The 72,089-nt window shown below is 35.0% G+C and overlaps 3 protein-coding genes across 4 annotated transcripts; 1 reads left to right on the top strand and 2 right to left on the bottom strand.

Annotated features, from left to right (window-relative positions):
* Positions 1 to 4,737: 4,737 nt before the first annotated feature.
* Positions 4,738 to 7,001, bottom strand: LOC114357629 (uncharacterized). Its single transcript, XM_028311344.1, has 4 exons — positions 6,801 to 7,001; positions 6,364 to 6,508; positions 5,509 to 5,639; positions 4,738 to 4,915 (listed from the first exon to the last, which is right to left on the bottom strand). The coding sequence occupies exons 1-4, from the start codon at positions 6,871 to 6,873 to the stop codon at positions 4,794 to 4,796; spliced, it is 471 nt and encodes a 156-aa protein (XP_028167145.1). The 5' UTR covers positions 6,874 to 7,001; the 3' UTR covers positions 4,738 to 4,793.
* An 845-nt stretch (positions 7,002 to 7,846) lies between these two features.
* On the bottom strand, positions 7,847 to 19,333 carry Zwilch (zwilch kinetochore protein). The gene is made up of 14 exons (XM_028311343.1): positions 19,122 to 19,333; positions 18,929 to 18,986; positions 18,690 to 18,831; positions 18,039 to 18,279; positions 17,722 to 17,886; positions 17,210 to 17,355; positions 15,638 to 15,852; positions 15,086 to 15,165; positions 14,627 to 14,850; positions 11,795 to 12,014; positions 10,459 to 10,582; positions 9,834 to 9,978; positions 8,827 to 8,957; positions 7,847 to 8,020 (listed from the first exon to the last, which is right to left on the bottom strand). The coding sequence occupies exons 1-14, from the start codon at positions 19,245 to 19,247 to the stop codon at positions 7,899 to 7,901; spliced, it is 2,139 nt and encodes a 712-aa protein (XP_028167144.1). The 5' UTR covers positions 19,248 to 19,333; the 3' UTR covers positions 7,847 to 7,898.
* A 12,428-nt stretch (positions 19,334 to 31,761) lies between these two features.
* NPF1 (neuropeptide F 1) lies at positions 31,762 to 70,938 on the top strand. Of its 2 annotated transcripts, XM_028311349.1 has the most exons (5): positions 31,762 to 31,834; positions 48,076 to 48,235; positions 61,474 to 61,593; positions 66,212 to 66,260; positions 70,216 to 70,938. In XM_028311349.1, the coding sequence occupies exons 2-5, from the start codon at positions 48,084 to 48,086 to the stop codon at positions 70,258 to 70,260; spliced, it is 366 nt and encodes a 121-aa protein (XP_028167150.1). In that variant the 5' UTR covers positions 31,762 to 31,834; positions 48,076 to 48,083; the 3' UTR covers positions 70,261 to 70,938. The 2 variants fall into 2 exon arrangements, with proteins under 2 accessions (XP_028167150.1, XP_028167151.1); XM_028311350.1 differs by lacking the exon at positions 61,474 to 61,593.
* Positions 70,939 to 72,089: the final 1,151 nt, after the last annotated feature.

Below are 72,089 nucleotides of genomic sequence, written 5' to 3'. Positions count from 1 at the left end.
TAACGGGACAATTAAGACTTCCGCTAAAAAACTCGCGGGCGTACGTAGTTTGGTATCGAAAATTAGCACGCACGGACGAGTTTAAGCGAAGGCCCTTAGTATTTTAGTTCAGTAATCTGTAAATTAAAAAAAAAGGACAATGTCGACAATTTTCCTCACATCCCTAACTTACACACGCCATCATGAAGGTCGTTACAAAAATCCGCTGATCCACTAAATTGGCTATGTTAACTAACGAAGCCATACAAAACTTTAATCGGGTTTTAATCCCTTAAAACACGAAATTTGACCGTTTTGACAATGAAGTTGGTTTGGTTTAATTTAATTAAGCTGCCTATTTGTGGCAAATTTGGTTATTCCAATTAACATGCCTAAAATTAGAATTATACAGACTATACAGAGTTTGAATTATTTCTTGGTCCTTAATTTGCTCACTACAAATGAAGTGAATGCAATGAAATAAAAATTAAGGCTACGAAAATTATTTTGGCTAAGTATGATAGGGTTAGTCGACACGAGAGCTTAATAGTGTAAAGTAAATCATCAAGACAAACTGTAGGTACATTAATAAGAAACACAAAATAAAAACAACACCGCAAAGTTTTCTACCTTTTTACCTGTCTGTCTCCTATCTACTGCAGCCAGGAGTGACGTTGAGTGACACGCGCTCGATTGCTGAACCATATCTGGATGATCTGTCAGTTTTTCAAATAGGGTCAGTGAAAAATATATTCATGAAAATGTACTCTACACTGTCACTTTCATTTAGATTGTTATTAAAAATCAAAAAGCTTCATGCATTTATCCCTAGTTTCATAGACATTTAAGCTATAGGCTTATGCACAAGGAATTAAGATGGCTTACCGTAATGTTTCTTTTGCTTACTCATCACGAAATCTCAGAAACTACTACAAAATTGAAAGGCAAGTAGGTTCCATATAGAGTGTAGACATCTGCTAAGAAAGGATTTTAAGAAACTCCACCCATAAAGGAAGTCGCGGGAGGCCGCTAGTTAAGTATAATTAAAATTTAATGACGACAACTTGGGTCGAAAATAACCATCAAATCAAATTCAGTCCTGTATGAAATACACAGGCTGTAGATTTACCGATTTAGGAAAGAAAAGGCGAACGAACTTAGTGTTCCAGATTCCCCACAATGGGATCTGTACCGGGAACAATAAGATTGAGTAATCAGGGTCTAATTAGCGCACGTGGTAGACAGTAAACAGGCGAGCGCTGCGTAAACAGCGCGCGCGCATCCGTACACTCGCAAGCGAAAGTTTCAGGAAAAACTTCGTTGGACATTCTTGCCAAACTGTATTGTATTGTAACATAGTGTCGTTACTGCATTATTATGAGAAAGAAAGTAGGTTTGCAATATTTAAAATCCCCTTAGGTAGATAGAGGTGAAAATTATAGGCTTTGACTAACTACGTTGTATCTATGCAATGCAATTTATGTATTTTGTAAGCTGTTTGTCTTCCGAATAAAACAAAATGAAATATCAATATAAAAAGCTTACAACTCATGTAGTAAAGAGAAAGTATATAGACTCGGTAGACTCAAGTAAAACTATCCAGACCACAGAAGCCAGCTGTCTGGGTACCAATTACCTTTAAATAACTTTTATAAATTTCTAGAATTTTTAAGTAGGTACCTGTTACCTTCCGACTTAGGTGCTCTTTATTTCGACTTTTAGTTTAGTTTGATAAATAAATCAATATTTAACTCATTAATATTGAACAATTAATTATCTCAAAACAATTTTGTCAGCGACTGTACTTATAAGAAAATGTAAATCAACAATCCATCAAAAAATGAAGAAATGGATTAAGAGGGCAGAGGATGTTTTACCCAAATAATTTATCGAAACTGAGTTTTATGAACGTAAAATTTTATGATTTACCTTATTATGTTCGCTTTGGCAATATCTGTGAACGAAAATTATCAGTCATGATGTTACCTTGGCCCTTTTTTAAGATCGTGTTAGAAAGTAGAGCGTAAAAGTTTTTGTTATATTAATTTTTTTGCTAGAAATTTTTTAAGTAAAAGAAGAATGGTTTCTTCGACTTCTTGGCGGGAATCTGAAGCGTCATGTTAGCGGTTTTGTTTTATTTCCTCAAATTCGTGTGTGGGCGACTATTAATGTGTAATAATGGTGGATTATTAACCATTGAGTGTTCGTGAACGTGCATGGGTGTGGGCAAGTGAAGCAAAACAGTGCATCGTGATTCTTCTGGTTCTCTCAAGTTGTCCATAGGAGGTCTCAGTAAAGCACCACAACTTTACTGAGACTNGATATAACATTTCTTCGGCTATCACCCAATATTATTGAATTAAGCTTGCAATACTGTTTTTTCTTATTAAATAAGTTGTAGACTGCTAATACAAAGTGAAATAACAGAGGCATTACTACGAAAAGATGAAAAAGAGAGCGAATCGGAGCTCAGAGGGCAAGTTAAACTGAACCAAAATTATAAAATTATGTTTTATCATTATTTTGTCATTTTTATCGTTTTTACCAGATATATGAACTATTCTGAGGTATTTTGAAAGATTTTGTGTTCCAAAATTGGTTTTTGATCCAAATAATATTTGCGTTTTGTTAATTGATGAAATAATTGTTTCTTTAACTTAATTCAAATTACTCAAGACTTTAATACAATCATAACATATCTGCGTACAAAATAATAAATGATTATTGGAAAATAAGTGATTAATTTCTCTATTAGACCCTATAGGTCTTTTCGTTTACGCGCGACCGCTGCCGTTACAAAAGACCGCGCGCCCGCTTGAAGGTTAAGTTAAAGAAGACAGGTTTCTTCTAAATGAGACTTAAGATTAAAGCCAAACGATTTTTAGATTTCATTCCTCACACAGATGACTTGATTTTAGACTGCAAGTCTCAGGATAGTCTTGGCTAAGTGCTGGTTATATCCAAGTGCAGGGGGTTCCGCACATTATGGTTTTTGTAATAGGTTCTGATCACAAATAAGTTTCAGGATTTAGCTAGTGTCAGGTGACTTCTAACAAAGATTGTGTTATACTAAGTTGTGTATCAAACCTTAGTGATTTGAAATGTTGTATCCGTGAACGCACAAAATTATTGAATTTCAAAATAGACGTACAAAAGGTACACCACGCCTGATGCATTAAACCGTATTTCGCACCCAAACGCGTTAATCGAGCCGAGATCAAAAGATGTGTTCGGGATATTTATTTACGCTGCTTCATTTCTCAGGTTGTGTATTTGTACAGCCGACTAATGAAGTGGGGCCATATATGTTATTGCTTGCCGGCAATGGTGAGTGCTGAGGCGGTGATTATATAAAAGTATTTTAGAAGGAACGAAGTGTTTCTTTTAGAAATCCCGTATTGAGATGTAAGGAGTGATTCTATTTTGTAATGATAAGTAGGTACTTTATGAACGAAGAATGGAAAATCGATCGAATGGATGGCATTATAGGTCTTTGCCCCGATTGCGATATTTTCAACTACAACGCGACTAGACGACGAACGAAAATCACAAATTCGTATCGCGGTGTCAATGTGGCTTTGATAGCTAGTTCAAACGAAAACAAAACGCAACTGCTTCTTTGTGTAAAATGTGTAAAAGCTGAAAGAAAGCTACTTTTTCTCAAACGCAAGTCAAACGTCTTCACGAACATTTGCTGTGTTTTAGTGAAAAAAATAAGGTTTTCGGACTTTTAATGGAGAGTGATTAAATCCATTGTTTTGTCTTTGCGCGTGAACTTTACCGCGATACCGAATTTGCACCTCAGCTGGAATGAAAAACGGAGCACAACTGGAGAAGAAGCACCAATGAATTGGAGACGTTAAAAATTAGCGCAATCGGGGCACTGGGTTCATAACTGAGTTAGTGGACGAGTTATGGGAGCGGCATGGGAAGGGTGACATAACTGACATTTATGATGTAACAGACTGTATAGATGACCCACGCTGAACTGTCCCACCAAACTCAATGACAGGGGGGCGCTACCATCATTCAACTATATGGTTTCCAACATGGCAAAAATCGGAACCAGCGATCCGGTATGGACGGTGGCGCCCCACTGTCAATGTCATGGATTTGAAGGACAGTTCAGCGGGTCTAGACAAAGTGCAAATTATAATCGCAAACCAGTCGAAAAGTGGTCGAAAAGCCCCTTTTTTGTATGGAGTTTTGACGGATTCGATTTTCGATTCGATCAAAAAGTGCGTTTTGTCTAGGGGGGCAGTATTTTGGAACTATACAAGTCTGAAGCACATAAGTCTCGCTGACGTGTGATGTCACAAAAACACCTTCCTTTGCCGCTCCCATACCTCAGGCACTCAGTTAACGTCGTTGACGAGTGAAAACCTCGTAAGTCGAATTTTCACCAAAACACTTTTTTTTTCATACTATTAAGTAAGAAAACCTCTCAACGCACATTTCGAGCTCACCTATGATGAAGGTGATACTGTATTCATCTCATTAGAATATAGGTGATCTTGAAATGAGCGTTGAGAGGTTTTCTTACTATTAAAAAGTGTTTTTGGCAAACATTCGATTTACGAGGTTTTCACTCTTGTCAACGACGTTATACGCTCGATCTATAGTTGCATTGCGGTTCTAGAAACATTAACAAAACTCAACCTAATAAAAAAGAAAATTATAAGAAACCAGTTTCTTTTTGTCCCATTAGGCCCTTTCCTGTAAGCTAAAATCAAAGGGAATATTAAAACAATTTGCGTCATACAAAAATACAAAGTATATTTACTTAATATGGCACTTACTCTTCCTATAATCTATTACGTACACTTAAGGTCTATTTTCGCTACAACTTCGTTGCTTAGATATGTGTATTTAGTGATGTGATATTTCAAGTCTTCTCCCACTGTTGTGACCTCTGCTGCATCTTCGACGGACGGTTCTGAAAATAATACGTGGGTTACATCTTCTATCATCACCAAAGACCTTTTTTTTTTCTAGTGACTAGGAATCGAACCCAGGACTTTAGCTTGACGAATGCGCGGCGCTTTTCAACGATGGATTCTAACCAATGCACCGCATAGACGTATTTTCAAATCACTACTAATACCTGTGCTACTACATACAATCTGTACGAATACACTTTGGCAATTTTGCAAACGTTTAGGCCCAGTTTTTTGATTCATAGTTGTTCATAGTTTCATAGTTCAAATGACAAGTGGTTAAATATCAGAAAAAAATGTTTTTTGAACAATGGTTAGCTTTACTTTTAGTACATTTTTAACTGTTAGTTTACATTTTGTTAATGTTTAACCATTAGTCACAAAATTTAACAATTAGTTATTTTAACTATAAATCAAAAAACTGGGCCTTAGAGCAAACTAACATTGACACAAAACATGTTATGAACTGGTTACTAAATGAACCTATCTTTAGATATTTTTGTTTTTCAAATTTTATTCGAATTTTATCGCATTTCAAACCAACATGCCAGGATCTATGACGTAACTGTATAGTATTATACCAAATCCTTACCTAGGTTTTGCCAAACAGGTGGAGGGAAGACTGGTTGCTGAGAGAAAACGTAGACCATTTTGGAATCACGTTTCACGCCCGCATCTTTTTCTTTTTTGGTCAGTTCTGCCCGATACCAGAAAGCATTTTTCCTGTAGAAATTAAAACGAAGTGAATAAATATGATGAATGAAGTAAACTTTACAAAAAACAGTGTCTTGAATGAGTACAAATAAACATATACTCGTAGGTTTATAAATAATTTAACAAATGAAATTACAATCTGTGAGGGTTCTTAAATCTAATCTCTATTTGGGTTCCCAAGCAAAACGTCGTTGCGTTCTTAAAATACGGCACCAAGTGTAGATGTCGTTAGTTTACAAGCGATATTAGAGCATTGATTTCACGCTAGGTGGCGTAAGCGCCACCTACGACCTTTAGGTCGAAGTATTTTTTATTTTTTTTATTTACATATTTTAATTTATCTTTCTTTCGCAACTCGCAAGTTAACCGAGGTTAATAGAAGTAAGATAGTGTAGACATGCACTTCAATTCGCTTCGAGCAACCGCGCCTCGTTAATACTACGCCCGAGTCAAAGGGCCCGAAGAGTTCAAAGTTTGAACACGAAGCGTCTGACTACACTACTCTGGTAACTTCGATACTTCATTGAAGCGAGTAAGGTAGCTGAGGTAGGAATAGAAATAGAAAATCTTTATTTGATACAAATGAACAAAAAAAAACATGTATAAGACTTACTTCATGGAAGCACATCGCCAGGAGAGCTACCCTCGGAGATGAAATTACCCTACCATGTACTTCGTCAGCGCAACCACTACTCCTCTGACAAGAGTGCCCGACTAAGAAGATAAGACTTACTTCAAGTGATCCTGCACCAAGTTGTTGGCTATGGGCATCGCTATCCTCTGTAGAGGGTCGCTCATCAACTGGCCCACGCTTCGGACTGGAGACTTGTCTGATACGTAGTGTTCTAAGAGACGTGTCGCAATGGGCTTCAGGCCGGCTGCAAATTAATTACAACTTTATGAACTGGTCAATAAATGGATTTTGCATCAACAACTAGAGGCTCTCTGTAGCCATCGCTAAGTTTATACAGTTAACACATTAACAGCTCATGTACTACATATAGTACATGAGACTGTTTGACAGATTTACTAATTTTACTATTGTGTCTCGATAGTGGACAACTAATTTGTTATTAAAAAAAATCTTGAGGTAATAAACTAAATGACAGACACATTTAAGTACCTACGTAAGATTTGTTTTATCACAATCAATTTCGTGAAATGTCTTACCAATATCAGCTCTCAAGCAAGTTTCCGCTCGATACAAATGCTCCAAGCAGGCATGGACTTGAGCAAACTTCATCAGTAGATTCTTCCACGGACTTATGTCGATCTCGTCGGCTATCAGCGGCACCTATGAAACAGAATTTATTAGAGATCATCATATTAAACACTGGTATCTTGTGTAGTTGTAATTGGTGCCATTTTGCAATAACATTTTAGATAGATATGGCGCCGACCGTTTTCGAGTTGAGACCGCATTCGTCCAAGCGCAGTATAAAGCAGCTAGCGTGATGGAGCTACACTCACAGTAGTTGAAATACAATAAGCTGAGGAAAAATTATCTGCGTGTGCAAAGTCTAAGGTTAGCAGATGGCTGACAAAATTTTTCACATTTAGTGAGTGTCAGATCTTATTTTAGTACGTATTCATCATTCTTTCGATGACGCGGGCCTCTAATATCCCGTAGGGTAGGTCATGCAATTAACTAAATATATCTCTTTAAAGAAGGACGAACATGGATTATGACACCACCCGGTCTCACCGTGGGACAGGGCGTCGAACGGGTTAAGTAGTAGTAGTACATTAGTGCTGTTTTAGTGCGTTTANCGTCTTCCAGCTCGTGGTCGCCACTCAAGAACTTTCCTGCCCCAGCGGCCATCAGCTCTTCGAGCTATGTGCCCCGCCCACTGCCACTTGATTTTAGCGATTCTGCGGGCTATGTCGGTCACTCTGGTTCTCCTACGGACCGTGGAGGACCTAAACACAATGTTCGATGGCCTCAGTAGAACCTCTCAACAAGTGGGTCTTAAAATGAACATGGACAAGACAAAAATTATGTCAAATGCCCGTGTTTTACCCACTCCTCTGAAGGTTGGAGACACTACACTCGAAGTTGTTGACAATTATGTATACCTGGGACAAACAGTCCAGTTAGGTAGGTCCAACTTCAAAACCTAATAAGAAAGCAAAATTTTAAGAAATCCTTTTGTCCCTATTAGACCCTTTCCTGTAAGCTAAAATCAAGGGGAATATTAAAACAATTTGCGTCATACAAAAATACAAAGTATATTTACATAAAATGGCACTTGCTCTTCCTATAATCTATTACGTACACTTAAGGTCTATTTTCGCTACTACTTCGTTGCTTAGATATGTGTATTTAGTGATGTGGTATTTCAAGTCTTCTCCCACTGTCGTGACTTCTGCTGCATCTTCGACGGACGGTTCTGAAAATAATACGTGGGTTACATCTTCTATAGTCTGGTCTGCGAGCACGTAGAATTTTGTCCAATGACCCCATGCTATCCATCCTTATCGCTCGCGCGTAATTATATTGCTGTCGCGACTGTGCGACGGGCGCCCGCAGTGAGTGTGCGAGCCCGACAGCACATTAATTATATGATAACCATAGACCGGGCTTTATTCATCACCAGACAATTTTTTTTCTAGAGTGACAAGGAATCGAACCCAGGACTCTGACAAATACGCGGCGCTTTTCAACGATGGATTGTAACCAAGGCACCGCTTAGACGTATTTTCAAATCACTACTACTACCTGTGCTACTACATACAATCTGTACGAATACACTTTGGCAATTTTGCAAACGTTTAGTAGACGTTTAGGCCCAGTTTTTTGATTCATAGTTAAAATAACTAATAGTCAAATTTGACACATGTCAAATGACAGGTGGTTAAATATGAGAAAAAATGTTTTGTGAACAATGGTTAGCTTCACTTTTAGTACATTTTTAACTACCTATTAGTTTACATTTTGTTAATGTTTCACCATTAGTCTCAAATTTAACAATTAGTTATTTTAACTATGAATCAAAAAACTGGGCCTTAGAGCAAACTAACATTGACACAAAACATTTTATGAATTGGTAATACTGAATGAACCTATCTTAAGATATATTATTTATTCAAATATATATATTTTTTCAAATTTCAAAATTTCAATTTTTTTTTTCATGTTCAAACCAACGTGCCAGGATCTATTGACGTACTGTATAGTAACATGCCAAATCCTTACCTAGGTTTTGCCAGACAGGTGGAGGGAAGACTGGTTGCTGAGAGAAAACATAGACCATTTTGGAATCACGTTTCACGCCCGCATCTTTTTCTTTTTTGGTCAGTTCTGCTCGATACCAGAACGCATTTTTCCTGCAAAATTGAAACAGTTAAAATATCTTGCAGTATACCTACTTTACAAAGAATATTGTCTTGATTAAGCATCTTATATTTATTTTGGAAAACCAGGATTTTATAATATGTAATAACAACAAGATAAGCAACAGGTAAACCAATATTTTTAAGGGTTTGCAAATACATTTTGTTTCTTATCTTGATGGTTCTCACTTCTAAAAAACCCTCCTTCTGGCGCAGTTGGGTAAAAATTAAAGATGGTTCTTACTATACAAAACCTCGTTTCGTTTTTCTAATGTGCACTAATCTATGTAAGGGTTCAAAAGGGCTCCACAGCAAAACTTTCGTGTCGTTTAAGGTACGGTGCAAAATGTAGATGTCGTCACTTTAGATGCGATGTTAGAGAATTGACGTCACGCTAGGTGGCGTATGGGTCGCTGTATATTATTTTCACTTAATGTGAAAACCTCAATAATCAGGTGATTATGTATGTATAGGTATACAGAGTAAATAAGACAAGTGTATCTTCTAGCATAAGTAAATAATTATTACCATACCACCTCTTGTATATTATGGATGCAGTAAATTATAATTAAGTATATATCATTCTTTCGCACCAAATCACATGACACCCTGTGGGATTTGAAACCGATACCACAGCTTGTAACCGTGTACCTAAACAACAGACCAGTAGCCTTATTCACAGAACAATACTTCAACGACAACAAATCGCCGAGTTGCGATCTTATCGAGTAATCGTTCTATCAAAATGACCCTTGTGATGTATTTAGAACTGTTTTTCAATGGGACGACTTTTGAACGTCAGCGAGATTTTGACTGTGTTAAAATACGTGAATTAGGCTACTGAATAGGCAGCCGTGTCTAGTAACTTACTTCAAGTGATCCTGCACCAAGTTGTTGGCTATGGGCATCGCTATCCTCTGTAGGGGGTCGCTCATCAGCTGACCCACGCTTCGGACTGGAGACTTGTCCGACACGTAGTGTTCTAAGAGACGCGTCGCTATGGGCTTCAGGCCGGCTGCAAATTAATTTGAACTTTATGAGCTGGTCATTAAATGGATTTTGCATCAACAACTTAGAGGCTATTTGTAGCCATCTCTAAGTTTATACAGTTAACACATTAACAGCTCATGTTCTACATACAGTACATGAGACTGTTGGAATAATTCACTACTGTGCCTTGATTGTGGACAGCAAATTTTTTATTAAAAAAAATCTTGAGGTTACAAAATAAATGACAGACACAGAAGTAGGTATAGATCATTTCATCCACGAAGATGCGCCCCACCATTCTTCCGTGAACGTTTGAGTGTTATCGGTAAAAAGCTAAATTATCCATAAGTGCACACGCACACTACAATAATGTCGCTCGGATTGCTCGGATCTAACTCCCCGCACCCCGCGCTTCCCTCGACCAAAAATTGGTGGTGCGCGTCTTTGTGAATGAAACGATCTATAAGACTGATTTTATCATAATTGATTTGGTGAAATATCTTACCAATATCAGCTCTCAAGCAAGTCTCCGCTCGATACAAATGCTCCAAGCAGGCATGGACTTGAGCAAACTTCATCAGTAGATTCTTCCACGGACTTATGTCGATCTCGTCGGCTATCAGCGGCACCTATGAAACAGAATTGATTAGAGATCATCATACTTAACACTGGTATCTTGTGTAGTTGTAATTGGTGCCATTTTGCAATATATTTTTTAAAGATTATTAGCAATTTGTATTGCCCAAATTACTAATAGTCCCATTTATTGCAATTGCAATTAGTGTCATAGCTCACGAGTGAGTATTATCATAAACGGTTGCCTAACACCCTGATGCGTGCGCTTGATATTATTCTGTAGGTAGCTCGACTTTCGCCTGGCGCAGCAGCCACATAAAAAGCCTAACAAAAGCCGGACAGGCCGGACAAGCCAATATTTGGCCGGACAAGACCGTAAAAGCCACAAAGACACCTGGCAACCCTAGTCCCGTTAGCCCCCCTATTTTAGATAGATATTGCGCCGACCGTTTTCGAGTTGAGACCGCATTCGTCCAAGCGCAGTATAAAGCAGCTAGCATGATGGAGCTACACTCACAGTAGTTGAAATACAATAAGCTGAGGAAAAATTATCTGCGTGTGCAAAGTCTATGGTTAGCAGATGGCTGACATAATTTTTCACATTTAGTGAGTGTCAGATCTTATTTAGTACGTATTCATCATTCTTTCGATGACGCGGGCCTCTAATATCCCGTAGGGTAGGTCATGCAATTAACTAAATATATCTCTTTAAAGAAGGACCGACATGGATTATGACGCCACTGGTCTCACCGTGGGACAGGGCGTCGAACGGGTTAAGTAGTAGTAGTACATTAGTGCTGTTTTAGTGCGTTTACCTTATCTTTTTATGAGGTGAACTCCACGTAGTCTACATTTAAATGCATTTTCCCTGTATAATGTCTGACATAGCCCTAAGAACCACACAAACCTCATTACTGTCCTTCCTCTCGGCAGCCAGCCCGTGCTTCTTCAGCGAGGCGAAGTCGTCGACAGTGAGCTCGGCGGCGTCCTCCACGCAGAACGACTCGCACTCCAGCCGGATGGACTGCTCGCCGTGCGACAGGACGTCGAACGGGTTAAGCGTGAACTCTAGTTTATTTAGCTGGAAGGCTGATAAATGAGTTTCTGTCCGTATACCCACCATTCCTCACACTTTAGACGAGTGACGGAGTACATTGGAACTATTTTAGTGCGTTTACCTCATCTTTTATATGAGGTGAGCTCCACATAGTCTACATTTAAATGGATTTTCCCTGTATAATGACATAGCCCTAAGAGCCACCAACCTCATTACTGTCCTTCCTCTCGGCAGCCAGCCCGTGCTTCTTCAGCGAGGCGAAGTCGTCGACAGTGAGCTCGGCGGCGTCCTCCACGCAGAACGACTCGCACTCCAGCCGGATGGACTGCTCGCCGTGCGACAGGGCGTCGAACGGGTTAAGAGTGAACTCGCCGCCCATCGTCATGTCTTGGATCGTCTGGTTTATCTGCTCAATTGACTCGTGCGATCTGTGGGTTAACAGTTAAGGTATTAATAGGTAAGTTTTTAACCGACTTTAATACTTTGCAGATTTGTAAAGCAAAATACTTGTAAATTGAACCAGTATAACATGTGATTTTAAACGATTTTGTGAAAAATATTATTGGCAGGTAGTTGCTAATTGCTCATAAGATGGACACCCTGATAGATATTTATTGTCCGTGGTGCAAAATTTTTTCTTATAGGTTTTAAACCTTTGTTTGTCACCTGTCATCCGCTTTGCAATGGAGGGAAGTCGAACCTTAATTTCGAACTCCTCCTATGTTCTTCCGATTAATTTCGTTGCGGGTCCAATGACAGTTTAACTTTCCCCCGGGACAAACTTGACCTTCATTGGTTGGGTTTTTTGTTGCGGTCAAGCTGTAGATCCTGGCTACACAGGAGTTGGAGTGGTGGGAACGAGAGGTGGGAATAGTCCCGTTAAAGTATACATAACATTTTTGTTGAAAAAAATCATTCCATGTAAAGTGTTTTTTTTTGTGGTGGGCAGGGCATATAGCTCATAGAGCTGATGACCGTTGGGGCATAAAAGTTCTTGAGTGGCAACCACGGGCCGGAAGAAGTAGTCTCCTCATATTTTGAATTCTGGGTGTGTCACCTAGATTCGCTGGTCCAGATCCCAGCAATGAAGAAAGAGTGCTCCAATAAAGACATCATCACCCTGGTATATTCCCACATGGTCTTCTCGACGCCCACTTGTGCCAGTAAGCTTTATACCTTATTGCTGTGTGTTAAGGTTCTCACCTAGATTCGCTGGTCCAGATCCCAGAAATGAAGAAAGAGTGCTCCAATAAAGACATCACCCTGGTATATTCCCACATGGTCTTCTCAAACCCCACTTGTGCGACTAGCGAATATAATTTTACCTTATTGCGTTGTCTTAAGGTTCTTACCTAGATTCGCTGGTCCAGATCCCAGCAATGAAGAAAGAGTGCTCCAGTAAAGACATGACTCTGGTATATTCCCACATGGTCTCCTCCACGCCAACTTGTGCGACTAGCTTTCAACCTTATTGCGTTTTGTTACGGTTCTCACCTAGATTCGCTGGTCCAGATCCCGGCGATGAAGAAAGAGTGCTCCAATAAAGACACCACTCTGGTATATTCCCACATGGTCTTCTCAAACCCCACTTGTGCGACTAACTTTCAATCTTATTGGGTTGTGTTAAGGTTCTCACCTCGATACGCTGAGCCAGATCCCAGCGATGAAGAAAGAGTGCTCCAATAAAGACATCACCCTGGTATATTCCCACATGGTCTTCTCGACGCCCACTTGTACCACTAAGCTTTATACCTTATTGCTGTGTGTTAAGGTTCTCACCTAGATTCGCTGGTCCAAATCCCAGCAATGAAGAAAGAGTGCTCCAATAAAGACATTAATCACTCTGGTATATTCCCACATGGTCTTCTCAACCCCCACTTGTGCGACTATCTTTCAACCTTATTGCCGTGTGTAAAGGTTCTTACCTAGATTCGCTGGTCCAGATACCAGCAATGAAGAAAGAGTGCTCCAATAAAGACATCACTCTGGTATATTCCCACATGGTCTTCTCGACGCCCACTTGTGCCACTAAGCTTTATACCTTATTGCTGTGTGTTAAGGTTCTCACCTAGATTCGCTGGTCCAGATACCAGCAATGAAGAAAGAGTGCTCCAATAAAGACATCACTCTGGTATATTCCCACATGGTCTTCTCAACCCCCACTTGTGCGACTAGCTTTCAACCTTATTGCCGTGTGTTAAGGTTCTCACCTAGATTCGCTGGTCCAGATCCCGGCGATGAAGAAAGAGTGCTCCAGTAAAGACATCACTCTGGTATATTCCCACATGGTCTTCTCGACGCCCACTTTTGCGACTAGCTTTATACCTTACTAGCTTTTTCCCGCGGCTTCACCCGCGTGAAATTTCGTTTGTCACAGATCGTCATAAATTATAGCCTATATGTAATTCTAGGTTATCTATACTTATAATAAATCTGTAGAGAGGTCAATTCTGTACATGAAATATATTTCCAAAATAACTATCAGGGGGTGATTAGTGATCGATACTGATGCCAAAACTGCAATCAGTAAAATTTTTGTCTGTCTGTCTGTCTGTCTGTATGTTCCTTATAGAAACAAAAACTACTAGACGGATTTTAACGAAACTTGGTACAATTATTCTTCATACTCCTGGGCAGGTTATAGGATACTTAGGAATTCCCACGGGAACGGGAGTTAGCGGGAAAATCCTTTTGTATGAAAAATCTAAACCGCTTAACTTAGACGCTTGAAATTTGGCATGCAGGTACCTTAGTAAACTTAAAGCTTAGTTACAACAGGATATTGCAAAATTCCCACGGGAACGGGAGGTAGCGGGAAAAAACATTTGTATGAAAAAATCTAAACCGAGTAAGATAGATGAAGGGGGTAAAACGGGATCCACGCGTACGAAGTCGTGGGCGGCCGCTAGTAAACAATAATACTGCAATGTTTCATCAAAATCCGTTCAGTAGTTTTTGCGTGAAAGAGTAACAAGCATCCAGACATCCAAACTTTCGCATTTATAACATTAGTAGGATTGCTGTGTGTTAAGGTTCTCACCTAGATTCGCTGGTCCAGATCCCAGCAATGAAAAAGGAATGCTCTAACAGCGACATAACCCTGGTATATTCCCACATGGTCTTCTCAAACCCCACTTGTGCCACTAAAGACAGTGCTTGCGGCGGGCTAGTGCGGAGGTTCTTTAACACTTTGGCCGCTTGGGAGTGCCCGCGGGACAGTTTGAGAACCAACTTTGAGAGGTACGTCTTGTTGTTTGCGTCGATCTGTAAGTGGGGATAAGATTTGAGTTACTTGTCGAGATTAATATTATGTCTAATAAAATTAATCATACTCCTGGAAGGACATAATGGTGATGCTCTTTCTAACTTCTTCAGAACAACAAAGTTATGTTATAGGCCTAACTAGACTAGAACATTAAGAATGCTGAGTGGCTGCTATTTTGGTTCTTACAAAATAACAATTTATTGACTTCAAAATTGAATATATGTGTGAACTTACGAATGGTCGAATCTTTCCAGAAGATATGAATTTGAGTGCTTGTATTAGCAATGTAATAAGTTCTTCAGCTGTTTCACAATCTGTAAGAGTAAAAGAATTCATTATAGATATTGATTTTAATTTTGATGAAAAAGTCTGGGAATCTTCTTGTAATACAGGTCAATAAGATTTTATTTTATTAGATAATAAAAGTTACACGCTTGTTGAATGCTGGAAATGACATTTTAACTTATGTATTTTTTTAATTGTGTACCCCTTACTAATAAGGGGGTAGGTATCAATCTATTGATTGGACTCTTACCTTGTGTTAAGCAACACAACTTCTCACAGATTTATTATGAACTAGCTTTTGCCCGCGGCTTCACTCGCGTGAAATTTTGTGTCACAGATCGGCATAATATAGCCTATATGTTATTCTGGGTTATAAACAATAATACTGTAATGTTTCATCAAAATCTGTTCAGTAGTTTTTGCATGAAAGAGTAACAAACATCCAGACATCCAAACTTTCGCATTTATAATATTAGTAGGAATTCCAATCGATTAACATACCTCTAAGCACATCCCACAAGCGGTAAGTGAAGTCATTGCTTGAACCCCTCGCTTGCATGGCTGCCATACACTGCTTCAAAGAGGTCGTGTCCTCACTGATACAAATACAACCTCCAGGAGGGAACTCTGCGGTGTAAGCGTATATCTCAGTCTCATTGAGAAGGTCGTTGAGACGCTTGGTATTGTCCAGGCGTTTCGATCCTGGGACCATATGCCTGGAAGTAGACAGAGTATTGTCACAAACGGGACTATTCCATGCCACCGCTGCAACTCCTGTGTAGCCAGGATCTACAGCTTGAGCGCCAATAAAAACCCAACCAGTGAAGGTCAAGTTTGTCCTGGGGGAAGTTAGACTGTCATTGGACTCGCAACGAAATTATAATAATCTGAAGACGACGGCATGTCGAGGATAACGGCCGGTTCACACATGACTCCGTTTTACTGTTCCGTTTTATCGTGTACGTTTTTTTTCGTCGTAGGTAGTACTAGCAATAGGTGTTATTCGTCAACAAAATTGTAGATCAATGAATAGTTTAGTTGATGGCAGACAGACATTTGTTGCCACGAAATGACTAAACTCTGCAATCTTTATCTTTCCTTGCTGTATCATGTAGTACGAAAATAATTTAGTTGAAGAATTTTATCATTTTCAGGGTTGCATGATTTAAATTACGATTTTTATTGCATGATTTTTTTTATAAAAATCACTGATTTAAATCAATATCCGAAAATGGAATTAATGCAATACTGTACCTCTAGTACGAAAAACTTTCGAGTTCGTTTCGTTGCGTATTCAAAGTGTCATCGAAAAATTTTGTATGAAAAATTAAACAGCGCCCCCTATATTATAGCCGCCCTAGGGGGCGCTGTTTAATTTTTCATACAAAATTTTTCGATGACACTTTGAATACGCAACGAAACGAACTCGAAAGTTTTTCGTACTAGAGGTACTGGAAAGGATTAATATAATCAACTATAATGTTCGAAAACAATGTTGATTTAGGTGTTCAAGTGTGAAATAGCCGTTATGTATGAAAAATTGGTAAGAAAATATTTTTCCATACATTTTCTTTTTGCGAAAAAAATAAATGATAATTGTATTAAAATATTCATGTTTTAGTAATGGAAACGGACACCACTTAAGACGAACTGTTTTTGACGAAAATTTTTTCTTGTTTCAGTAAAAATATGACATACCATCTTACACAATATTTTACTTTTTTTGGCTTGTTCCCAGTACTATACCTCAGTTGTACCTAAATAAACATGTTTTCCGCATGAAAAACTAAGGCAATGATTGCAAAATGTAATAAAAATCAAATAAATCAATATAAATAAAAAAAAAATCACGTTTTTTTTAAAAATCAGATTTCTTTGATTAAAATAAAAAAATCATGATTTTTTTCCACCCTGATCATTTTATGGTAACTTGATATACTGGGTCAAAGAGTCTGGAACAAACTCAGTTACTTATTTCACTTTAAAATCAGTCAAAGATAAATTTGTAGTTTCTTAGTAGGTACACAGACTTATGTGGTTAGTAAAATTACAATAAAACTGATCTTATGTTACCTAATGGTGGCTGTTTCTAGGTTAACAGAGCTGTATCCTGCAGCCGTCATGTCCACTAATAGCTGGTTCATACTGTGCAACGAACAGACAGACTTCCAGATTGCATTACAGGGACTGGCTAGATGTCCTATTATTACTTCTTGTTCCTGAAACAGATAAAATACTATTATATTATTTTATGATAAATGCTATACATATAAATTACTAGGTTTTCAAATACTGATACATACTACTCAGAATGAAACTCAATATCATTAATAATAACATTTGAGCCTATGTATATAGATAGTTTTTAGAACTGTTGATGCCGATTTTTTTCGTGTGACAACCAAAGGAGCCTCCTGCTAGGCAGACTGACGATCTAGTGAACAGGACACAGGGCAGGTCATTTGTAAAAATCCTTTGGTGAGTCCAGCAGTTAATGTTCTTTGGTGAAGGCAAGTTAAGGTACCTATTACATAAATAATGTAACTATAACATAAGGAATTGCAAGAAGTTACTTATTTACTTACAAAGTATACTTTGCAGCTAATAAAAGGTGTCTTAAGCACCTTCCCGGACCATTCACAGCGGAGTTCTGTGAGCCCGCTGTGCGGAGCGTTTAACAGCTCATCGGTGTTGTGGGAACCGTATGAGATTCCGGAGATGAGGTACTTGCAGTCTAAGGATATTTTTATCTGTAAGATAATGAAATATTGAATAATCAATAGAGGTGGTAAAGGCCGCGAGAAGAGCCTGGATGCGGGCAGCGCAGGACCGTTCATTATGGAAAACCTTGGCCTTTGTCCAGCAGTGGACGTCATTTGGCACAAATAACAAAAAAGCTTACCATATCTGCAGATATTTTTTCTTGCAGAGTGTATGCATCAATCAAACTGGAAAACTCCACATCTTCCAAAGGCAAAGCTCCATCATACACCACAATACCTCTGGCAAAGTGATGGGAATCTGACTGCATTGTAAGAAGCAGAGGATGGCCTTCTTCGGAAGGGTTTGTGAGAATCCACATTGGTAAGGAATCCTCCTTGGTACACTGAGTTAGACAGCTGTTGTATAGATTTGCTATTTCCCTGAAAATATGAAAAAAATTCTAATAAATATTGGTATACATCACATCTGAAGTTGAACAAAATTTGATACTCTAAAAAAAAATGTTTATATCTTATTTTTTAATATTTAAATATTATAATCCTGATCTCATTAATACAGTCTTTAAAGACTGCATTTTTCACTTTTAAGACTTTTAGACTGCATAAATTTCTCCTAGAAAATAAAAAAATACTTTGACTTAAAAAAACTATGTCATACTATAGAAAAAATTAAGTAGGTACCTACCTACAGAAATATTTTTAGACAAATTATTAAAAATAAAACATTATGTAGACTTTAATTTAAATGAGGTGCTAACTGTTTTACTTGGTTAAGAAGTAAGTCAGTGTTTTTCATTTTTACTAGTTAGTAATTATAAGTAATAACTTACCTAGCTTTTTCAATACTAAGAGGATAATGCAATGCTTCCTCCTTTGCCCACAGTTGGGGTTCATCTGTCAGGAGAGTATCATCCAGAATTGTGTGAAGACTCAAATCCAGCTTGAGAGGGGAACCAGTCAAGTCTAGTTCATCTAGAACAGCACAAGTTTCATTTAAAGAACTATGTTAGAAACAGAAACTATACAATAATTATGTTGCAATCAATAGTACATCTAATTAAGTACTTACCTATAACTTCACTGTTCTTTTGAGGATTATTTCCAATACTGGTAAAGGTTTGCTTGTTCTAAAAATATTTAGTAATGTTAGATATTTTCATATTTCAAGCTGCAGCAAGCAAGCTAAGAAATCACTATTAAATATTTATAGTCTAATGTGCTTTCTAGCATATTAATTATCTTTTATTAGAATTAAAAATTACCTTGAAATAAACGATCGCAATATCATTGTTGTTTTTAGTATACATTTGAACATAGCTAGGACTTTTTTGTTTCTGCACGAAGAATTTGGGATAACTCTCTTGAACCAGCTTTAAAATATTTTCCATATTTTAAATTAAACTTAACTGAAACAAAAACACGATTTTCTATTTTTTGAATTCCGTTACCGGTTTTGAAATGCACAAAAAGTAAACAACAGAAACAGAATGCCTGTCAAATGTCAATGTCAAAAATAGGATAGGACGTCAGTGTGTAAATCTACAAAGAGTTCCTACTTTTCTTGATAAAGCAGCGCACTCTATTATCGTTATTAGCAACTAACTTATTTATCATACTTCTTGGCGGGAATCTGAAGCGTCATGTTCTGTGGTCATGTTAGCGGTTTTGTTGTATTTCCTCAAATTCGTGTTTGGGCGACTATTAGTGTGTAATAATGGTGGATTATTAACCATTAAGTGTTCGTGAACGTGCATGAGTGTGGGCAAGTGAAGCAAAACAGTGCACCGTGATTCTTCTGGTTATATCAAGTTGTCCATTAGGAGGTCTCAGTAAAGCACCACAACTTTACTGGGTATTTCGCCGAAACAGTAAATTTTCTGTGTCCAGGCAGGCGAACACATGTTTTTTTATATCTATCTGTATAAAACTATTTTTATGGGAAAGTTCATCAACAGTTTTATTTGTTTTTGCTATTACAATAGCAGAAACTACAAATAATACCGTAGAAAAACTTAATCAAAAGTCGTTTTTCTAATTTCCTTGTTATGTCCATTACTGTTGTTTGCCAAAATGAAGGCTCATTATAACAAATTGAAGCGTAATTTAATTCTAATAACACTCTCTTTACATTTGAGAAACGTTTGGCTATCGGAAAATAAAAACTTTAAATGTCAAATACGTATAGGAAGAAAATAAAGTGAAGTTAAGTTCTTGTCCAGGTCAAAAGTATAATTTCCCTGGGTCTTCGTTTCGACCATTGTTGTAACGAAACGAAAAAACTTAGAATGTAACGCACTGCACCACTACACTCGGCCATTTCGTCCCAAGAGGCCATTGAGGCAGGACAGTACGTCGTTGATCAGTTTCGCGACAAATCGCATAAATAGGTCCCTCCTTGGGTTTTTGTTTACTAAAAAGTAAATTTCTTTGGACGGTTTTTTGCAACTAAACAATGGATTAATTTTATTGTTTATTTACACAAATGTAGTGTCTGTAGGGGTAAACCCATGATTTAAATAGTAAATGCATAGGGTAAATAGGTTTTTGTCTGTGGTGTCTTTTAGGCATAAATCTAATTTCTTTGGTCCTAATTTCCTTGTTTTCCGTGGCATAAAATGACCTAGGAAATTATAAAAGACCATTAATAATTCGGCGTAAAGTCAAATTTTGAGTATTTCTTTATTGGAATAAGTTTAAAATTTACATTTTAAGAAATAGGTATCAGAATAGATATAGAAAAACTTGTTTTTAACTTTTAACTCAATCTACTGCATTTATCTTCCTTATTTGTGTAAAAAGGTCGTAATGATATAATATTCATTGGCATGTTTGCTTGCGAAAGTACACAAAAATGGGTCGAACAAAAAAAAAGCAAACCACAGAAGAAAACTTAGAGAAAAAAATATTTACAATAATTTCCTTGGCTACCAAAAATTTATGACCTCATAACTTTGTTTCTAAAACGAATTATGACACCCCTTCTAGATATATTAGCTTAGTTTTTACTACTTAATGCAATGGGAAACTAAAAATAGTTAAAAACAAAAATAAAATTCGTGCCAAGGAAATTAGGCAAAATTGACCATTTTTGGCGAAATACCCTACTGAGACTCAAAGGGTGGGAAGGGGTATCATCATCTATCATCCATTATCATCATTAAATCATTACTTGATCTCATTTTGTAACTACCACCAACACCTATAAACTTGAAAATGGCACAAATCAAGTCGACCTCGACGTGTATTGCCAACATCATCAAAAAAGAAGAAGAAGAACTAATTTATCATTGAACTACTGAAGACATACAACATGGATCATAATAAGTTTCACTATTTGACTGTGGATATTCCCATATTATGATTGGGGGATTCTACCTGAAGAAGAAGGAAGAAGCATACGTAGCATACTATAAAAATGAAGCTACCCTGGAAATGAAAAAATCAAGAAGATTACTGATGACTAGGCAGCATGGTCTTTGACCTTAGCCTGTTCCAGAAGGAACGTATGGAACCAAAAAAAAATCATTTATCATTGTTGGGTTTTTTATTCACTATAAAATGCAGCCTTTTGTGCATTTCTTTTTTTTTTGAGTGGTATGAAATAGTGTTTTCTATAAGGATTTAATTATCGACTATCCCGTGATGTGTTAATTGAAATTTTTAGAATGAACTTAAAATGTTCATTTCTGAATCGAATGTAAATAAACTTTGAGACTTCAACTTAGGTAATCTCAAATTAACTCGGGACAATTTAAAAACGAAAAACGGCGTATACTTATTATTAATCTTTAAGTTGGTTTTAGTACAAGAACATACGTAGTATTATTAAGTTTCTGTTCTAAAATGTAGATGGCGTTATACTTAGAAAATATGCCAATGTACAATGCCTCTCTTTTCTTGATTGGGGCGTTAAATGGGGGCGTTTGTCCGAAAATAGAATTTGTTAGAAATTGTACGCAAAAGTTCTGCGAGGAAGGCAATTTAAAAAAAAAACACACAATTAAAAAAAAACCATTAAAATAGTACAGTATAATTTATTTCATAGCCTTTAAGCACCATTTTAAATAACACAATATTATTTCAGTGCCGGACTAATACCTCTAATACCTACACTGAATAGCTTCTACCTTTTCGCAAACGACCTCCTCTACTTACATACATAGGCCTCCCCCAATGATTTCCATGTTGATCTATTGGTAGGTAGCGGCCTGCGTCCAACGCCTTCCTGCTACCTTTATGATGTCGTCGGTCCACCTTGTTGGTGGACGACTGTACGTCCCATGCTGCGTTTTCCGGTGCGCGGCCTCCACTCCAGAACCTAGTTAAGTAGGCTAGTTTCCTAAAAAAAACTTTTAGTCCGTCATTCATAAATTATCAAAAAATATTGGACAGGTAAGTATTTTTTAATTTGCCAATCAAACAAATATGTACCTACCTACATAACTAATTACTAAGTTATGATGAGTTGAAGTTCCGCGTGACGTCACAAAGTGCTACACTTTTATGAAGCACTCCTTGATGTCACGGGGCTCTTCTTTTGAACTTTGGCGCGCTTAAATCTTTTTAAATTTTCATTAGGTACTTTGAAAGCGCTCTTACTTTGAACTCGCCCCGGGTGCCAATCCATGCTACGCCGCCACTGTATGGCGGGTTTAGTTCCAGTCAGTGCAGTTCAGTGCTACCTGAAGGGATAAAGTAAGTAAAGTAGGTACCTACTCTCAATACCTACAGAATACTGTATAGAAATTTTCCTTAAAAAAAACATTCCTATAATTTTGAAAAGTCAGAGATTAGTAGGTAGGTAGATTTTAGTCGATTCGATTTGCGGGTTCGAAGCAATGGAAATTTTTAAGTTCACTTTCTTTTCAAAAATAAAGGATTTTTTTCTTTGAGTAAAAGCATAGAAAAAACTCTGGTAAAAGTTTATATCTTACAGTACTAAGAGTAGGTACTTTCCCTTTAGGTGGCATTACAAAATTCCACCCTATTTTTAAAGTAGGCTCACCACGTCATGATGTCATAAAAACATGACGTTTTGTTTGGAGCATTTTTGGGAAAGTCCGGTGATTTTCAAAGAGTGAAGGAGTTTATAATGCTACCGAAGTAAAATTATTGTTACCAATGTTTCTGTTAAAGAGATATCGTTGAAAGGACAAAATAATAATTTTGTAAAAATGCCTATTCCAGTCACTTGTGAAAAGTTGACGGTTCCGACCTGGTTCGAGACCTGTAAAATTCAGTTTAGTTTTAGTTAATCTGACTGATATAGGCTCTTGTGGAAGTTGTGGATGGTGTGAAAATTAAATAGCCCTAACCAAAATAATAATCAAGCTATGAAATCAATTTTCTTAATCGAGAAGTCTCTTTTACTACTATCTTCTTTCATCTTCAAAATCCAGATGTACCCATGCAAACATCATGCATACTTATTTAATTTTTTTATGATCATGGTGGAACTATGACTAATCTTTTGCAATTTTACGCAGCTCTCCTCGGTTTTCTCGAAACACCCTATATTGTTTTTCCAATCTCCCAGCTATGTGAAAATAACTCGACATGCCAATGGTGCTTGGCTTTCAAAACAACAACGGTATCATCATATATCATTTTACCTTAACTAATCCTTGGTTTAGCATTCTTTCAGATCAGCTTGCCGCCGCGTGGGTACCCTATCAATTACGCGGGTAGTTGAGTGGATAGGCTTTGAAATGGGTATCAAAGCGTGACGATCGAGTGATAGTAACAAAATACTGTTTGGGTCCCGTGAGTAACGGTGTAGAACCGTAATCTGAAAACAATCAATAATTTTTTTTTAATAAATTTTGACCAATATTTTGGCACTTATGGACGGACGTGCAAGTTTTGGGGCACTCGAGCAATCGATTAGGTTATCTAGTAAGGTTTCTTTCATCTGAATAATTTTAATCAATTAAGGTTTTCCTCAATGGTGTAACTGGCAGGGTCTGACCAGGTCTGAAACTCAAAAAATGCCTTTAAAATTGCAACAATTTTTATCAGAAAAGTTACAACTAACTACACACATTCAAAATCAAAATCAAATCAAAAATATTTATTCAGTTTAGACCACAAGAAAGTGGCACTTATGACCTAGGTAACTAAATTACATTTGGTAACTACCAGTATGACTGTTTTTTTGACGATTTTCATGTAGCCATATAAAAGGTATTGTTTAAGCATAATTATAAATCGTACTTATGTTTCTAGACGCTGCAATTCATCATCATCAAACCGGAGCATGACCCTCTGACTCTATTCCCCATACAGGGGGCGTAGTGTGATTTTACGTATAACGCATTCACTGTCGACTATTTACGTAAAAAAAATACATTTAATGTATGACGGATTGTACAGAGCCCCTAGCGGAAACTTCCAAGAACTGAAATCTTATATTTTTTTAACGCGCTTGCTATTGACGACGTTTGATGTAACTCACACTAAGCCCTCAGGTTAGGCAAATTGACAACCGGATGTCCACATGTCCCTTAGTCTCCTTTTACGACATCCACATGTGGGAGTGGTCCTATTCAACTCTGATGGAGACACACAAAGACACGACCCATTCACTTTACCGGAAGTAGCGGAACTACACAGCTGAAATCAAATTTTAGCAGCAATCAAAGATTGGTTTCCTCAATTCAATAGATAAATTGACAGTTCAATCGGGCTTTATTTATTTTTATTTATTTATTTTCTTAGAAAACCAAGAGAGTTTTTCTAATATTAAATTATTATGGCTGAAACATATCCAAAATCATGACGAATAACAGGTTTTCCTTCCCTATCAAATAGTAGAGTATGCTGTTGGTAAAAAAAAACTAAAACGAAACTTTTTTGTCAGACATATTATCAGTTTCAGCACGGTATCTAAATATATAAAAGGAGAAACTGACTGACTGACTGACAGATCAACGCACAGCCTAAACGGCTAAACGTAGGCACTTGAAATTTGGAAGGGTCGTAGCTTAGGTACCGTAGAGGTGCACTAAGAAAGGAATTCCCGAAATTCCCACGGGAACGGGAATTAGCGGGAAAAACGGGATTCACGCGTACGAAGTCGCGGGCGACCGCTAGTTATTACATAAGTACTTACACCACAAGCTGCATGATAAAAGTATAAGAAAGAAAAAACTCATAAAACTCATTAATTTTTTGCAATGAGGCTTCTTTATAACATTTTACACGTCTCTGTATTACCTTAACCCTACCACTGCTTTAGTACAATAAATGGGCTAGTGCTAGAAGCAGCGCAACACCTTTATAGGCCTGAAAGGCGCTTCATGTTGCACCTAATAAAAAAAATATCGTTATTTTAGAAAAACAAAATATTTTTTGGGATAAGTATTTAAAATATTTGAAAATTACGAAGTGACTCGTCTTTTCCATAACTTTATATGTTTTCTCTTAGAATGGAACGATTGCTTTCAGAAACTAATTCTCATCGCTAACCTCGTCTGTCATTAATCTGGATGGATTGTAACAGTATTCAATAATCATTAGACTAACATTTCTGTTGGAATAAGCAAAAAGGTTAAACAAAGTAGATGAAGAGCAGTGGCAACTAATAAAAAGTAAGTACCTAGTATCTACCTTCAATCAGGCTAAGAGGATTCGATAGCAGTTAGCCCTTATTGGTTTGCACCTCGAGTTTGTTTCTAATAAAAACAATTGAACGTTTCACGTGTCATTTTGGCTGCAATTCTTTTTTATTTCATTAACAAATTGATTTTGACGGTAAGGTCATACCTAACATACTTAATAGTTATAAGAACAGTGTTAAGGGATGATTATCCTAATGAATATTGTCTTTCTGCGCCATATTGACTAGGTTTGTTTATGCAAAATTTCAGAAAATGCAAGACAATTTTGACTTCTACTTGTTTTGCCGGTAAGTATTGAAAAGTTCTTAAAGGTAGCAGGGAAGCGCTGGACGCAGGCCGCTACCAATTGATCAACATGGAAAGCATTGGGGGAGGCCAATGTTCAGCAGTGGACGTCCTATAGCTGAAATGATGATGATGATTGAAATGTTTGAAAGTAGCAACAGTAGGATTAAATTTCTCCTTTGAATGATGAAGGAGTTAAAAAGCATTAAATTAATGCTACTTATGTACCATCGATGCATGCCTCGTTAAATACCTCTATGTACCCTAAGACTTTGATGCTAACTTTACTGGTCAGTGGAATCGTATTAAACATAGGAAAATAGACAAATCTTATTGATTTTAGCCAGTAATGTCCTTAACTGGCGAGTGTTTGACATTGTGATTGCTCTACCATCTTTGTGTGGGTCTATGTGAACCGATCCTAAGTACAAACGATAGCAAATCACAAGCTGAACACTGGCATCTTAATATTTAGGTTGATTGTAACGGCGACGACAGCATAAATATCCTATACTCTACAAATGAAATGAGTTACTTTACCAAAACTTATTTATTATCAGTTACTTGCAACGATTCTAAGAAGAGATTAAAGAATCAAAGTAGGGATTCATTTAACTAGATACCTAAGCTAAGGACAGAACAGACTTCTCTAGAAACTTTTACTTTTTGATGAATGAAGAATTCCATAATATTCTTCTCTTCTGATTTTCTCACTAGGCCCAAATTAGAAGAACTTAACAAGTTTCTGTTGCTGATTCTTGTATTAAAGTGATTTAATGGATGATTTCATCAGTGACAATAAGAAACTTCGTTTCATTGTTTTTGGTCAGCTTTCTGGAATATACTCGTAAGTAAGTATTCGAAGGAACTTTGTTAATAAAAGTTAATTGCTACCATGATTCACATTAAGACTTATGGAGATAAAAGCATTTTACTTGTGCTAGCCAAATGCACTATAACGAGTTTAAATTGCCAATGTCAACCCTATAATGAAAATCCTGTAACGCCCGGAAAAAGTTATTGTATTCTACTAATCCTACTAATATTATAAATGCGAAAGTTTGGATGTCTAGATGTCTGGATAGATGTTTGTTACTCTTTCACGCAAAAACTAGAACGGATTTTGGCTATAATTTATGACGATCTGTGACAAAATAAAGTTCACGCGGGTGAAGCCGCGGGCAAAAGCTAGTTGTATTATAAATGTGAAAGATCGTGTGGATAGATGGATGTTTGTTACTTTTTCATGCAAAAACTATTGAATGAAATTTAGTCAAATGTTAATTTATTTTAGTTTATTTAATACTTAGAGACCTGGGTCTCAAAGTATCTCAAATTTCTTTCTTATTTTCCTGGGAAAAACAAGATAGTTTTTAATTTGCTTTTTCAAAGGAGAACACGCGCACGATAAAGTCTTTCTGTAACAGAACGAAAATCACGCGGAAAAAAGTATGTTATACTTATTCTATTCCGCCCTTCATTTAATGTGCATGTGGATTGAGTGATCCTTGCTTCAATCTTAACAAAAATCGGGGAAGNAATAATAAGGTTTTCCTCAATGGTGTAACTGGCAGGGTCTGACCAGGTCTGACTTTCAGTCAAAAGTTGTCTTTAAAATTGCAATAATCTTTATCAGAAAAGTTACAACTACTTAACTACACACATTACATTTGGTACCAGTAGGTAAGTATGACAGTTTTTTGACGATTTTCATGTAGCCATATAAGGTATTGTTTAAGCATAATTATAAATCGTACTTATGTTTCTAGACGCTGCAATTCATCATCATCAAACAGGAACATGACCCTCTGACTCTATTTTCCCCATACAGGGGGCGTAGTGTGAGTTTACGTATAACGCATTCGCTGTCGACTACTTACGTAAAAAATTACATTTAATGTATGACGGATTGTACAGCGCCCCTAGCGGAAACTTCCAAGAACTGAAATCTTATATTTTTTTAACGCGCTTGCTATTGACGACGTTTGATGTAACTCACACTAAGCCCTCAGGTTAGGCAAATTGACAACCGGATGTCCACATGTCCCTTAGTCTCCTTTTACGACATCCACATGTGGGAGTGGTCCTATTCAACTCTGATGGAGACACACAAAGACACGACCCATTCACTTTACCGGAAGTAGCGGAACTACACAGCTGAAATCAAATTTCAGCAGCAATCAAAGATTGGTTTCCTCAATTCAATAGATAAATTGACAGTTCAATTGGGCCTTATTTATATATTTTCTTAAAAAACCTACAGTTTTTCTGATATTACATTATCGCTGAAACATATCCAAAATCATGGCAAATAACAGGTTTTCCTTCCCTATCAAATAGTAGAGTATGCTGTTGGTAAAACAAAACTAAAACGAAACTTTTTTGTCAGACATTATATTATCAGCCCCCTTAGACAAAACGCACTTTATCGAAAATCGAATCCGTCAAAACTCCATACAAAAAAGGGACATTTCGACCACTTTTCGACTGGTTTGCGATTATAATTTGCACTTTGTCTAGACCCACAGTTTCAGCATTCCTCTATGGTTTCAGCACGGATATTACATACTTACACGACAAGCTCCATGATAAAAATATAAGAAAGAAAAAACTCATAAAACTAATTTATTTTTGCAATGAGGCATTTTACACGTCTCTGTATTACCTTAACCCTACCACTGCTTTAGTACAATAAATGGGCTAGTGCTGATAAGAAGCAGCGCAACACCTTTATAGGCCTGAAAGGCGCTTCATGTTGCACCTAATAAAAAAAATATCGTTATTTTAGAAAAACAAAATATTTTTTGGGATAAGTATTTAAAATATTTGAAAATTACGAAGTGACTCGTCTTTTCCATAACTTTATATGTTTTCTCTTAGAATGGAACGATTGCTTTCAGAAACTAATTCTCATCGCTAACCTCGTCGGTCATTAATCTGGATGGATTGTAACAGTATTCAATAATCATTAGACTAACATTTCTGTTGGAGTAAGCAAAAAGGTTAAACAAAGTAGATGAAGAGCAGTGGCAACTAATAAAAAGTAAGTACCTAGTATCTACCTTCAATCAGGCTAAGAGGATTCGATAGCAGTTAGCCCTTATTGGTTTGCACCTCGAGTTTGTTTCTAATAAAAACAATTGAACGTTTCACGTGTCATTTTGGCTGCAATTCTTTTTTATTTCATTAACAAATTGATTTTGACGGTAAGGTCGTACCTAACATACTTAATAGTTATAGGAACAGTGATAATATGGGATGATTATCCTAATGAATATTGTCTTTCTGAGCCATATTTACTAGGTTTGTTTATGCAAAATTGCAGAAAATGCAAGACAATTTTGACTTCTACTTGTTTTGCCGGTAAGTATTGAAAAGTTCATAAAGGTAGCAGGGAAGCGCTGGACGCAGGCCGCTACCAATTGATCAACATGGAAAGCATTGGGGGAGGCCAATGTTCAGCAGTGGACGTCCTATAGCTGAAATGATGATGATGATTGACATGTTTGAAAGTAGCAACAGTATTAAATTTCTCCTTTGAATGATGAAGGAGTTAAAAAGCATTAAATTAATGCTACTTATGTACCATCGATGCATGCCTCGTTAAATGCCTCTATGTACCCTAAGACTTCTATTCTAACTTTACTGGTCAGTGGAATCGTATTAAACATAGGAAAATCTTATTGATTTTAGCCAGTTAACTGGCGAGTGTTTGACAATGTGATTGCTCTACCATCTTTGTGTGGGTCAATATGAACCGATCCTAAGTACAAACAATAGCAAATCACAAGCTGAACACTGGCATCTTAATATTAGTTACATAAATATCCTGTACTCTACAATGAAAATGAGTTACTTTACCAAAACTTATCTATTATCAGTTAGTTGCAACGATTTTAAGAAGAGATTAAAGAATCAAAAGGGGATTAATTTAACAAGATACCTGAGCTAAGGACAGAACAGACTTCTCTAGAAACTTTTACTTATTGATGAATGAAGAATTCCATATCTCCCTTCTGATTTTCTCACTAGGCCCAAATTAGAAGAACTTAACAAGTTTCTGTTGCTGATTCTTGTATTAAAGTGATTTAATGAGTGATTTCATCAGTGACAATAAGAAACTTCGTTTCATTGTTTTTGGTCAGCTTTCTGAAATGTAAGTATTCGAAGGAACTTAGTTAGTAAATGGTAATTGCTACTATGATTTTCATTAAGACTTATTTATGGAGATAAGGGCTTTTAACTTGTGCTAGCCAAATGCACTACAACGAGTTTAAATTGCCAATGTCAACCCTATAATGAAAATCCTGTAACGCTTGGAAAAAGTTATTGTATGCTACTAATATTATAAATGCGCGGGTGGATAGCTAGTTGTATTATAAATGTGAAAGATCTTGAGGATAGATGGATGTTTGTTACTTTTTCATGCAAAAACTATTGAATGAAATTTAGTATAGAGATTGTGAGATACTTTCAGACCCAGGAAAAACAGAAAGTTTTTATTTTGCTTTTTCAAAGGAGAACACGCGCACGATAAAGTCTTTCTGTAACAGAACGAAAATCATGCTGAAAAAAGTATGTAATACTTATTCCGACTATTCCGCCTTTCATTTAACAAGCACAGATATTATTATAAGGTAAAATACCCAATACTCTACACTTTTTGCACTTTGGCTAACTTTGCAACGGTGGTACGAAAAAACTATTTGACTTTGAAAAAATCTGATTGCCTGGCCAGGTAGATAATGTATTCCTCTTTTATGTTAATTTATATTCGTTATCGTAGGTATTATGAATTAATTCAAATAATTATTTAACTGAAAAAAGACTAGTCTAAAATAAGCAATGTTATGATGAAGTAGGTACTTGAGCAGGTTAAATAGATAAGCTGTATTTAGGATCCGATGTGATTCAACTTTTTTAGGTGAAGAACGATGTGCAAGAAATGATAAAAAAATGTATTGTGACAAAAGGACAGTAAAATAAGTTAACAGAAAGACATAATTGTGAAATGACCACAGTTAATATCAACTGTTATAAGCGAATTAATATTTTTGTTATTTAAATATAAAGCAGTAGGTAATACAATTCTCTTTCGCAGTTATGTTATAGAATTAAAGTTTTTTTATTAGTTCAGTATTAAAATGACTGTTACAGGCTACTTTAGCATCAGAAAATCACTCGCCGTAGTGTTGCTTTTTTATTTTAGAAACAAACGTAACTTGTTATTAAACCAAATGCGAAGGTAATTACAAATATGTAGTACCTTTTAGAAATCTTACTGGCCACCTACTATCGTTTCAGATGATCAGACAAGAAGGTTAAACGCCTTACTTGTGAGATTGATATTACTTTTGAGAATAAAAACAAATTATGTTTTCAGCACGGTTATCAACATTCATAATATTCGATAAGTGTTACTGGCCAGCTACTTCAGCTCCAGAAGAGCGAACGTCAATTTTTTTTCTTCCGAAACTAAGGACTAAGTTTTCTAAAAAAACTACATGTTTAAAAATAGTATTCGATAAGTGTAACTGGCCAGCTACTTCAGCTCCAGAAGATCGAAAGTCAATTTTTTTTCAGAAACAAAGGAAATTTTTTTCTAAAAAAATACAAATTTAAAAATAGTATTCGATAAGGGTAACTGGCCAGCTACTTCAGCTCCAGAAGATCGAACTTCCAATTTTTTTTTTCCGAAACTAAGGACTAAGTTTTCTAAAAAAAACTACATGTTTAAAAATAGTATTCGATAAGTGTAACTGGCCAGCTACTTCAGCTCCAGAAGATCGAACTTCCATTTTTTTTTCTTCCGAAACAAAGAAAATCTTTTCTAAAAAAATACAAGTTTAAAAATAGTATTCGATAAGGGTAACTGGCCAGCTACTCCAGCGTCATCAAGGAGGTCGGTGCTGGGTACTGGCGCCCACGCGTGCGTGGCCCCGCCTACAGCCCGCCCTGGCCCTATAAATGCTGGAACCTCCGTGCTCGAACTCCATTCAACTTGTTGCTCATCCGTGCAACTCGACCTACCAAGTTTGAAAAGTTCGCCGCGCGTTCCGCACATCTATCCGGTAAGTGAGAGTTCTGATTTTAAATTTTGTTTCATAGCTTAGAGACTGTTTTAAATCACCTTATTAAATATAATCTAGAAATAAAACAAATTAATATTACTTGAAAGGGAAAATAAGACATTGTCACAAAAACTAAAGTTGACTTCAAATTAAAAATTAAAATAGGAATTTTAATTACTACTTGAAAATGCTTAGAAATATTGGAAAATACGCTAAAATAGTGACTGACTTTCTTACATGGCACTATTCCTCATAAATCGAGGCAGGTTTTATGCTCAAAAGTTATGGAGGGACGTGTAACAGAGTTTTAAAAAAGCTCTTATAACTACTGAGAATAAATGTTGCTTTTATTTTAAAATGATCTTCATAATATCAGTTTTAATGTTAAAATACCTTTTTACGACAAAGCTTTTTCTCGCCTTCGCTCCCGTCCTTACAATAGAGCTTAGACTTTTTTTTATTAAAATAATATTATAAATAATTAGTATCTTTTAAAATGTTAATTCAAGCTCTAAAATATTTTATAACTTTACAAAAATACAAATGAGAGAGAGAGAGTTAAGTTTAAGTTTTTATTAAGTTCAGAATGGAGCTTATTATACATACTTTTATAGCAAATTATTGTCTTTCTGAATAAGTCCGTAGAGTCTGTTAATGTTACATTCCAAAATAAAAAATAAATAATTTACTTACAAGTATTATTGTTACTTACAAGTTTATTTATCTTACTAATATTATAAATGCGGAAGTTTGGTTATCTGGATGTCTGGATGTTTGTTACTCTTTCAAGCAAAAACTACTTAACGGATTTTGATGAAACTTTACAGTATTATTCTTTATAACCCAAAATAACACATAGGCTATAATTTATGACGATATGTGACAAACTAAATTTCACGCGGGTGAAGCAGCGGGCAAAAGCCACCTTATTCTCTACCTTTCTCGTGCGTCTTCCTTCTTTTTTTCAAGCAAGAGCTGAAAATCAGTGTTCTGCTCATTTTTAGAGCAGTGTCTACACTAAGCTCTCTGCTTTTCTGCATCGCTGCGGCACACTTATACCTTAGCGCAGGATATTCTTTTTTACTCCTTGTAATGTACTATATCTTTCCTGCTACTCCTGTGTTTATTAATCTTACTTTTTGTGTGTCAATTTGTTTTGTAAATAAACCATATATCTATCTATCTATCAAAAGTTAGTCTGTTATAGATATTCGCTAATAACAAGAGCCAATAAACTATTACTAGCTCAAAACATGGACTCAATAAATGTTCATTGCTAATGAACCTCATGTACCTAACTGTATTTAGTTACTGTATTTTATCTAACAGAATACTGTTAAATGTTGAGACAACAAATAAAATCATATCTCTGTTAAACGATTGTTAATCTCTTATTAAAGTAAGTACTTTCTATCCCATAATGACATGAACTGTAGAGACTTGTTATTTAATCTCATAAAGTTTAGTTTACCTTTATGTTTTATGCAAGGTTTTTGGTTCTATAAAATTAAAATTTTATAATCGCAATAAATTATCACGAAAATAATGTACTGTATTTAAAAATAGTTCTGTTTTCTCGCTCTTTATACTAAATTAGCGCGTTCAACCAAACAAACAAACAAACTCTTCAGCTTTATAATATTAGTATAGATTCTATTTTCTGCTCGAACTACTTCTTACCTATAAGTTATCTAATAATCACTTATTTTGTAATCTAATACTATCATTCAATCAACCGCCGTACATTTAATTCCGTTTTATTATAAAGTCGACATTTTTACTAAGTATATTATTTGTTCATGATGTCCATCCATATACTTAGCATTATTTTAATTAAGGTAAGTACATGGTAGCAATCCCGTCAGTAGGTAATAATAATTATGTTAGTGACCATGAAAGTTTAAAACAATATACTTAATAGCATATTTATAAGCAAAAACACTTGAAACAATACATTGATGTCATTGAAAACTTTTGGTCGTTCCATATTATATTCGTACAATTTTTTTAAGAAACAAAGATCATCGAGTATTCCGTAGGGACGCACTTAATGCAATTTGTTTTTTTCATGAAAACTTTTTAAAATTCATACTGAATGCACCCGTAAAACCTGATTAAAATTAATTGGGTACCTTTTTACTGCAATATGCAATTGGTCGACCTTTTCAATGCGGGAATTAAAATATTTCATTCCGACTTTTGTTCTGCTGATCGGCATTCTCTAGAGACCTTTCTGAAGAGCTGTTGAAATTTTCATAATGTTTTCAATACGGGGTCAATGTTGGACTTGCAATATGCTTTCTTGTCATATTATTTTGTTGATGTGATATTCACATATTGTTACCTTCTCGAATCTCGTAAGTGAGGGCAATAAGGTATATTATTTGATTTATATCTTACATATGACTATCTTACGTATGAGTATACCTATACTAGAAACGAATGTTTCCTGAAAAAACAAGTGATTTTTCTCAATAATTATCAACATAAAAAAGGAGGTTGCGATGAGGTAGGTACATCTTAGGGAAATAACATTAATTTATTGCTAGTAGATATCTCATAATCTTACAACAAGTAATAAGAATGTACCTTTATATCGCACGTTTACTGTTGATTTTTATTTAGTGTATTAAGTTTGAATTAACTAGGTAGCTATCTAAAGTAAACGAAATAAAATATCCTTAATACATAATTATTCGTAAGTAGCTTAGCACTTANACTTAATAGTAGCTAAGAAATAAAAATAAATATTTTACTACTTTCTTATGCAGGATTCTACGTAATTTTATTTTTATTTTTGGTATCAAAGAGCTGGATAAATGGATAAATGATCATAAAAAGAAAATAGACTTAACGCTACATCAAAGTAAAATAAGCCGTGAAAGCTTAGAGCTTTCTTAATACGAATATACTTACTTAAGTATTTATCTTATTCATGACAGTATTCTTCCTACGGGCTTGAATTTAAACGAAACTTTCTTGGTCTTTATTTTTCATTTTATGTAAAACGTTTTTTCGAAAATACTTATTAGCCGTCAGGGTAGGTGGAGGGTATAGGAAAAGCCATAAGTGGGCTCATGACGAAAAGGAAAGAAGAAAAAAGCCAGGATTCATTACTTCAATGAGATTTAAACTTGAATCGTTTTTAGGGTTCCGTAGTCCCTTATAGTTTCGATATGTCTGTATGTCTGTCCGAGGTTTTGCTTGGAAACTGTTGGCAATAGGGAGCTGTAATTTTGTAGAGTATGTATATTAATCACGCCGACAAAACGGTAGAAAACAATTTTGAAAAAAAAATTTTTTAGGGTAGTTCCCTACATGTAAAGTGGGGATGATTTTTTTTTCATTTTCTATCCCATCGCCATCATGTGGGTTAACGTTGGATAGCTTTTTTAAAATGGCTTAGGGGTTTCTAAGACCATTTTTTGATTTAGGGATCCGCTTGCAAAATGTTAAGTTTCAAGTGCCAATTTTTGTCCGAGTACGGCGTCCCCCCCTCTAAAAATTAACTGTTGGCTTGAAAAATCTGGAAAAATTCATGATACTAGTGTTTTTTATGAACTTTAAAGGAAAACTACGAAAATATTAAAAGGGACTCTAGATGAAGTAATTGCTTACTTCTGAAATATATTGTGGTAACGACGGACAACTACGGAACGCTACACTGCCCGTGGCACGAGTGCACGACACGCTCTTGGCTCTTGATTACAACTCTGAAGATTCTTAATATTAAAATAGACCGTAGGTATCCTCGTTATAGTCGTTATTTATGACATTAACTTCTTAAAAGTCCCAAACAATGGTGTTGTTCATAGAATTTATCTCTAATTAAAGCGAACTATAAATATCTTCTATCTATGGTTTTCCTTTTTAAAGTCACTTCAGATATAATGTTCCACAAATATTCGATACAAAACGTTTCAAAATTACGAAAACAATCATTGTTATTACCCGGAATCGTACTTCAATACTCACTTAGAGATTATTTACTCGAATATTGTTATTGTATTTGAGCAATCATCGAGTAATTAATAATCGAATAAACAATCGAGAATTCATCGATTTTATCAACCTTTCGAGAGATGAGGCTACGTTTACAAAAAAGGTCTGTTTAGAAAAATGCAAAATTAGGAATTGATACTTTGGTACCAATCTTCTAAAAAGTCGAACAGTTAAAACCATCAACGTTTTGCCTAAATACAAATGTTTATTTAAAACAAATGACAATGAAAAACTAATTCTACAGAAAGGTCAAAAGTATTTGGGTCAGGATTCAATAAAAGAGTTATTTTTTAGGGTTCTGTGACTTGAAAAAATGTTAACATCAACTCCAGTTACACAAATACATGAAAGTTGCTACATAGAAAATGATTGACACCGGGTAAAACAAACACAACCTAAATTATTTTCCATATTTTGTAATATACTTAAAAAAAGAATATCTCAAAAAGAAAATTACATTGTGTTAAAGTAATTTAACAAAGTTACGTTTCTATTTAAGTTAGGGTGTAAGGATAATACGGCAGATACTTTGAAGCAACGAATAAAACGTTTCATATTTAGAAAATCACGAAAAAAAAACCTTATACATTCATTTAAAATATAGATCGAAAGTATTTCTTTGCTACGTATTCAACGTCGGACTAAACCCAGAACTTGAGATTTTAATATTTAAAAGCTCAACTGTTTTGCTACGAAGTTGTTACATTAATCTATATCTATCTATACTAATATTATAAAGCTGAAGAGTTTGTTTGTTTGTTTGTTTGTTTGTTTGTTTGTTTGGTTGAACGCGCTAATCTCAGGAACTACTGGACCGATTTGAAAAATTCTTTTTGTGTTGGATAGCCCGTTAGTTCCTGAAGGCTTTAGGCTATTTATCATCACGCTAAGACCAATAGGAGCGGAGCACCAATCAAAAATATTTCAAATCAGTGAATTTTTTCCTTTTGAGAGCTGACGCTGCGTAAACGGTTAAAGTTTCGCAAAAATCATGTATGACAGGATTGTTCCCCTCAGAAAATAAAAACGAAGTAATTCTTATCCTATTTAACTACAATCGCCCACGCGCCCATCCCGTTTGTCCGCCGCTGATCCGTACCCTAATATTCATCTCGGTAGATGGCGGCACATAGTAAGAATTTGCAAGGAAGTTTGTAAAAAGTCACTAATTAACACTTTGATTTGCTCGTTTAAACACAGTGAATGATTCAAATAGGTACATACAGTAAATGGTTCAATTACATAAAATATCTTTATTTATTAAATTTTCAATATTATTTACGAACAGCGCTATTCATAGTACATGTAACATTTAGTTACTAATTTACTAATGATGTCGATAGATGGCGTTTGACAGCTTTGCCTTCATGAATATTTACGTACCTCAAAAATTTTTGTCAGGCGTAAGAAGATTTTAACCAATGACGATAGATGGCGCTTTTCCACGTCTTATGAAAATCCCAAATATTTAACGGGACCCTATTTTTTTCCAAAATAAAATTTAGCCTATGTTACTCGTGAGTTACGTAGCTTTCGAATGGTGAAAGAATTTTTAAAATCGGTCCAGTAGTTTTTGAGCCTATCCATTACAACTAAACAAACAAACAAACAAACAAACAAAGTTTTCCTCTTTATAATATTAGTGTAGATTACCCTACAAAATTACTTCTTAAATTGAGAAAATAATGTAACTGCCGTAGAAGACGCGTCCAGACTACATACTACGAGAAGCTACGAATCTCGTAGTCCGTAGTAAATGCTCGTAGTAAAGCTACGGATTTCCTCAGTACATTTTTGCACTAATAGGATCCCGTTTTACCCCCTTCATCTATCTTACGCGGTTTAGATTTTTTCATACAAATGTTTTTTCCCGCTAACTCCCGTTCCCGTGGGAATTTTGCAATATCCTGTTGTAACTAAGCTTTAAGTTTACTAAGGTACCTGCATGCCAAATTTCAAGCGTCTAACTTAAGCGGTTTTTTTTTTAACTGGTATTTTGCTACCAGAATCAATGTTTTTTTTTTTTAATTGGATGTTGTTATTATTAGGTTACTTTTATTAAGTTTTGAGAGAGTAGGATAGTTTCTCGCAATTTTCTAGGAGTTAGAGAATAGTAATACTACCAATAGTCTCGCAACAAAAACACACGACCACTTGAGAAACCACTCTGGGAACGTGAAATTTGTATGGGTTAAGGCACATTCGGGTCTCGAAGGGAACGAAGCAGCAGACGAAGCTGCGAAAAGTGCCGCAACTTCCCACCAAGCCCACGATTTCGCAAAGTTCCCTATCAGCCACGTCAAACGACTCTCGCGCGAAGCTAACAGACGTCGTAGCGAAGAAAGATATGCTTCTTCAACTTAAGCGGTTTAGATTTTTTATACAAAAGGATTTTCCCGCTAATTCCCGATCCCGTGGGAATTCCTAAGTACCTATACTATAACCTGCCCAGGAGTATGAAGAATAATTGTACCAATTTTCGTTAAAATCCGTCGAGTAGTTTTTGTTTCTATAAGGAACATACAGACGGACAGACAGACAGACAGACAAAAATTTTACTGATTGCATTTTTGGCATCAGTATCGATCACTAATCACCCCCTGATAGTTATTTTGAAAATATATTTCATGTAGAGAATTGACCTCTCTACAGATTTATTATAAGTATAGATTAAGATGTTACTAGTTTGTATTCATTATTCGAACATTCATGCTCTACTTTACAGGCACGTAAATGGCCTACATCTAAATCAAATTTACCTGTTTGCACTGAAACGTGAAATCTGTTCATTGGAATTCGACCTAGCGTTCACATTTAACAATGTTCCCAATTTTAATACCATCTCGGACCAGAGTGAATCACAACAACGGGAATTAATACCAGGGATGTTATGGATATCCGTAACCGTAACCGAAACTATCGGATATCCGAAATAAAAAATATCCGTAACCGTAACCGAAACCGATTCAAAAGTTACAGACAGTTTCGGATAAAGGCGGAGTACTTGTCTGGCATTCCGTGGGAAAATCTGATATCCCCGCCAGTTTTACCATTATCATAGGTGCCGCCATACGATAGTACATAAAATGGCTATATGGGTCGCACAGCATCTTGCTATTTGAATTTTACATTTTTTAAATTCTAATATTTGTAACCGAAATTATAATTTCGAACCGAAACCGGTATACTATTATTCTAATATCCGTAACCGTATCCATAACCGANTTGTATGAAAAAATCTAAACCGCGTAAGATAGATGAAGGGGGTAAAACGGGATCCACGCGTACGAAGTCGCGGGCGGCCGCTAGTACTTTATAAAAAAAATTGTCAATATGTAGGTATTACCAGGCCTGTTCATCTCCGCGAGTTTACATCGAAAACAAAACACGCACGATGGCCCACCTACAGGATACTATTCGACAAGGCCTCACATACGAGCGAACATTGACTCACGCACGCGTATTCTTGTGTATGATGGAAGAAAATAAAGAAAATGGTGTACTAAATACTGTGCAGTATTATTTAACTGCCTAAATAATAATAAAAACACAGAATGTACTTTTTTAAGTTGCCTCAAGACACTGAGAGGTAAATAAGTAGTTAATATTATTCATGATAATTCATGCTAAATCATGTATTTCCTCCGCCATTTTCCGCAGTTTGGCACCTCACGTCACATCATTTTACCGAAGTCAGCCCTATAGCTTCGGCGCAGTGCCGATCACTGACGTTTGTCAATAAAATGGTGCTTGACTCTTGAGACAGGCTAAATTACACCATATTGTTAATGACATTGAGCATACATTTTTTTAAATACCTTCGCGAAGTAAAACTTCTGTACGTAGTACTTATTATTATTATGTGGTATTACCTGCTAGATAATCCTTCTTCTTGATTTTTAGTGCAATAAAAAAATCGCTCAAGTCAACTTGCATCTTATTCCAGGAGGAGTGCGATTTACCCTAAAAAATAACTTCTTAAATTGAGAAAATAATGTTATACTACCGTAGAAGACGCGTCCAGACTACATACTACGAGAAGCTACGAATCTCGTAGTCCGTAGTAAATGCTCGTAGTAAAGCTACGGATGTCCTTAGTAATTTTTTGCACTAATATTATTGTGTACTAGCGGCCGCCCGCGACTCCGTACGCGTGGATCCCGTTTTACCCCCTTCATCTATCTTACGCGGTTTAGATTTTTTCATACAAATGTTTTTTCCGGCTAACTCCCGTTCCCGTGGGAATTTTGCAATATCCTGTTGTAACTAAGCTTTAAGTTTACTAAGATACCTGCATGCCAAATTTCAAGCGTCTAAATTAAGCGGTTTAGATTTTTCATATAAAATAATTTTCCCGCTAATTCGCCTTCCCGTGGGAATTCCTAAGTATACTATAACCTGCCCAGGAGTACGAAGAATAATTGTACCAAGTTTTGTTAAAATCCGTCGAGTACTTTTTGTTTCTATAAGGAACATACAGACGGACAGACAGACAGACAGACAAAAAATTTTCTGATTGCATTTTTGGCATCAGTATCGATCACTTATCACCCCCTGATAGTTATTTTGAAAATATATTTCATGTAGAGAATTGACCTCTCTACAGATTTATTATAAGTAGGTATAGATTAAGATGTTACAGGTTTGTATTCATTATTCGAACATTCATGCTCTACTTTACAGGCACGTAAATGGCCTACATCTAAATCAAATTTACCTGTTTGCACTGAAACGTGAAATCTGTTCATTGGAATTCGACCTAGCGTTCACATTTAACAATGTTCCCAATTTTAATACCATCTCGGACCAGAGTGAATCACAACAACGGGAATTAATACCAGGGATGTTATGGATATCCGTAACCGTAACCGAAACTATCGGATATCCGAAATAAAAAATATCCGTAACCGTAACCGAAACCGATTCAAAAGTTACAGACAGTTTCGGATAAAGGCGGAGTACTTGTCTGGCATTCCGTGGGAAAATCTGATATCCCCGCCAGTTTTACCATTATCATAGGTGCCGCCATACGATAGTACCTACATAAAATGGCTATATGGGTCGCACAGCATCTTACTATTTGAATTTTACATTTTTTAAATTCTAATATTTGTAACCGAAATTATAATTTCGAACCGAAACCGGTATACTATTATTCTAATATCCGTAACCGTATCCATAACCGAAACTTCATATTCATAACATCCCTGATTTATACCAACAAATACACCCCGAGCGATATTATTTTTGTCATTCGTTTGTATTTTTTCACGGTGAAATTAATCAATTCCACAACTGTGATCTCTTTCGGACTTGTTTTTGATTTCAATCGGTGTGCTTCCGTGAAAATTTGAATGCTGGGTCAGTTTTAAATTGATGTTTATTTTTAAACAGGTATACAAATATTAAATTATTACTTTGCAGTCACAAAGATAAAGATTTTTCAGTTTTCAGGACAAATTAGTATACCCATGTTTTAATTACTTAATCGTCACCTACTTTCGGCCGTTTCTGTGGAGAGCATTTCATAGATCGTATATCGAGCCTAATCAGCCCTAACTTGTGATTTCAGTTGTAAACACCCACACGAAGAATTTATGTCTTTTTCAGCCTTTTTCATACCTTGCAGTACCTACATGAGTCTTCTTAAAAAAAAGTGAAACTCATTAACAGACTTAAAACGCACACAAGTATAATTTGTAACAAAACATCATGTTTGTTTTGGACAGCAGTGGGACAGGTTTTTCGCTCTACTCTTATGATTTGAGTGCGCTTCTATGTTGCCAATTTATGCGTAACCAAATATTATGTATATTGTATTATACATAATACATTGATGTATTTTCGGTCTTCTCTTCTTTTCGTTATTTAATGACATCGTACAGCATGGATACACTGCAATAGTCGTAGAGGTAAGTGTAATGACAGTTTTATTACAAATAAAATATTATTTAAATACTACGAATAGGTACAAACAACAATTAGGTACCTAGTGACACAATATTTAGCACCTAGTACATTGCATTCACTTTAATAATCGAAATATTTTTTGTAATTTGTAATTTGAAGAAGTAGCATATAGAGTAGCGGTTAAAATTTACTGATACTTGCAATATAATATACAGCCAAATGTACCTATGTCCGAACTACTTACTTACTTAGGTGCTCTAGGGAAATATTGTATGATGTGCTCAAGTTATTTAGGAATTAGGTTTTAGAAAAATATGCCTTGAGATTTTCTTTGTAAAGTAGATTTTTAAATTAGTATTTTTTTAAATATTTTATGTACCTACTTATGGTGAACATGTACAGTAGAAAATTATAATAAAATCAGTCCTATCTATATCAATCTTTTGTTAATACTCAACAGCAAAATTAATTATTTAATTAAATGATAAACCAGACCTATCGATACATAAAGTTATCGCCTCATATTATCAAAAAGTAAATTGAGCTGATAATCGCGTTAACGGAAAAAAGATATTCCTAAAAACTTTTCACATTTTCCTCATATTTATTTCTATGAAATACGCTTATTTATTTTCAGACTAATTTTTTTTCCATAGAATTACAAATAATTGAAAAGCGTAGGTTGCAACGAAAAGATTTTTTTCGAGTAGATGTGTAAAGTTTTATTTTTATAGAATTTTAATAGCAAGTGAAGTTTTCTATCTAATACCAATAAAATAATGCTGGAGAAAAAATATTTAAAGGCATTATAATAAAAAGAAATGTTAATGTTTTTGAAGATGATACTAATTTGTGTGATATGAAGTTTCAGAGAAATACAGTTTCCTTGATGAAAATATAAGGTGTCCATTTCTTTTTAACCTGTCTCAAATTTTCAAAGTACGGTAGGCGTGAAAATGTAATTTATAATGTTAGCCTGGCTTAGGATTACATTATTATAAAAGTTTCTATCTAGAATAATCTTGGAGTCATGTGCGTTCCGGGGGAAAACATTGTATTTTACTTTGACGAGGTCCGTGTTTGTTTTTCTTATGGCGTAGGAAATGGATAGTCTTTGTTTGTCTATGGTTGCGTCAAAAGTCGTTAAATGGTTCCATGAGTTCTTATTTCGAAACAGTTCACGGCTATCCCGTTTTTTGGGATCCAGTAAGTAAACATGTATAAGTTTGAGTGTCAAGTGAAAAGCAAATCTACCAAGAACAATGGGTAAGTAAAACATAGTTTATATTTGGGATAATAGATGGCGCTGTGCTCCTTTAGCTCGCGCTAACATTTGTTTTTTTCCTGGCTTTATATACTCCCTGGAAATGTATGCCCACCCAGGTTCAGCTAGGTTTAGCTAGGTTCAACAATAGCTTAGCTTGAATCTCAATAAACGATGCTATTGCCTGTAAAATAGCTTTCATTTTCCCATGCACACCTCGCTATCGTAGGGTTGTACATGAAAGAAAAAAACAAATGTTAGCGCGACCTAAAGGAGCACAGCGCCATCTATTATCCCAAATATAAACTATGTTTTACTTACCCATTGTTCTTGGTGGATTTGCTTTTCACTTGACACTCAAACTTATACAAGGGTCCGGCAAAACTGGACTGGACATGTAGACAGAGGTATGTGTGTTTGAAATTGAATTACAAATTCAAACGGATCGGTTTTTTGCGGGACACTACAAACGGGATGTTAGTGTGAAAGTTAGTACTAAAACACGACACGTGTACTACTATGTACGCGATCCTGCAAAAAACGGGTTGCCTCCGTGGGAACAACTACTTTGTAGAATCATTTTTTTTCCACACGTTAAAATTTTTAACTAGTCATGATTATACCAACTCATTTAATTATACATATTATATTTTTGCTTTGAAAACGAATATTGTCAAATTTGTGGACGGAACAGCGGCAAAAGGCTAGTCTCTTTTTAAGTAATGTAATAAGAAAAATGGAAATCTGCAACACAAAACGTCGTCTATTCAATTAAAAAACCTGCTTTTGTCTTGTTAATAAGAAAAAGAAACAAGGTAATGGGTGCTTTTGAAAAATCTTCAAATTGTTTGTTGATACGACTTTGATTGTGATACTTTAAATTGCTTTTATGGAAAATTTTAAGTAAGAAGAAAAAATCTAATCACCTCTTGGCGCTAAACCATTCAATAAGGTGAAAAAATACTTTAGACGTGCTACTTCATAATAATATATTTTATCTTAACCTTTTCCTGTGACAAACAAATCGATCTATGAACAAAACTTTTGACACTCGCTGGGGATTCGAAAACTTATGTGGTGGGATCTAAAATCATGAAATTTGGTAAGAAGCACAAACTTTCAACACGAGTTGAGGAAAAAATCCAACAAAAGTTTATTGTATGTCACACCTTTAGGCCACTTTATCTTATAGGTACATAATTTGCAGTTAGATTTATAAGACAATATTATCTATGTTGATGATTTAAAAGATAACGATGATATTTTTGATAGAAAAGATATACGCGTAGGCAAAATAATGAAAAAAACGGAATCCCCAAACGGGAATCCACCTCACACCTTAGTGAGTGCGCTTAGGGTAAGTATGAGGATAGTTCACTTTGTGATACCGGCGCCAATTAACTTTATATTTTGTTCAAACACCAAAATACTTCTTTCAAAAAGTTAAATTGACGGTTATCCATCAACTGTATGACTTACTACTTGCACAACTAATAAATGGGGAATTAAAGAAGTTTCCCCACAATCCCGGGGACAAACTGGGCGATCCACAACTCAAACAGCGGGACATTGTGTGGAGTCGATCGCCGAAGCTTTGGGCAAACAACGAAATTTTGTTCTCACTACTTTTACTTCTTTTTAAGCTTTCGCATACAGTGCGAGCCAAATTAAGGACACTGAACAGTTAACCTGACGATCTGATAAAGGTAGCTGGTATGAGCGCTACCAACCGCGGGATGTGAAAGTCATTGGGGGAGGCCTATGTTCAGCAGTGGACGTCCTGTGGCTGAATTGATGATGATGATGATAATAATGAACAGTGAACTCAAAATTTCCACTTCTACTAATATCTACGACTATTGGTAAACATAAATAATAGACAAGAATTAGCATTTAAGTGAGAAGAAGAGGAAAATAATATGAGTCTTTAGTTTTGTGAAGGAGTCATAATAACTAGTATTAAGCTTTTTAAGCTGCAAAATTATATTATCCTTGCCACAACCACTTAGAAATGGCCAAAATATCATTGTTCTATCCATTTATAAAGTCTTGGATATTTTTTGGTATAACCCTTATTTGACAATTTCATGCTAATTTACTCGTAACAAAGTTTCATAGCCACAAGACACGTGTCCGTTAGTTTTTATCGTATTTCCTTATAGCAAGGATGCGTCTACATCTTATAAGGGGCTTACACTACTTGTTATGTAGTTACAGGCAGGTAGTAACGTCCTAATATACCTGAACTATAATAGCATTACGTTAAGGCTTAGTTTAGTGGCCCATTCACGACACGTATGCTTTGTCTTAAATATAATACACATGTTGCTCAGTACTTACTATGCCTGCCCACGTTTGTACTGTGTAATAGGATAAGCAGAAGGGTAATATCAATTTGAAATCACGTATTAATGAGTAATACGAATATTCATTATTATTATTAAATTCTATTTGTGTCTGGATCATAATACAGGTCTAATTAAAATAATGATTTCACAGAATAGGACTTATGGTTTTGTATTCACAAAAAGTGTTTTAATGACGAATAACAAGGATTTATATATTACTAGCTTTCCGCCCGCGGCTTCGCCCGCGTGGAATTTTGTCTGTCACAGAAAAACTTTATCGCGCGCGTCCCTGTTTCAAAAACCGGGATAAAAACTATCCTATGTTCTTTCCCGGGACTCAAACTATCTCTATGCTAAATTTCATCAAAATCGGTTGCGAGGTTTAAGCGGGAAAGCGTAACAGACAGACAGACAGACAGACAGACAGACAGAGTTACTTTCGCATTTATAATATTATTATATAATATAGTTGGGATTATTTAGCACAGTCAGAATTTGTATATAATATTATTTAAAATGTGAGTGTAAAAAGTAGAAAAAAAAAATCATTTTATTCTATTTTGAAATGATTGAAAGTAGGTACCTAACTAAGTATAGAAATGTTTCAATTGCAGGTTACAGAGTACTCCTTTTAGAATCATTCGTGTGTGTTACTACTTACCTAATAACTGAAAAAAAAATCTAGTTTTTTTTTCTTTATGCCATAAATAATATAGATACCGTGAAATCCTTTTAACGTAAAATGATATAAGCGTACGAGGAAATTGTTGTATTATTTCCTTAGATAAGCTGATGAAACTATTTCCCATGTGGTTCGGAAATGTGGGAAGTCAGAGGTCACACAATATAAGGGCATGTCCGTCTAAAGCCTCCCAGAGGGTCTGAGTTTATATCTTTGTAGTGTGAAGTGACAACTGAAAATATAATAGGTTTTTCTCATATTTGAATAATATATTGTAGGACTGTTCCGGCCTCACCCGACTGCAGTTGACAGTAATAGAAAATATCTATCAAAATTGATGGTGCTGAACTAAATTCTATTTTTATAGATAGACGGAAGTCACTTAATACTTTCTTATTTGGGTTGAATAGAAAACTATAGCTCAATATTTTACGAACTTTGAACTTTGTTAGTGCCCTAAAATAGACTTAACAGTCATTAAAAAAGTAATAAATTAACATGTCATCATGAGTTGACTAGACGTCTGTCTACCTATACACTGCAGCCACTTATTTAGCTGTTATAAGTGATTTTTACAACAAAATAGTATAGCTTGATTTTCTGTCGACTACACATGGAGACAATTACAACCTACAAAACGTCATAGCGTGGCAAATTTTGCTCATCCAAACCGACATGTGAATATTGTGATGCAAATCGGGCAGGACGGGACTCTACCACTTGCCCATTGTCCTGGAAAATTGATTATGAGTTTATTTGAACAAGTTATGTGTGACAGAATAGTGACGTAACAATATTATTATAGTTTTGTAGGTCGTTATTAAAAGGTTAAACAACTAAGCTATTTTTACCTGACTGCGCCAGAAGGAGGGTTATGTTTTTCGAGTGTGAAACAACTTGCAAAACTCGAACTGCCTAAGGCAGAAAATCTACTTATCGCTAAGAAATTTTCATAACTAAGCTATTTAAACTTTGCGTATCGTATAATTAACACGAAAATAGCGCCATGATGTGAACTAACTGCTGACAAAAATCAAAGTTGTTTATTTATTCAATGTAGAAGAAAGCTTTCAAAGAAAAGATAAGAGATAAGGAAATGGAAATCAAAACGAAATGCAGGTTTTGATTTGACTTTTTAAATTAACCTTTGTATAAACCTCGAGTTTTTTTAGTACATGACTAACATTTTTCACCAGTATTTAATTGTTTTGCTCCAACACACATTCTTTTAAAATAAAACACACACAGCTACGATTATAGTTTGAAAACTCGTTTATTCACCTCGTGGCGCTTCAAAATTTCTTACTAATTTTAATAAAACTAAACAAACAAAATGTTTCATGATGTAGCCAAGACACGCAGCCTCAAGTTTGTGTCCAGCTGACGTGAGCCGACTTGAGGTCTTTCTAATGAAGCGTAGGTAGCACTGTTAGGTGTACGAGTCACGTATACTACAACATTTCCCGTTTTGCCTCAGTCTTCCCTATAAATTTTAATAATAAGTGCGATTTTGGCTACCTGATTTGTTCTGAGTTGGTTCCGGCGTTTCATCTCAGCACTTGCCATATGTTTGTCTCGAAGCGCTGGTAGGGCCCAAAAGATAAGGAGACATGTAAAGTGCCCCATGAGGGCTACCTTTTATTTTTTATTATTTACTATATTATTTCTTTATACTATATAAGTGCCACTTGTGGCCTAAATTGAATTAATATTTTTGATTTTGATTTTGATAGTCCCGCTAACCCCTCGTGGTAAGCTAAATATGCTTGTGTTTCGCGTGGGTTTACCACAAGCAGCAACGGGGTTCGAACTCACGTTTCTTGGAGCTCGATTCGGCCAGGCATACACTGACATTATTGGGATATTGTCGGTTTTGCCCCAATCTTTCAAACAAAAATGTTTATTCTAAGGTTTAAGAATACAAAAAAAAACAATGTACCTACAATAGCTAAGGACGTACGGATTAAATTGTTCACTAACGCTAATAATGTTGACTGTACAAAATTAATCGTCTTATCTATGATTTGTTTCACAGCATCCAAGATGATGAGCAAGAGAATCGCCGTCGCCATCGCCGTGGTCCTGGCCGTGATCTGCTTGGCTGAGGCCAGGGAGGAGGGTCCCCACGACATGGCCGACGCCCTCCGTATGCTCCAGGAACTCGACCGCTACTATACTCAAGCTGCTAGACCGAGGTATGTTTGCAGCATCAAATTAATGGCCAAGTTACACTATGCGGGTTATTATTCGAGACATGTTATTTTGTCGGCCGTTTGGTGTAGTGGTTCAGAACGGACTACTATGCCGAGAGGTCCCGGGTTCGATTCCCGGCCGGGCAGAAATTGAAATGATGAATTTTAATTTATGTGACGGGTCTGGGTGTTTTCTATGTATAATATGTATGTATTTACAAAAAAAAAAAAAAAAAACAAAAAAAAAATAAAAAAAAAAGTATTTAAGTATGTTTATCCCGTCGTCTAGTACCCATACGTAGTACAATCTTTGCTTAGTTTGGGACTAGAGGCGCAGTGTAAAAAATGTCCAAGGATTTATTTTATTTTTATGTGTAAACACGCACTTCAGTTAATTTCGCCGTGCGTCGCCCATACTTCGACGTGCGTGCTTGGGCTTCTTCTAGGTCAATTTCCCGTATAGTGTAACCNTAAAAAATACTAGGTGGACGACTACGGATTATGCAATAATAACCTCTATTACTTTGGTGGTAGGGTCGGAAATCGTGTAATTTAAAAAATACTAGGTGGATCAAGTATTTTAAAAATTGGAATAGGTGCCACTTAGTACTGTAAAATACCTAGTGTGTGGATCTGTTCTAGTAAATACGTCTCATCTCTACTCCAGAGGAAGTTTAGGAGTCGCTGAAGATTAGAATAGTTTTTAGGTCGAAGCTAAACATGGTCTTAAGGAGTTATTTAGGAGTCAGTAGACCATAGACCGTTATAGGAGATTCAGGGTCATTAGACCAATAGCTTTTCGCCACTCAAACTCTGTCATCCGTTCACTGAGTAAACACCTGAAACTAGAGACAGGACCTGATAGGCTTTCATCGGGTGCTATTATGATCACCTAAGTCAAGGTAGGAGGTTCTTCGGATGTAGGTAAGTATTATTTTAAGTTTTCTTAAAACATTACAATGTTTTTTGGACTTAGTCAAATCGTAAGCAGAAGGGAGTGCTGTTTAAGGAACAGTTAATTCTTCAGACTGCAGTCCATTGCTTGACAAAAAGGTAAGTCAGCTCAAGTTCGAAACCAATTTATTGATAGTTAGGTACAAATAGCTAGGCACTGTCTAGAAGTTCATAATTATTCGGAAGTATATTCTAACACCTATCCCTGTAAAAGTTGTGACCAAAAGTTGTTGTAAAATATATTAATATCAACATTCATTTGTAGAGCTATTTAACATATAAACATTACTATAAAACATTCATAAATAAAAGACGACGACGAATGACGTCATCTTACATCACCAAAATTACCTGAAGTGACCTTATTACCACAAAGCATTAGTATTTTCTGTCCACGCTTCTTTACTCTCAAAATAGGTTTATTTATATTCATAAAACAGTGAGCATCCTTGGAAGTTATTGACGGATGGTAGGTGGGCAATATGAAAGATCGCCTCATGATTCTCGGGCGGAATGGCCGTCCAAATATATTCTTTTGATGTATGCAGATAACCAGCCGGACCCCTCATCTAGGAATTTATTATTTTGAATAAATTTCCAATAAAAATCTTTTTGCAAGAAATATCGCGGTGAGTTAATGGAAATGGGACCTTATTTTCAGAGGCTATTAAAATACACAGTTTGTGTATAAGCAATTTGCATAATAAGGTAGAGCTTGGCGTAGTCTAGTGAACTCTAGTGTTTACTATCGTGACCAAAGGAGGATACCTAAATAACACTAATTAAATTCCGTTTACTGAAATGCACAAATGGAGAGCCAATTACGAAATTAAATCAGTATCCTTATTTAGGGTACAAAAACTTGTTATTGTGATATCAAAAGTTTGATTTAATTCAAGAATCAAAACCAAAAACTAGTAGGTAAAAGGATTCTTGTAACTAACATGTCACGTAACACCATCTCATTATAAAACCATTTTCATAAGAGTTGATTCAAAAGAAACCCTTCTTTGTAGTATGAAAATCGCTTCTATGCAATTTTGAGTACCTCAAGAGGGACTATGCACTATCACGCTTACACATCGAAGATTAAAGATGAGTACGTCAGATACATTGTATAAATTAATCTCAGATTTATAGGGCAGGAAATTAATCTCTACTACATTGATGATATTCTGAATAAATACATTTTACCGTGCTTTACATATTATTAAACATTCAATGGTTTAAAATTATTATGAAGTTTATTCTGTAGTCATGACGTTATCCACATTAAAACAAATAACTTTGATCGTATTAATTTTACATTTTCGTCAAATTTCATTTTCCTAAAACATCACGAAAATTGTATATTATAATAGGTACTTGGTACTTAAGACTAAAATTGTTGATCTCTTTTTTTATAACTGGCTTTGTAATGTACAAATTCCATATCAACCAATCGACAGAACAGACTTTTGGCCTAAAACGCCAACATTCACGAATTAGCAACTTAGGCAATCAGCATACCAATTTGTAGTGATGTCCCACGTTATGCATAAAGGCCAGCAGTGCGAGCGTGAGAGATGAATAAAGGAGTTGTCACGGGCAAATTACCACCACTGTAATCAGTTCTGGCCTTCGGCCTTTGTGTCTTCGAAATTGCACACACATTGTTTAGTAGAGGGAATATTGAATTGACTTGCAGTTGTACAGGCACACCAAGCTACGAACTGCAGTTTATATAGTTGTAGTACATGCGATTTTGTCAAAAACGTTTGAATGTCGACTGTATTTTATGTGGATAGGTCAAGTTTAACGTAATAACGTAAGGCACATAGAGTAAAAGTTAGATGTTGGCCGCCTTTCTATAGGTTGCTATAGTGAGACACTAATTATGCTGGATGCACCATCTTATTTTAACTTTGATAACGTCAAAAATCTGTCAAATTCCATACAAAAAATACCGGTTATCGTTATAGTTACGGTCAAAGTTAGGTGTCTCAGCTTTAGTGATGTGTAACATTAAATCATTTTCCATCACTTGAGATGCAGGCCAAGAGATTCCTCGTAGTTAAAAAGACCCTAAGAAGGGCTTGAATTACAACCAAGAGTCCAAGCAGCCGTTCAAAAATATGATGATAAATAATCAAAGTAGGTACTCAATTTACTTGAAGCAAACCATCCCACTTTTCTATTGCACCTATCTCCTATTGATAATTGCAAACTAGTTACACAAGCAAAGATACAACTTTTCTAGATACTTTCTGTTTCTGAGACGCGATAAAACCTAAAAGTCAGTTGCTAACCTATTCTCAACTGACAGCCTTGTTAGAGTTCAGAACTGGTGCAAAGTTTTTGTAAAAGGTGAGCAAGAACGTTTTTTTTTTGCGTAGATACGCGAATCTGTACAAAGATAATAAATGGCTTTAAAGAAAATGTTATTTTAGATTAGCTTGATTGTTTGGTCATTTGCGCAAAGGCTTCACATACCTACTTAGTTTTGTATATTTTTTTATTTACAGAAACCGTAAATTTATGGAATTCCGGCAGGTAGTTATATCTGAAGTAGGATACTCGTACTTCAAGTATTTCAGCTGAAGTCAAAACTTAGCCAAAGGAGGTTCAAATCGATGGGAAACATTTAATTAAATACGAGGCTCTCTCACTGATATTCGAATACTTTGGCGAATATTCGAAAGTCGTAGTAAACCTACTTCATGGTTAAAGTTAGGAACCTATTCCTTGTAACTCAAGTGTCTCAAATTGACCAATATCAATATCAGTGCCGAGGACCCGTACTAACGCCCGTATTCACAAACATTACTATGAGGTCTCATAGTGCGCGTGGCCGCACAGGGTAAAACATGAACCAATCACAGAGCTCTATTCAACGATGTGCATTCGATTCTTGCTTCACTTAGGTAAGCAAGCGTCGTTTGTGAATACGGGCGTAAGAAACAGTGCTCAAAAACAAAAAATCTCAAGTAGGTATAGGTTTTAAGGCGATAGTGAATAGGCACTTACAGGTATCTGCCCTGTAAGTGCCTATGTACCATCCTAGACTGCATCTTACTTAACACCAGGTGCGATTACTATTGCCTAACATGTTATCCATAAAAAAGGACATTGTCAGAAATCGCCTAAAAAACCGCCCAAAAACATGAACCCATCATAATTATTTTCTATTTTTTTTAATACATTAAGCACCCTTTGATTCTAATGGACACTTAAGCATTGAAAAATTAAATAAATAAGTCTCTTAACGTTTATTCTATAATACTATTACAACTTCCGGACGTTTTGGTGCTTGGCATGGTCTAAAACCTATCAAGTTCCATAATTTTTGCCGATAAAATCTGTACGAGGCTTTACCGTACTTTATTGCTGGGAGTCCATGTATAGTGATGTTCCTGCGGCCATCATAGACGATAAAATATCGATTTTGAAAAAAAAAAATTTATTAAATTGCTTTGAAGACTAGATTTGCGTTAAAAGCTAAAAAGATATTGACACTATTACAAGAAGTTATCTAAAGTGTCCAACTGGTCGAAGGTCGTAAATAAAATAAAAATAATTAGGACCATAAACTGATATTCATGATATCATAACTGTAAAAGTATCAGAATCCGATGTTGAATCCAATGCCAGTTGAAGTGCGAGAAACATACCTATATCAACCTAGTATAGTTGCCAGTCTCTCATAATCTATGCCAATGAGGGTTTTCGCGATTGAAAAATCCAATCATGCAGCATTTGGACCTCGCGTCTACGTATTGCCATCTCGCGGATTTTTCAATCGCGAAAACCCTCATTCATAGCACATGTATAATAATAGACCAAATGAACTTTTATAGATTGTGAATGAAAGAGAAGATAAAGATTTTATTATTTTATTAAAATCTTGCCACGAGGTAGTTTTTCAGTAGAAACCAGGATTGGATAATGGCTACAGGCAAGTATCAGCACAGAATAAGTAATAGTACAGGTATCAGAACCTTTTANAGATGACAAGGGTGGAAACAACCTACGATTCATGTTGTTTATTTACGTGCAATATGTGGGCATATTATAAAAGTGGAATGCCGAGTTGTATTTCTAAAACTTGTTCTATTATTTTATACTATTTGGCTGCGACTCGGCGTGACGACAATACAAAACATTTTTCGCGAATCGGTGTTCATACATTCACACAATACATTAGACGCCATGTTGTCATAAACGACATATTATAAAATCGCTGTGATTTAATATTCTTAATCATTAATTTTATGGCAAGTGTCCATCAGGAATCATTGTTCTTACACACAGAATCGTATTATTTCGCTTTCGGGTAGTAATATGTCAAAATTGTTGGTTCTTAGGCAAACAATGTATGGAGAACGAACATTGTCCTTTGTTTGTAACTTTTTACACTTGGACCAATCTCAAGTGACAATATTTTAAATTCTTTATAACTCGAAAAATCGAATAGAATAACGACAACGAAAACCAATCTCAAGTTAAAATAATTGTGTTTTAAGGTCATCCAAGATAAATATCCAAATCGTTTTTTTTTTCATTAAAAACCAAATTTTATCGAAATGGTTATTGCCGTACTTTTTCCGGAGAGGGACGGAATCCACAAAAAGCAATAATGCTGGTTTATAAACCACAATATAAGAAAACTCCCACGGAACACTTGAACCTTTGAGTTAAAATAGTACTAGCTTTCATTTTGTAATGGTGATAATCAACTATATTAAAAGATAAAGAACCAAAACCACGTGGGTGTAAATAATCAAAGTAGTTTATAATGTAAAAGAATAAAATAAATACTGTGAAAATGATAAATACTGAAAAGTGAAAATTCACTGACCTTACTCCATCAAAAAGTGTTTGAGGAAACTTTCTGTGTAGTCTTTTAAATAGTCACACTAACTCATGGAGTATTATTTTTCAAAGGCTTGTCTATAGCGATACAAAAGAAAGGACAATGTTCGTTCTCCATACATTGTTTGCCTAAGAACCAACAATTTTGACATATTACTACCCGAAAGCGAAATAATACGATTCTGTGTGTAAGAACAATGATTCCTGATGGACACTTGCCATAAAATTAATGATTAAGAATATTAAATCACAGCGATTTTATAATATGTCGTTTNACTTATTTATTTAATTTTTCAATGCTTAAGTGTCCATTAGAACGAAAGGGTGCTTAATGTATTAAAAAAAATAGAAAATAATTATGATGGGTTAATGTTTTTTGGCGGTTTTTTAGGCGGTTTCTGACAATGTCCTTTAACTACTTACATGTCATGAAAAATAGTATCAACTCCCAAAACGATTTTTATTTATTTATTTGGTCTAATATTAACCAAGTTCACTATCTTAAAATTATTGTTCGTTGAAATCGAATTAATTAACAGTACCTAGTTAGTATTTTGCGACACCGGTGTCTCAAATGGCTAACATTATAGCTAACAATTTCAAATGACGTCATTCATCTTACAACTCAATAGAATAGAATTTAAAATTCTCAACATCGAGTTGGCTAATGGTGGAGCAGTATTGTGGATGTGGGCTACGTGACAAACTTACTTCGGCCATTTGAATAGAAACGACAACAAAGGCGATAGCGCTAACGTTTAACGCCCAAGTTCTTTAAGTTCTTTTAAAAATAATGCCCCTTTTATAGCCCCTGGCTAAATTTATATCTACGTGTTTTCGTTAAGAATTTCCGTAAATGAGCAAAAAATATTTGTGCCAATCAACGCGTGCTGTAGTTGCTTTTTTTTTATTTGATTTGTATGGTGAGTTTTGGATGACAAATAATTATTTTAATAACTTCAAATAATTTTGCTGAAAGCTGTAGGTATGCTGAACCTGAAAGCGTTTAGAATACACAATATGTTAAATTATGCTGTTGTGTAAACAAATCCATGGACTAAAAATAGATGGTATAACCTTTTTCGGTTGGTAGCACAATTTGAAATGCATATTGCATATTTAATGAATAAAAACAATCATTGTAACACTCGCATGTAATATAAATGTTGTTAATTCCAATGAGCGTAATATTTATTAAGGCAAATTTTCTCATGAATGTTTTACTTTGGTTGTATAATATTTTGCCGTTCCTTACAAATCTTCCTATAACTTACAATATTGTATAAAATGTTGTCGTAAAATAAATTCATCATCATCATCATCCTTTCAGCCATAGGACGTCCACTGCTGAACATAGGCCTCCCCCAATGATTTCCTTAATGACCGGTTGGTAGCGGCCTAGTGTTAAATAAAATACTACTTATAATCGTAAAACTGTTCCATCCAAATATTGGAGCAAACTTTCGACACGTAAATGTAAGGAGACGGATCTTGGCCAAACTCGCAACTTTCGTGGGACGTATGGTCGTTGGTCAGCTATCGAGAGCTAAAACTAAAACAAGTTAGCGACTTAGAGTTTGTGATGGAGTAAGGCAATTTGAGTCAGGCTGCCGAATTGTAACTCGACACGACAATATGTGATTATGAACTTTACTATCTTGACCACAAAGTCACATTTACCAAAAGCACAAAAGTTCGAAAAGCATAAATTAATAGCAGTTCTATCAACTTTGTACGTTTTTGAGTCTTGGATCGCAAAAGGCATACATTTTTAAAGTCAAAGTCCATTTCTTAGTTACAAAATTAACTCTTCATATTTTTTGCTGCTATATTATTTTATGATCCATTAAAAGTTTGGGGCTAAATCATTGTTTATCGGAAGATTTGGTTTGAAGGTTTCAAATGATTATGAAACAGCTTTAAGCCGAGGCTATCTGGACCTAGAATCATTAGTCTTGCCAAGATTTAAAAATGACTTTATTACTATCGTCAATAAATACTAAAGTTATTTTTCTATATCTTAAACTAGTGATTGAAACAAACTTTCTGTAAGCTCTCTTAAATGTCGGGTTTTCCTTGGAGATTATTCATAGCATAGCATACCCATCCTACGCACATAGAATCTGTATAATAAACATTAAAGTAAGTACCTAAACACATTCCAAATTACGACATGGGTATGTAAAAAGACACCATGGAACCACTATACACTCGTGTATTCATTGTAAGTAGGTACTACAGAATATAATAATAACTTTTGCAAAACTTCCTCTCAGGTTATTCAAAAATAGTTTATTGAATGTTCTTTTTATTCAGCTACGTTAACAGGAAATGACATGCTAAATTAAAAACGAATACGGACTTGCAAAGGAATATTTTAATTTCCCTTAGGCGCTTGCAGGTATTAGGTACTGCAATTCCATTACCGTTTGGTAAGGTAATGTGCAAAGCTACAAATAAACAAAGCATATTATTCTTATAATGGAATATGTTGTTTGTTTGCTCACCACATGTCATGTGCTACACTACCGCCGCTTTCTCATTTTAGAAACCAAGGGTAAGTTGCACAACCTAACTTTAACAGTAACTATATCGATAGCCGGTGCTTTTTGTATAGAGTTTGACAGATTTTTGACGTTTGTTAAAGTCAAAATAAGATGGTGCAAACCAGCCTTATATTCCATAAAATATGCTAAAATAAATAATATGATCTTTTGTTAATCTCATTAGCGATTTGATTTCGTAATGCGGTTTAGTGACTTTTTGCGTTTGAAAAGCGGTTGATTTGAACTTTCTAAAGCGATATGATAGCTTGGACAGGCCATTAATTGCCGACGCCGAGCCTAGTACTACTTTAACCCTTAAATAAATAAACAAAAAACTTGTTAAAGTTTATGCCAAAATAGTATAAAAACAGATTATAAATCCTCCCCGGATTATACCATTGAAACAATGGAAAGTAAACCGTAGGGACACAATATTGTTAAAAAAAGTATTATGTTATCAGGGAACCATGAACCTGACACTTTTATGTTACAAAAAAGACTTCAATAACATTCTGTTACATACATTAATGAACGTGAGGATTTAATTACATGCAATTTAATTATTGATGGGGCAGCAAGGTTCTGGAATGGAGGCCGCGTACCGGAAAACGCAGCGTGGGACGTCCACCTACAAGGTGGAACGACGACATCGTAAAGGTAGCAGGGAAGCGCTGGACGCAGGCCGCTACCAATCGATCAACGTGGAAAGCATTAGGGGAGGCCTATGTTCAGCAGTGGATGTCCTATGGCTGAAATGATAATGATGACGATGAATTTAATTATAACATTTTTTAAAAGTCCAGTACTTTCGATTTGGGAGTGGGGACTGAAATGCTTCTGAAGGTGCAAAGGGATTTTTTATTTAATTTGACTAAAGACCTAGAGATTTATGATTTGCTTACTTATACGAGTATAATATTACAGCATTCCATAGTGTAATTTCGTTTGTAATTGCGAATTCTGTTAACTACCCAAGTAATAGACATTAGCTGCTTTAGGGCTTTGAAATCCGATTATTCCATAAGGTACCAGACGTAACCACCCGGTGCTTAGTGTGTTTTACAGGAGGGTTAAAACGCAGTCAGGTTTACGGTGCAAACAGCTTTGTAACTACATTTTGAGACTGCTTTAATATTACACTGTAGTATTACGATAATTATGAGAATTGTTATTAATGTTCAATTTATGAATTTTCAGTTTATTTTATGTATACCAGATTTTCTTTGTATACCGTATTAAAAAAAAGAAGAAGAAAATAAATTATCTAGTTTGTCAATATTGCTTGAGCTTTAATCCGTATCTACAGATTCAGCTCAATACGTAAGTAAATAAAGCTCCAATTTTACTGTTCTTTATTCTCAGTTTGAGTAATTAATGTGAGCCATTTAAAAATTATCATTGAATCTCAAACTAAGTATTTATTGTTGAATTGAAATGAAGTTAAGTATTTATAGCTTATAATAACTATATGTAGCAAGCAAACTATGTTTGCTATTTATTGGTAGAAATATGATCAAATAACTTTTTATCAGCTTATTTGGCACGTCCTAACTGCATAATTAATGCCAACTTTGACATTTGACGATTTAAGGGGAAGGTGTACACTTAACACTATAAGGGCGGCATGTGACCTTTCCCACCTATCCACCCCCGTAATCTACTTAAAGATTTCCATATTCACAAAAAAGGGTCTTGAGGCTTAAACTTATCCAGATTTTTCCAACAAATTGCTAGTGTGTCCGGCGATGAAACAAAAACAGCTGATGTTATCATTTGATTATATGCGGTATTCTTTACTCAATGACCAGAAACTGTTATTTTTCACTTTACACTGACAGGAAGGCCGCTGAAGTACTTTACAGAAATACAAGTGGAAATAGTCATGCTAACAATAACATTTTTCGTTAATTATGTGAATTGTCCAATGTAATTTTAATTTGTCACTCTATTTGTTATCGCCTACGGGAATTGATCAGTTTGTATTTTCGTACTAATTGAAGTGTGACATATTTTGTTTTTGTAACTTTTATCGTTACTATTATTTTGTCGTTTATATAAATACGATGAAACACAGCTTTTAATAGTTGAACGTTGTTGTGTGCTTTGAAAATAACTGTAAGAGTAGGCGCACACCGTTGATTTTTAGTTGGCCGATAGTTGTGCCCGATTTTAAATTGTATGAAGAATCGGCCAAATCGAATCGGCGTAGTGTGCACAATCCCATACATGCCCATACTGATCAACTGCCCGACTAAACTATCGGCTGACGAAAAATCAACGGTGTGCGCCTACTCTAATTTTGACGCCTCAATTGCCTCAGAGATTGCGTACCTTGAAATAAGATGTATTATACTAGGATTAATGGCAAAAATCAATGACATCTCAAGCTAGTACTATCAGTATCGTGGAATAAATCACCTAAGGAGGTCAATTAGCACTCAACTAGCCAAACAAAAGAGTTTTAAGTGCGCTTAGAAAACTTACACAGAGTGTATTTAATGCTTTTAAATGACATAATGTAACGGATTACAGGAAAAGTTTATTGCTCCATTATTATATTGTGAAATAGTTCTAGATTAGAACACTAGTATCTAAAACGCGATAAGTGCTTATTAACAAGGCAACTCATGTCAAAAGCCAATCTATAATCAGATTTTGTGATAATGTAATCTAAAACGACATTATCTATGTAATGTTATAATTTGAAGGAGGGTTGCCTCAAATCTATATTTGGACTTATATTTTACAACATTAATCAAATCAATAAATAATATAATCAAATCAAAACCACGAACAACACTCGAATCTATTAAGATTCAGCCCAATTAATAAACTGTAGTGATTTTGAGAGGCTTAAGGGTTATTTTGGCGTAGGTAGGTACTCAGCTATCTTAAACGCCTAATTCAATTTGTTAGTTTTTATAGAATACTGTTACTTCATTCCTATTTCGTGGTGAAGCGGAGTGTCCAACAGTTTTTTAAAATAAATATTGTATTAAAATTGCGTATATAGAAATATAAATATAAGACTTTCATTAACTACCAAAATATATAAAATATTGGACATAATTTTACTTGAGTACTTATTTATTAATCATGTCCCAAAAGTTACAAAATTTTCTGTGTCTACATTTATTGCCATACTTATTTGGATTTTCAAAGAATTTGTAATAACAAATAGGTACTCATAATTGGTGATTATGAGTGTTATTACAACAATAACTTCAATACAATGGGTAACCAGGCGCCTGAGTTAAAAATTCCGTCAAAATATCTTAACTAGGTAATCGTATCAATTTCGGCACAGTGATCTGAATTCAGATATCGGGCAGGTAATCCTTAACGGCAATTATTTGCTTAGTAACTGTTTGATTACACCTACACAATTGGCTAAAGTTTTAAGTGCCACCCCTATTGACGTAGCGGGTGTAATTAAAACACTCTACATGTTGACATTACGCTCGACGCGCACTGTAATGAGACACAGTTATCAGTATACCCTCCTATTTGAATTGGTTTGTCCACAAGGACCACTTAAACTTATCAGGTAATGCGTGTAAAACCTCCTTAATGGGAAAGGAAAATACTTATTAGGATAACACTATCCCATGGAAAACTTGAATGACTTTTCCATGACTCACTATAACTTGTAAAAAGCTTCAAATGCTGACGCGTAAAAGGTCCCTGTTAGATACTTAATAGAACTATACGCTTCCAGAGTTATAATTTAGGCTTTACATAGAAGTCTATATTTTATGTGTTGCCAAAGTATAAACATAAGTTTCACAAATAAATGTATCAGTTTTTTTTTGGATCTTTTGGGATCTAAACTCTTAAATGATTGACGTCCGTATGAAACAGAAACGTTCGTTACAATAACAAAACTCCAATTTTACTTTTACAATTATTTCAGTCGTCAGAACGCTCATTAAGCAAATGGGTACGGAATTAATCAAAGATTTCAATACAAATTCACGTTTACTTTTTCGAAAACATCATCATCATAATAAATATTATATTTACTCGAGATACTTTCTACAAAACAGTTCCAACAACCTATTTCGAATAGCACTTTTAAATCTCAACGCATAAGCTAATGAAAATTAAAAGCGCTAGTGCCTTTGCTGTAGCACAATAAAAAGTTGATTGTAGAATACCACAAAGGATGGCAAAGTACAAAGTTACAGAGTCATTTGCCCCTATCACCTCGTCAAAGGAAGATGTTTATTCACTAGGATTCTTGAAAAAACATCTCCACCTTTTTACGCTAAAAGCCCGCTGCGTGCAGCTTTAAAACGAAGATAAAAACCATCTTTCTGTTTACTCTTTGCTAATTAATAGCACTGACATTTTGAAAGTTGGTGATTGGAATAACTTGGTAGCTTCAAGTTTGAAATGTTAATGTTAGTTCTATCCTTGTTTTATTGAAAAACAAATAAATATTTTCAACAGACTAATTACGGGATTGTTACTATACAACGTAACGCTGAATAATAAGAAAGTTGCCTTTGATCGCTCTTATGTATTGAAATGTAACAATAAAAGAAGATACTTTTTCAGGTGCAATTGTTACATTGTTGCCAACAATGTGTGTATGTGTAAGTTTGGTATAGTTTTTAAAGTTATAATTTCAACTTCAAACTGACACAACATTTTAATAAAAAGTTATAGTTAGATCCTGTATGTTTAATATTTATTTCAGTAAGTTTACGGTTTCTCACGATAACGCAACACAAAATGTCCCTTCACTGAACGACAGAATTTTAGGCCACCCAACTTTTACCGTTATTACAACTGCCATACGGTTCGACATCGTATCTTGGTCGTATCCTCAGTCCTACCCGTAGTGTTGTGCGTGATTGTGTTACATCGATAACAATATATTGGCAGGATCGATCGCCGCGACGTCTCGGATGGGGACCGAGTCGACCCAGAATTGTTAGATCGCGCGATGCGGCTTATCCAGTTGCAGAACCTAGACCGCATTTACTCCTACCACACCCGACCAAGGTACGATAGTCGATGTTTCTCCCCGCCCCCTTATCGATAACGCACACCGCACTATTTTATACTTCCACATCCAATGCATGACGTTTTTGTTTTAATTACGATCACATTTAGGTGATGTTTTATTGATTTTGCAATAATTATAGATTACAGCACTGGCTTCAGGTAGAAAAACAAACACATTTTGCGTTTACATTAGAAATGAATTATGATATAGGCATTGTGTAAGCATTGTTCGAGGGACCCACGAATACATATGTCTATCAAATATTTGTCCCCGTGAAATGTATTTGAGACATTGTTCGATTCACGATTTGGTTTCCTCACTATTTGCTTTTGTGGACCCAAAATTTGTAGTTACGGTTTGTTTAATGGGAATATTAATAGCCCAAAAGTTAGGATAAAATTAAACTCAAATAATTGCTGGTACTAGGTATATCGTAACTATGACTTTAGATAACTTGAATCAAATAAAGAATTAAAACTAGTTAACAACGTCAAAAAAGGGTTACTTGGGAACATCGAATGTACCTACTACTACTATTTCTATTTATTTATATTAACCGGCAGACAGTGGTGACTGAGTTTGTTGCGGCGCTTCTTCTCAGCACTTGCCAAATGTTGGTCTCGAAGCGCTGGTAGGGTAAAAAGATTATGAGACATGTAGAGGCTCCTTAAGAGCAAAATGACGATTTGTAAGAACTATTTATTAGTCCAAACAAATAAATAAATTTTGACTTTTTTTTGACTTTCATCATCATCAAATGTGAAGAAGCTAAATTCTATCGCGATTCGCCTGTTAAAATAATAAATATGAGTTGTATTTTTAATGCTTATCGTTCCTGGTATCGATCTTAAACAAATTAGGTATCAAGGAAAGATGAATCCAATCAATGTTGAAATATGACGTAATTCCAGTTATGCACTGATTCTTGAAAGATAATTTACAGAGGTATTTAAATAATTCATTGGAAACGATTTAATATTTTCTCAACAACAACAAAATGTATACCAAAATTTGAGATTGAATAAGCGTAAGAAGTGCAGACATCGCATCGCTACACAAATTAATTTATTTTAATTGAAAACGAGTCGCACACTCCGTTTATTAATACTTCAGGGCTGTTTCAGTTAATATCTGAGGGCTTTAAGCTCTGAACCAGGGATGTTATGGATATCCGTAACTGAAACTGAAACTTTCGGATATCCAAAATAAAAAAATATCCGAAACGTAACCATAACTGATTCAAAATGTTTCGGATAGTTTCGGATGTAGGCAGAGTCAATCAAGTCCTTACGCTGATTAAATTATTGCATTTTGAAGTACATGAGTTTTTTCCATAAGATAAAAGCTTTTTTGTGAGACCAAAAGAAGGTGACAGATGCCAAAAAAATCTTTTTTGTACCCTTTTTATTCGTAAGGCATGAACTGTGTTGGACAACTATTGCAATTTGCATTCTATAGCACAGATATCCGTGACCGTAACCGAAACTTTCGGATATCCGAAATAAAAAAAAATATTCGTAACCATAACCGAAACCGGTATATTAGTATTCCAATATCCGTAACCATATCCATAACCGAAACTACATATCCATAACATCACGACTCTGAACCGGAGCTTTAAAAGACTTGCAATATCCTGAGCACTCATTTTTTCTTTTATTCGTAACTAGTTAGACATGGTTCAGCTCAAAAGATTTCGGTTCGTCAAAGGAGTACTATAAGGACCCTTCGGGACTGTATTAATGGAACTATTTGGGAATAGAGTATCTTTTTGCTGATAAAAGATTTTAGAAGTGGATCAGTAGTAGTTTTGGAGTTTACTTCTTATTACCTACTCACAAAAGATTCGTAATATTACGTGTAGGAATAACGCAAAGTGTTCAAGTTCGTCACCTCATTTACCGAGTAACATACAAAAAGTGGTTAGCCTTATTGGCATACAAATACCATGTTTCTTTTTTATCACAAGAAAATATTAAGTTTCATTTCCGTAACATTGTAAATACAGTGTGAGTCACGTTAAAGTGTACATATGAAAATAGATGAAACTAGACCTATTTTTATCGACAAAAAAGTGGTCAAAAATTTTTTGAGATTTTTTTTAAATTTTTTATAGATTTTTTTTCCTTTCAAGTACTTATTGTAAAGAAATCGTAATAACTTTTAAACTAAGAGGTATATCCTGATAAAATAAAAACAGTGATAATGCTAAATAACAGGCGATACTAAAAAAATACATAAAATACTCAGAAAATGCCAACAAATAATAAAAAACGATACTTTTTGAAAAAAATTTGCTTAAAAATTCGTGTTTTTTTGGTTATTTGATAAATTTCTCTAAAAAATGCCCCTGTAAAAGGTGGTTTTTATTACTTTGAATTATTCTCTATCGTATTACCTTTGTAAAACCAAAAATCGCATGTCTCTATCCCTATCACAACATTTGCTATGATCGTTTGAACTAAGCCTCTCCGGGCGCGCCATTCAACGCTTCGCTAACAACGAAACTGAAAATGGCTCTAGATTTGTAATTTTGATAAAAACAAGTTAGATTTCAAGTAAAAACAAAAGATTTCGAAGTAAAATAAGCATTTTAGTTAAAATTAAAATTGTCCCTACCTGTAGAGGAGAATAATGTTGTGGGAGGCCTTTGTTCAAACTATCATAGCAAATGTTTTGATAGGGATAGAGACATGCAATTTTTGGTTTTACAAAGGTAATACGATAGAGAATAATACAAAACAATAAAAACCACCTGTTATAGGGGCATTTTTTGAAGAAATTTATCAAATAACCAAAAAAACACGAATTTTTAAGCAGATTTTTTTCAAAAAGTATCATTTTTTGTTATTTGTTGGCAATTTTTGTGTATTTTATGTATTTTTTTAGTATCGCCTGTTATTTAGCATTATCACTGTTTTTATTTTATCAGGATATACCGCTTAGTTTAAAAGTTATTACGTTTTCTTTACAATACGTAATTGGAAGAAAAAAAAATCTATAAAAAATTTAAAAAAAATCTCAAAAAATTTTTGACCTCTTTTTTGTCGATAAAAATAGGTCTAGTTTCATCTATTTTCATATGTACACTTTAACGTGACTCACACTGTATAGTACAACAAATGCTAACATTTCGTAAATTTAATTGTGATTACGAGTATAATTACGAAATATTATCAGTCAAGTGAACAGTCTAATTACCTAATGCCCACTAAATGCACGTTATAAGCACTGTAGTGTCTAATCCAGTGGTTCCCAAAGTTGTCTGGGCTACGACTCATTTAATACAAGTTCCCAAACCCGGGACCCACCTATAGGAAATTTAACCGTTACCAATATGCCTAAATAAAGGACTCGGAACTGTAGGGTGGTGTGTCGTTCTACAGGCAGGGCCCACTCAATGTTCGCTCGCGACCCACCACTGGGTTGCGACCCATAGTTGGGAAACCTTGGTCTAATCACGTAGCTAGGTGCCTAATCAGCTGTGAACTAAGATAGTGCAGAGATATCAAGGTGTATTAGAAGTCAAGGAGCTAGAAAGCCAATTAGGTCAGATTATTAGGCTGGAATAGTAGGAAATGTTAATGTTAATTCAATTATATGTAAAGTTGAAGTCATCAATTGAGAACAGTGGTAAGTATTCGTTTGAAAATTCAGAAGTGACATTTGTATTTAACTTGGTTAGTTGTATTATGAGATCAAATTAGATATTAAATAAATCCCGACGGTGTTAACTACAGATTCGTTGAGGTAAACCAAAGTAAAAACAATTTTGTTTTTGGTCAAGAAAATTCAATAATATTTTGGATCTAAATATTGTGTCAACCGTTAATTGTCTGACCCACGCTTACGAAGTCTGAGCTTTCAAATAAATAAATAAATCCATATTATAACGGTACCTGATAGCATTGGAATTCAATTTTCGTCACGTCCATTTATATTCAAGGCCTTTTTTCAATTCCACTATGTGGTCAGCTGGAGGCTTTTCAGCTAAAATTATTTGATCTCTCTTCGAATCAATGTCATGCGTAAAGTATCAATGCGTGGGTGACTAATATTTATAGGTGTCTACTTTCATCACACCAGATTTTAAATCAAATCAACTAAAATTATTGAGGATTGTTTTGATTTCTGATCCTGATCTGATCCTGCCCTGGCAGAAACCGTTTTTTTCCATCACATTTGGGACTTTGGGATATAAAACTTGTATCTACATCTACATACATACTTACTTACAAACATCCTTACATCAAGCTAATTCTCTCCTTATTAGATAGGGTAAAGAATTGATGCTTTTCCAATACGTAATCTATCTCTATTTCAAATATCATCAAACTGGCACCGTGGTAGCGTGAAAACGTAACAAACGTGAATTTCTTTGGCATTATTTTGTAATGTTTAGCAAATTTTTTCGTTATCTTATGCCCATATTCACAAACGATGCTTGCTTAAGTGAAGCAGCAAATCGAACGCACAGCGTTGAATAGAGCTTTGCGATTGGTTCGTGTCACCCTGTGCGTCCACGCGCACTGTGAGACATAGTAATGTTTGTGAATACGGGCGTTCGACCGTTTAAGATTTTTATTCAGTGTAACATTTTCCATTTTGTTACAGGTTCGGCAAGCGATCGGATGCGTTCACAAACTGGGCTAAGGATCTCGAAGTAAGTTTATTTATTTGGGATTACGTCACTGTTTGACATCAATTTAACCTTTTAAACGGAAATGCGTGACACATGCCTTTCGTTTTGGGAACTACTACCTGGAATCGTATGTTTAGTCTATAATACAATTTCGTAGTAGTTTACGTAAATGTCAGGAGTTTAATAATTTGCTTCATTACCGGGTTACGTAGTTACATGACCGAAATAAAAAATGGATGAGTAAACGATCTATTAGACCTACGTTTAATTAAACTTTGTTTCATGACAAACTTCCAGGGTTGAAATATAAAAATAAAAGAAACATAATTTTAAAAGTTTTTTCTACATTGATATTTCCAAACGTACATTTTGGATTGTGAGAATTAGAAATCATTTAGAATTTCAATCAGATTTTACTTATAGCAAAATTATTAAGTAGGTTATTGGGTTATTACCAAAATCTTTAACTCGTGTTATAAATTAATTACTCTCCAAACATTTTCAAAAGATCTGAGAAACAATTTTGTAACGTCCTTACAAAGTGTTACATTAAAGTGTTGATTGATCAAAGAAAAATAATCTCTTTACGTTAATTACTAAAATGTAGACGCTCTAATTAAATGCAGTAGGTGTTACACTAATCAAGGTGGATTCAGTGGGTTTAAAGTTTAAACCAAGGATCAAAGTCAATAAATAAAACGAAGTTTCTAACTAAATCATAACTTCATGCGTTTTTATCAGTAAAAAAAAAGTGAAATAATTACGTCACCAAAAACTATTGTGTATTTTAGGCACAAGGGATTGTATAAAATTAAAATTACTCGTATACGGAAAAAATCAACAAAACAGCTAAACAAACAATTCAATGTGTTACGAGCCAAAGTAAGAATTATAAGTTTGTAAAAACCAGATAGGTTTTGACGCTTAATTTGTAAGGAGACATGTAAATTCTAATTTTCATAAGATTTTCCGCTGATTTTATAGATTTTTTAAATGTTTTTTTCAAAAACCTCATAGATTTGGCAGAGTTTTCTCAGAGGCAGAGTGCCTACTGAGCCTACACTTATTGTAGCTTATTTGATGATTTGAATGAACAGGTACGTATTAATCACATTAACCACCCAGGCTTATTAAATTTGTAGAGCCCTTTATAATCAAATTCCACTGGATCTAGTAAAGCATAGTCCAACAAATTAAGTTGGCGATTGGAGGATATTCAGTTAGCTAGTTACGCGTGGTTGTGATTTACTTTTTGTGAAGTCCTGTAAAGATACACGAGGGAATTTAAAATAGTAACATTGGATACGATGTTTTTAATTTAATTGACCACGGCTTAAACATTCCCGTTAATTGGCAGCGTACGGCTTACCACAATATTGAATTAATACTTTGACTTCGAAAGATTTATCACGACAAAATGAATCCTGGAATTCGAATGAATATATTCATTGCATTGGAAAGTTCTGGAATGATGACAAAAGAATATCGAATAGACTTGAAGCAATAATAAAATTGAATCGCTAACTCAAAAGTGGCGGTTTTCAATAACGCACCCACTTTATAGGTTACAGTTAAGTGTAGCCTTAAGATGTGGAATAGAACTGAATAATATACCAATATCGCGTTTATAGCCGCCTACGGGTTTATGAATGCTTAACAATATCGCTGCAATATTGATATTCGAAATTAAGTATCAAGATACTTTAATATCTTTAACAATGGCACATAGAGCTACAGCAATGCTTCATCTATTAAATATAATACATAGGTACATACATTACTTTAAACAGAAAAATACAAAGTTGAATTTTATAAAAATAATATGTCAGCTAACATATTCAGGCCAAATAGATCATTAGATTTTGATAGTACCTAGTTGAAATGTAGAGATTTTATCTTTAGCGCGTAATAGGGAACAATATTATGAAGCGTATAATGACCCTTTAAGGCTAAGTCTTAAACGTTTTGTATTCTATAATTTATTAATAAATATTGTGGCATGTAAAATCAAGAAAAAACCTGTATGGACTTATTCAACTATTTCATACCTTTGAAAAAATACCTTGAGACGAGATTTTGGCTGAATCTGGCGGATTACTTTTAATTACTATGTAACAAAGTACTGACGTACGAAGATTATTACATTCAAAAACGTATCTTAAAATCACGGTACGGGTAGATTATTCGTTACTTAATAAGGAATTTAGATTACTTATGATATTTCCATCGAGAATTAAGCCAGCCGTTAAATACATTGTTATTAAGGCGCAGAGTTAACGACGATTTATAAACACATTCAGAGCTTCAGTTTTATTGCTTTAATAGTAGTTATTTGATAGCCTAAATAATTATTTGCGATTTATTTACATCCAAATTTATATACAACTAGCTGACCCGGCGAACTTTGTTCCGCCTTAATGGCAATAAATAAGCAGACTTTTTTTTTGTTTCGAACGGGATAAAAAGTATCCTATGTCCTTCTCCTGGCTCTAAACTACCTCCCTGACAATTTTCAGCTAAATCAGTTCAGCCGTTCTTGAGTTATAAGCGAAGTAACTAACACGACTTTCTTTTATATATATAAATATAAGAATATACTCGTAAATATAGATTTATCTAAAAGTTGTTATGGCTCTCAACTGTTTGATGATATTAATTATAAATCGTTCATTCGTCAATAACTTACAAAGCTTTTAAGCTTCGCATTTAATTACAAAACAAAGGAGTCTGTCAAAAACATCATACTAGATTAGATTATCAAAACTTAAATAGAAAATATTGATTGAACCAAAATTAAATGGTAAATTCGATCATACATTAATTAGGTATACCTAATTAGCTACCTATACCGATAGATATTGAAATTGTAAAAGGAGAATCATTAAATGATAAATGAATCAATCAATCAATTTTATTGATTGTTTTTATGGTTTTTACAAAATTATTAAGAAGATTCTATAACATTGTAGTTTAATTTCAATGTATTTTGATTTGTGTAACTAGGTGTATTAGCTGGAGTAGGCTATGTTTTTTTTAAGTAAATGATTAGCATGGCAAAAATGGTAGGATGTTGAGGAATATGAATATTGCGACACGATATTGTGGTCGGTCGTTGACAGTTTTATGAAATCGTTCATCTCCTGGGAATATGTTGGCAGAAATATTTCTTCGAACTACATAGATTTACGAGATAAAATAACGATTATAGTATTAATAGTTGTCTAATATTAGATGATGCAAAAGAAATAGTGATTCCAGTGATTCTTTTCATGCGTTGGATTACATAATAGGTAGTAGGTACTTTTGAGAAATATATTTTTTTTACTTACGAAATCATTTGTCTTCAGGCTTTTTTCAGAAGGTTTGGGTATAACCGTGGACTGACACTGGCTGAAATGAGGACAAATTATATTTAGATAAATTAGTCTGAAACTCTTATAATACATTGTACTTAATGAAACAACAAGTGAAATAAAAGTAAAATCATGCAATATTTCACAGCATTTAACCTGACTTGCTGACTGAAAAGGACTGATGCTCGCTGAATGCTGTCAAAGCAAACCTCGTTAGCTCATGCTGCGGCCTAGATATGTCAATGGGTGCAGTTTGATATGAATTTTGAAATAGGAAACCTGACATTGGGGAATGGGGACAAAGCTCAGCAGGTTCATGTGTGCATTTATAGTTTTAATTTTCAATAAATGAAAGATGCATTGAAATGTACTTACTTACCTACTACTTAAAACTCGTAGGTACAAACGCAATAGATAAAGGCTTAGAAAGAAAAACTTTAAAAAATTTAATACGAATCACAATAACGACAAACTGGCCGGTGTAAAGAAAATCCTCGATTTCTAAATCCTTAACATTTTCATATGTTCCATAACTTTTGGCTACGTATTTCAAATACAGATTTTAGGCCGTCATCGTTTGCAAACCTTCAAAATATAATGTTGATTTATTTGTTTTGTTCCAGAAGCCGGACTTACCCGCTTGGTTGGCGTACGCCAGAAGGAGATGAGGGGCGCAACAGCTGCCGGGTCTATAAGTCACTATCAATGTTCATGATCACTACACTATGTACCGGACTCAATGTTAATACCGTTAATATTACACCTCTTTCTGTCGTTCATGTTACACTCGTTGTCTCTGTTATCATGTTCCAAATTCAAATTTTTGAAATATAAAAAGTAACTTTTTAATTTAGAATAGATTTCATTTAGAAGTTTACTTTTTAAATGTTTAAATGGTTTCCATTTCAATAAATAAATAGGTTGATTGAAAATAGGCTGGCATTTCAATCTCTTCTATTGTTTTAATTAATTATATTTATTATCTGTGGTGCTTTTGTACTTAGCTGTTCATCTTTATTTTAATTTGTGAAATTCTAGTCAAAACGATAGCATTTCTGTGCTATCTTCTGAAAACAATTTGTGCCAAAGTTATCTTTTACTTTTACAAATAATGATTTTTCTTGGAAAAACCTCTCGATTCAGAAGTAAGTATTTTAATATTATTGTTTCTATAATGTAACCCAGTCGATCAATCCCATAGTCATTAGGTATTCATAGAATCTTTTCTGTAAGTTTAAGAATTATTATGTCATAATATTTGAACCAAAATAATTGTACCTTTACGGATAAAATATCATTGTAACGTTATGAATGAATAAAAGCAATTAAGAAAACGAAATATTAAATTGTTCGTTTTATTACCCTTATTTTAAAGACAATGCAAATTTTTAAAAGATCATATATATAAATTGGGCCATTACAGTAACAGAAAGTTTAGTAGTTATTATATGAACTTTTAGTCAGGTACCCACATAATCAAGAACTCGAAACCAAAATTTTTCATCAGAATTAAGTAATATCTAAGTATACTTAGGTATAATAAATCTGTAGAGAGGTCAATTCTGTACATGAAATATATTTTCAAAATAACTATCAGGAGGTGATTAGTGATCGTTACTGATGCCAAAAATGCAATCAGTAAAATTTTTGTCTGTTGTCTGTCTGTATGTTCCTTATAGAAACAAAAACTACTCCACGGATTTTAACGAAACTTGGTACAATTATTCTTCATACTTCTGGGCAGGTTAAAGTATACTTAGGAATTCCCACGGGAACAGGAATTAGCGGGAAAATCCTTTTGTATGAAAATTCTAAACCGTTTAAGTTAGTCGCTTGAAATTTGGCATGCAGGTACCTTAGTAAACTTAAAGCTTAGTTACAACAGGATATTGCCAAATTCCCACGAGAACGGGAGTTAGCGGAAAAAAACTTTTGTATGAAAAAATCTAAACCGCGTAAGATAGATGAAGGGGGTAAAACGGGATCAACACGTACGAAGTCGCGGGCGGCCGCTAGCTTTCTAAAACTTTGATATTGTGTGAATAAAATTGTATGTTTCTGACAAATTCAATTGGTAACAATGAAAATATATTACCCTACATTATCATTTATAAAATATGAGCAGTCAAGTCCAAGGCTTCGTTCTCGTATTAATAGACACACCTAAGACAAATAATAACTAACTATTTACCTGTAACCTAATAAAATTTTATTCTGTAACTGAAGAAAATGAAAGCTTTAGGTAGTTATTATAAAAAAATAATTAATGATGGAACTGAAAAACTGCAGTCACAACTACCTAAGGGTTACGTACCGGAAAGTGAAGCATAGTATATCCACCCATTAAGTGGACCGACGAAAATAAAGGTAGCAGGACGGCGCTGGATGCAGAGTGCTACCAACCGGTAATTATAGAAATCATTGGGGGAGGCCTATGTTCAGCAGTGGATGTCCTATGACTGAAATGATGATGATGTGTGTATCTAAGTAACGTACA

This window comes from Ostrinia furnacalis, unplaced genomic scaffold, assembly GCF_004193835.3.
Source record: "Ostrinia furnacalis isolate ACB-3 unplaced genomic scaffold, ASM419383v2 OfSCF3279, whole genome shotgun sequence".
Classification (NCBI taxonomy): Eukaryota; Metazoa; Arthropoda; class Insecta; order Lepidoptera; family Crambidae; genus Ostrinia; species Ostrinia furnacalis.
The sequence above is the reverse complement of the archived record's forward strand: the minus strand, read 5'-3'. Positions and strand labels throughout refer to the sequence as shown.

Bases quoted from the DNA above. Each gene is read 5' to 3' on its own strand.
- LOC114357629 (XM_028311344.1), bottom strand. From the start codon at position 6,873: ATGAAGTTTGCTCAAGTCCATGCCTGCTTGGAGCATTTGTATCGAGCG. The intron at 6,509-6,800 runs GTAAGACATTTC...ATTAATTTGCAG, and splicing joins TTGCTTGAGAGCTGATATTG to CCGGCCTGAAGCCCATTGCG. The intron at 5,640-6,363 runs GTAAGTCTTATC...TAATTTCTACAG, and splicing joins TTGGTGCAGGATCACTTGAA to GAAAAATGCTTTCTGGTATC.
- Zwilch (XM_028311343.1), bottom strand. From the start codon at position 19,247: ATGGAAAATATTTTAAAGCTGGTTCAAGAGAGTTATCCCAAATTCTTC. The intron at 9,979-10,458 runs GTAAGATATTTC...ATTAATTTGCAG, and splicing joins TTGCTTGAGAGCTGATATTG to CCGGCCTGAAGCCCATAGCG. The intron at 8,958-9,833 runs GTAAGTTACTAG...TCAATTTTGCAG, and splicing joins TTGGTGCAGGATCACTTGAA to GAAAAATGCGTTCTGGTATC.
- NPF1 (XM_028311349.1), top strand. From the start codon at position 48,084: ATGATGAGCAAGAGAATCGCCGTCGCCATCGCCGTGGTCCTGGCCGTG. The intron at 48,236-61,473 runs GTATGTTTGCAG...ATATATTGGCAG, and splicing joins ACTCAAGCTGCTAGACCGAG to GATCGATCGCCGCGACGTCT. The intron at 61,594-66,211 runs GTACGATAGTCG...ATTTTGTTACAG, and splicing joins TCCTACCACACCCGACCAAG to GTTCGGCAAGCGATCGGATG.